Below are 72089 nucleotides of genomic sequence, written 5' to 3' on the forward strand. Positions count from 1 at the left end.
TGTGTGTGTGCATGTCTGAGTATGCCACCTTGCCTTGGCTCCTTTCTTAATAGCTGCCTGTAAAGGGTTTAACAAGATAAGAGGAGGAAACACATGAAGAATCCAAGTCAAACAAGCCAACACAATTTGCTGTTGTGTATGAAACTCAATTACAAAAAGAAGTAAGAATTCAGTTGACCTAATTCACTATTTAAATGATGATATTTTTACTGTAATGTATCATTGCAACAGTCTTTATATTTACTGTTGAATTGCATCCTTTGTGGGACTACTGCGTGTTTCCAAAAACCGCAAGTGTTGTACACTTCTTTGTTATTTGGATTACCGTTCTGCTGTTGATGTAATGGTGCATAACACGTTGGGTTCTCTGACGTCTCTGGTATTTCTCAGCCATGGTTGAGAAGGAATTGGGGGAAAGGAACTTTGGCTTTGACTCCCTGAAGTACATGAACCGTGACATGGAGGAGAAAGAGATTGTTGCCCGCGATTGTCTCCCGCTGGAGCACCGCTGCCTGCTGCCGAGGCACCACCACCGCGAGGCACCACCGCCGCGAGGCACCACCGCCGCGAGGCACCACCGTCGCAGGGCACCCCCGCCGTGAGGCACCCCCACCGCGGGGCACTTCCGAGGCCGTGGTGCTTTGGCAGCAGGCAGCGGGGATCCGGCGGGAGACAATCGCGGGCAGGTACCGAGGCACCACCGCCGTGAGGCACCACCGTCGCGGGTTGGTGGTGCTTCAGCGCTGACCGCTGCCTGTTGCCCGCTGCCACGAGGCGCCACCGCCATGAGGCACCACCGCCGCGAGGCACCACCTCCGCGAGGCACCACCACCGTGAGGCACCACCGCCGTGAGGCACCACCGCCGTGAGGCACCACCGCCGTGAGGCACCATCTCCGCGAGGCCCCACCATGGCGCGGCCGCAGCGGAGGTGCCTCAGCGCTGTCCGCTGCCCAATTGCGAGGCGGTGGTGCCTTGGCAGCGGGCAGCGGGGCTCCGGTGTGGGACAATCGCGGTCAACAATCGCAGTCTACTTCAGATTGATTTGGAAGTGGAAGAGCCAGAGACGTCGGAGAACCCGACGCAGTCGTTTGAGATTCATAATATCGTCTGGAGGCGCACACAGCTTTTGGCCGTGATAATATATATTATATGATATAAATATCTATGTATAATGTGATACTTTTTAGATCAAGAACTCCAGGACACCCGCTGGAGCACCCTGAGTGTTCTAGAATATTTACAGAACAGGGCCAAAAGCTGTGTGCGCCTCCGGATGATATTATGAATCCGAGCCATTGCGATAAATCCACTGTAAACACTAGCGCATGGTACCGTGGCCGCAAGCTGCTCCCACACCCCCACACTCCACCTTGACCTGCCTCTAAAAAACGGCACGTTTGTGGAAAGCGCATTGTAGGACTGGCTCGTAGTGGCTGTAATTCTGCTCCATGGCTGAATTTCTTGAACATCCTCAAATACTGTATTAAGGATTGGACCTTTAATCTCCATTGGACCTTTAATCTAAATATCTGCAGGTAAAGGGTGTAACAAGATAAGAAGGAAGAAACAAAAGAAGAATCCAACCAAACAAGATGAGAAATTAAGGAAGAAAATAACCCTGTCTATTAGAGAATAACACAACAGTACAAAAATGCTTACCTTTACTCTGAGTATTCTGAGGTTACTGTAATTAGTAGATTATCTTTACCTGCCTATCCACCATTCAGTTTGTATTTTTTTTTCTCCGTTCTCTTTTAAAGATCGGATGTCTGTCTATCTGTCTGTCTGTCTGTCTGTCTGTCTGTCTGTCTGTCTGTCTGTCTGTCGGGCTGTCTGTCGGGCTGTTTAGCAGGAGAGATTCAGAGATGGCCCTGAAAAACTTCACACATAGGCCAATCAGGCTTTACTGCACCCTGCATAAAGTTCATTGATTGGCTGAATGTAGGGCACTGGATCAACACCCTCCCTCCCTCGACAGTAAGGGGGACTTCTCTGCTCATCCAGGGACTCTTCGTCCTATGCTTAGATGTGACATTTAGAACTCTAGACCTTGATGAAGTCTGGTTGGATAAACACCGGATCTCAGTGACGGAGGACAGTGGACCGGTCCTCCATCAACTATTTTCTTCTGTTAAACTTTCCTATTCTTACTTTGTCTGTCTCTGTTTTGTCCTTTTTTTCCTCTGGGTGTTTTTTCTCAGAGTTTATGAAAATGCTCTAAAAGATCAATTATCATTATTATTATTATCATTATTATTATTATTATTATTATTATTATTATTATTATATTATTTCACTATTATAAGGATGGATATTGTCTGCGTATTCTGTTTGAGCTACAAGTTTAAAAAAGTGGTCATTAATTAATGAATGGTACAGTGATTGTGAAGTTGAGCAAAACATTTTTTTTCTTCGAAAGCATGTTTTCAGTGATTTGCCGTCAGTGATGTTTGAAAGTGACATTAAAGCCTATAATAAGGATATATCCAATGCAAGATCTTAAATACTCCTAAGAAAAACCAGAGGCTTTAAACGTAGCGATTTATTTTATGTATTTTACTATTCCAAATTATATTCATGGGCATTTCTTTTCCATGGTGTCCTCTTCCCTTCTGCTCGTTTGGGAACTAGCGTGCCCTAGTGGTCGATGAGGGAACGGAAATACATTTTGTCTGACTAAACCAGGGGTTGCCAAACATCTTCATGCAACCCCATATTTTTGTGGTCATGATCCCATGATCAACTTTGTCCCCTGCTGTGACCCACTTATAAGTCACGGCCTGCAATTTGAATAAACGACCTAAACCAAAATAAACTTCATGTCCAATCTCCCTCCCTTCTCACATGTGCGTTTGTGGAGTTGCATTACAATATTTGTCCATTGTTAACCAGCATTACGGGGGTAAGTGAGGTCAGAAAAGGTTGTAGGGGGCGGGTCAGAGTGTTGCCTGAGCGGAGGAGTAGCTGACGTCTGGGGTACAGCACTTGCATGACGATATACCCCTATTCTTAGTCTGTAGAAAGATGAGAGCGAAAGCCTGCACTAAATTTAGAATGAGTCACCAGACAACACAGTTAATCAGGGCATCAGGAACGAGTGTGCGGGTGTGCGTGCGTGTGTGTGTGTGTGTGTGTGTGTGTGTGTGTGTGTGTGTGTGTGTGTGTGTGTCTGTGTGTGTGCCCTATATTTGCCATATAAGTGTGTGTGTGTGTGTGTTTGCCCTATATGTGTGTGTGTGTGTGTGTGTGTGTGTGTGTGTGTGTGTGTGTGTGTGTGTCTGTCTGCGTGTGGGCCCTATGCGCGTGTGTGTGTGCCGTGTGCCGTGTGTGTGTGTATTTAGTGATTTCTCTGCTATCCACCAGCAAGTGTTGCCATTCAAAAACGTAAGATAATGTGTGCTTGGCAGTGACCTTAATTAATATTAGGTCACTTATATTATATTTATATTATTAAACTTTAACTAGACTAAAAACAGTATTTCCATTTGCCTACGGCTCTTGCCACATGTTTATAGGAATTGTATTTGCACTTTATTTCCTGTTTTTATTGCATCCCTAAATATGACTGCATGTGTATTGTCTGTGTATGAACCTGTACTCATAATCTGTATAGCACTTTGGTACAAACCTGTTTTTTTTTACTCTATTAACAAACTTGAACTTGAATGTGTCATATAGTTATGTGCATGATTTCAGCCTATATTTCAAGTAGTAAAATATACAAAATAATATAGAATTTTGCCATCAATGGGAAATATATACATTAACAAGTTTGAAGGCTAATAAACCAGGATTGGTTTATAGGATTGGGAAACACCTTTTAATAATAACTGGTTATGCACATTCATTAGCTTATGCACCCTGGATGAAGATTGAATTGAATTGAATTTCAGACTTTTATATCCCAAGTTAAATGCACTTTTATGAATATGAATATATTTATATTTATATATACTGACTTCCTTTGACTCCGAATTTATTTTATACAGTCAGTACATAGTGATGGACACTAGAGGGAGCCATTACAGTTTTGTGGAACAATGCTGGAATCTTTTTTTTATTATACAAAAGTTTTTTCTTTTTTTGTAAGACTATGGAACTGACTCACCTCTACTTTTTATTTTGGCATCGTCTCATCGCTTCATTTCTCACTATGTTAACATTCACACGTTCTGCCAAATTCAGCTGATAAGACCCTGTTCTGACATTTGTGCAACGGTTTGGTAGTTTGGCAATCATTGCAATGTATACAGACTGGAAAGATAGGGGTTAAGAGAAAGGGGGGTTATTCTTCTTCTTGTATTACGCTGTAAACTATTCAAGGTTTCTACATTAAGAAAATTCAATAAACAAGCCTAAAATGATTCGAGGGTGGAGGGAAGAGTTGCTGAGTAAGTGATTGCAGAAGTGCGGAGGAGTGGATGAATATGGGTTAAATAATGACAATTTTTGACCACGATCAACCAGTGGTCAAAAATGATATCGTCTCCTCAAGCCAAAGAAGCTAACCTGCAATTAATATGATTTATCATATTATCTCCCCAATTATATTTTAAAGATAAGATATATGTATAAATTGTTAGGTTTCTTAAATAACATTTGGATGGAGAAGGCGTTCTGTGGGAATTTAACCCTTTAATCCCTTCAAATCACATTACATCCAAAAGTCATTCGATTTCTTAAGAAGAGCATCGTGGACGGGGCTTGAACCCAGGTCTGCAACGTTTATATAATGCAGCTCTCTGCACGCATGCTGGTTAACGTTATGGAAGCTAGAATTAACAAATGATGTTGCTTGAGGCGAGGTTAGCGGATCTGTAATTTGATAACACAAACTCGGTCGGCAGTAGGCCTATTAAGGTTTCGGTAAAGTTTTTAAATCAGCAGCTTTTTGAACAACTGCCACCCAATTTATACAGAAACTGATCTGATTGAATAAACTCTGATGTAATTTGTTGTTTTTGCTACTTTTTATTTACAGTTATGTGAAGAAAGTAAACGTATACACTAATCTAATGATTTGACCGTAAAAAGATACAACATTTTTACTGATCCTATTTGGATGGTCAGTGTTGCTGGAATCCACACATGAATGTTAGGGAAGGACTGGATATTTTGTATTTTATCATACTTTATCTTCATTCTTATGACGGTCCCAGCCTGTAGACTCACATGTGAGTTTGAGGAATGTCAGTCTTAACTGAGATACTGACCTATGAACCCTGAAGGGTAATCACATTTGAAGCATTATATGTGACCCAATTAAAAGGTCTTCACAAAAAAGGTTAACTGTTTTGGATGACTTTGCGCAAGGATGTGTTGAGTTTGAATGGGGGGCACCAAGTTTAGCCACTTATAAATGACATATTTCAGTTCTCATCATCATAATCTATTTTAACAGTTCAGATCCGTTCCCAGACCAAATGAACCTTTGATCATTATCCAGTAATACCTTTGTACAAATATTTATAGTGGTAAATGAATTAACCATGAGACACTGCCACCCACAGCATCAAGGACGACGAGACGATTCTCACTCATTTGTTGATCTTCGATGTACGGGTTAGAAGGCAATCGTATCAAATATTTTGTTGTTGGGGAGGAAGTAATTATATTTTGTATTTTAAGTTCAACATTTATACAAGTAGATTTCAGTATGAATGCAAAAAGAGCAGATCCTTAGCTCAGTGTATTCGTTGAACAGAATGCTCTCAGTTCCTCCTCTCAGATGGGCCACAGATTGTAGAATGGAGAGGCCGGAGCGGTGGAACCAGCTTCATAAATCCTCTGTGCCGGACTGGGGACAGGATTCAACAAGCGGGGGTCAGGAACCTATGGCTCTGGAGCAGGGGCGTAGCCACATGGGGGCCAGGGGAGGCCCCCCTGGTCAGAGGTTGCCCCCCCCCCCCCCCCCAATGTGTCATTTAAGTGCAATAAATATTGCACTTAAAATACCCATATATTGGTATATATTATTAATATATGGTCATATATTAGAAGTGGCCTTTTGGAAAGTAATGGGAAAGGTTGGATGTTAAGATTAGTATAAACTTGTGCGTCCCTCTGACGTTGATTTGGGTCACATGCTGTAGGGGAATACTTGGCATGTGACACACGTCCCTGGTGTTGGTCACAGGATGTGGAGCACTGCCATCCAGCACTATTTACTGGGGCTGGTTCAGAAAGGCCCTCACTTTCTACAGACCATGCAGTCCTAATTGTATCAGTATAGTAAAGAATCATTGCCGCTAATAGGTAGCAAGTTAGGGGGGGAGGGGAGGGGGAGACACAGAGTTTATCCATCCAGGGAATTTCTCTTCTTATTCTGGTTGGAAATGAAATTATTAATGAAATGAAAAAACTGTATACCACTAGAGGTTGATAATGGGAAAACGTTTGCTGTATTAATCAAAACTGTTTTTGTTGCCCTTGCAATTCTTTTAGTAGTAGGTGAAATGCTAGTGTATATCATCAATCTTGCAGCAAAATGAGTCTTACAAAAACATTTATTTTCTTTGTTGGGTAACATTGCTATGGTCCTTGCTATACCTCATCACTGTCCTGTAAACAGGACAGTGCCAAGGACCAAGTCATTGAATACATCTGGTAATGCATTATATCTGCAGGTAAAACAAAAGCTTATAAAAAAATAATCAGATATGTAGAAATATAACATTGATACACTGTTGAGGTTATTGTTTTTCTCCATTCTGGAGAAATAAATTGTCAACCAATTAAAAATTACTAGATAAAACAATGTGTCAAACTCATAAGAACATCCTGATAAGAGATGGCAGAAACACACATGGTGAAGGCTAAACAGTCTGCGTTCTTCACAACTATATCCATTTGCCTGATGAATAACAGCTGCATATATGTATATGTTTAGCTGATAATAAAAAAGCTGACAATCACTGCCATCTGTATCAAGACACTAAAAACCAAAACAGGCCTTAAAACAGTAAAAACCCGAACAGGCCTTTTAAACATTGACTGCCATTAGACAAAAGGCGGTCTCCACCGACTCAGGCACTGAATAATGGGAAGGCCGAACAGTATCATAAAAACTAAACGTATTGCAGTGTGCATTTTGGGAGGATAAAAAGTACATTAACAAACGACTCCACAACAAGTAATACGCAGTGAGATAGGAGAGATCCTCACACACATACAGTCCCGATACAAGCACATCGCCCCGGTCTCCTTATGGAAGTGACTGGGTCACGTTCCAAAGAAATTCCCATCCCCATGGAAATATTGAGGTCACCAATAACAGTAACAATGTCACAGCATTAAATGTAGAACACTGGAAATAGCATGTATCTGTAGGGGATGAGGACCTTACCGCTGCTGCTTCCTAGTTGTACAATCAGCAACTACAATCAGTAACTATCACACACACACACGTCTGTTATCTGAGGGCAGTATTGGGCGAGTACATATAGACACACCTAGCTGTGTGGGTTGTCAGGTAACGTCTTGTATTTGGTAGAGATCAACCTGCTTATTGGTACAGGTCTAATTTCCCATCGCTGGCCCCCCGACTCGGTTGCCAGTGCCAACCACGTCCGCTGTTAGATTCTCACTTTGTGTATAACCTAATGCCGTAAGCTGTTTGAAACAGGAAGTGAATGAGAAAGAATAAACAAAAAAGTATGTCTATAGTCAAAATATTTTTTATAAAAAGCAGAAACATATTTACGTCGGACAACATGTACCATTGAATAGAATCAGAGAAGTTCCTTCTGTTTACATGCTACTGCCGTTTCCCCCTGGAGTATCCCTTTAAACACTCGGTCACAGCGGGCACATAGAGGGCCGCTGTTCTTCTTCTCTGTCGTCACCAGACGGGGCTGACTCAACACTTTTCTGTGACTTTCCACCCCGGGGCTCAGAGAAAATAGGCTCGCTCGACAACCGTTTGGCACATTCAGCAACCGCAATAGGAGGAAGGTTTTGGTGATTCAATCGGTCTTGTATTTGTGACGCACTGCCTCCAGCCCTCGGCTGGGTGGAGTGGGGGGAGAGGGCTCTGTGAGAACGTTCTACAAACAGGAGGGGGGGGACAGTAGGGTATCCATACCGTGGGGGAGGGGGCGAGGGGGGCTTTGGGGTGGGGGGGTTATTAGATCATGGCTCGGAAACCAAAGGACAGGGCGGCCCCCAGGGCCAGACCCAGGGACAGGAAGAAGGCCATGACCGCGCCGGCCGTCTCAGCTTCATGTTGTGCCACCTTCCTGTGGGGGGGAGACACAGCAGAGCAGGGTGGCTGAGCGGCACTCAGGATTCACATTCTTTGATCCACAATACTAGCATCGTCAAGTTTCCTCAAAAGGAGGAAACCATGAGCTGGAATACAAATGTGTGGATTCAAAACTGAAGCTCCACTGCATTTCCTCAGTGCTTAGTTTGAAAGTTTACCTGATGGTGAAAGGAGCCATTGGCACAGCGCCACTATGGGCAGAACCCCCGCAGGACAAAGCCCTAACCCTACCCCCCCCTCCGCCTCTGTAAACCAATCAAATCCCCCGTTTAGGTGTTTGGATTCCTTACTTGGGTCCGAAGCACATGCAGAGGCTGGCCAGGTAGCCGTTGGAGAAGGAGAAGAGGACGATGAAGAGGATGTACCAGGCGTCGTGCCCGAACAGCACGGGCAGGTAGCTTCGCGGCTGCACGTTGCAGAGCATGAATAGCGGCACGAAGACCACCCGCAGCCCCACTAGCACCGGCAGCCACAGGCTGTCCTTCCCCGGCTGGGAGGGGGAGGGGGAGAGAGGGAGAGGGAGATTAATGACTTTGATTTATGAGTGCCACACACCCCTCTAGGGCCTTTCTAGGGCCCTAGAGAGGGGTTCACATGGCATCACATCCAAGCAGGTGGCTAACTGCTCCTTTCGGGTAAACGCTGTAGTAATCTGTACATTCGATGTATCGTTTGCATAATAATCTGCATATTTGATGTTTTGTTTGTACAATAATCTGTGTCTTTTATGTATCATTTGTATAATAATCTGTATATTCTATGTATCATTTGCATAATAATCTGAATATTTGATGTTCTGTTTGTATAATAATCTGTATATTTTATGTATCATTTGCATAAAAAATTGTATATTTTATGCATAAAATGTTTAATAATCTGAATATTTAAATGTTTTTAAAATAATCTGTTTATTTGATGTATCATTTGTTTTGATAATAATAAAAACTCATCTCTTTTTTTCTATGACTGTCTTATGATTGCTGCAGTGGCATTTCCTTATACAGTGGGGCAAAAAAGTATTTAGTCAGCCACCAATTGTGCAAGTTCTCCCACTTTAAAAGATGAGAGAGGCCTGTAATTTTCATCATAGGTAAACCTCAGCTATGAGAGACAAAATGAAAAAAAAAATCCAGAAAATCACATTGTCTGATTTTTTAAGAATTTATTTGCAAATTATGGTGGAAAATAAGTATTTGGTCACCTACAAACCAGCAAGATTTCTGGCTGTCACAGACCTGTAACTTCTTCTTTAAGAGGCTCCTCTGTCCTCCACTCGTTACCTGTATTAATGGCACCTGTTTGAACTCCTTATCAGTATAAAAGACACCTGTCCACAACCTCAAACAGTCACACTCCAAACTCCACTATGGCCAAGACCAAAGAGCTGTCAAAGGACACCAGAAAGACAATTGTAGACCTGCACCAGGCTGGGAAGTCTGAATCTGCAATAGGTAAGCAGCTTGGTGTGAAGAAATCAACTGTGGGAGCAATTATTAGGAAATGGAATACATACAAGACCACTGATAATCTCCCTCGATCTGGGGCTCCACGCAAGATCTCACCCTGTGGGGTCAAAATGATCACAACAACGGTGAACAAAAATCCCAGAACCACACGGGGGGACCTAGTGAATGACCTCCAGAGAGCTGGGACCAAAGTAACAAAGGCTACCATCGCTAACACACTACGTCGCCAGGGACTCAAATCCTGCAGTGCCAGACGTGTCCCCCTGCTAAAGCCAGTGCATGTCCGGGCCCGTTTGAAGTTTGCTAGAGAGCATTTGGATGATCCAGAACAGGATTGGGAGAATGTCATATGGTCAGATGAAACCAAAATATAACTTTTTAGTAAAAACTCAACTCGTCGTGTTTGGAGGAGAAAGAATGCTGAGTTGCATCCAAAGAACACAATACCTACAGTGAAGCATCATGCTTTGGGGGTGTTTTTCTGCCAAGGGACCAGGACGTCTGATCCGTGTGACGGAAAGAATGAATGGGGCCATGTATCGTGAGATTTTGAGTGAAAACCTCCTTCCATCAGCAAGGGCACTGAAGACGAAACGTGGCTGGGTCTTTCAGCATGACAATGACCCCAAACCCACCGCCCGGGCAACGAAGGAGTGGCTTCGTAAGAAGCATTTCAAGGTCCTGGAGTGGCCTAGCCAGTCTCCAGATCTCAACCCCATAGAAAATCTTTGGAGGGAGTTGAAAGTCTGTGTTGCCGAGCGAAGGCCCAAAAACATCACTGCTCTAGAGGAGATCTGCATGGAGGAATGGGCCAAAATACCAGCAGCAGTGTGTGAAAACCTTGTAAAGACTTACAGAAAACGTTTGACCTGTCATTGCCAACAAAGGGCATGTAACAAAGTATTGAGATGACCTTTTGTTGACTAAATACTTATTTTCCACCATAATTTGCAAATAAATTCTTTAAAAATCAGACAGTGATTTTCTAGATTATTTTTTTTTTCATTTTGTCTCTCATAGCTGAGGTATACCTATGATGAAAATTACAGGCCTCTCATCTTTTTAAGTGGGAGAACTTGCACAATTGGTGGCTGACTAAGCACTTTTTTGCCCCACTGTATGTGTCTAGCTCCAGAACACAATAACCAGGATAGGGGTCTGGGAGGCTGCTCCCAACAGCAACCCTCCAGAGTCTTCCCTGCCCCACGTGCTGGGAAGCGCCTGCCTGTGACCTTGTGACAGAACGCCTGAGTGGAGCAGCGAGGAGCCTGATGAGACCGGTCTGACAGGACACTAAGTCAACTCACGTGGTGTAGTCTGAGTAGACTCACCATGTGAGTCTGCACTACTTCTTCGGTACGTGCAGAACCCACGCACCTACATTTCCCCCACCCGGAACCCAGTTAGCTCTCCAATGTTCTATAGCCTCCAAAATAACTATCCACAGGGCAAAGGGTACACTAATAAGGTTGCTGTTTGGAAAACTTTACAGAGAAGGAATGCTAATATTGCTCCTAAGCCAGACTCTGTTTGTTTGAATTTGTTTGAGTTTTTCCATTTGATTAAATGTTTGCGTATGTAAAAGATCAAATAAGTGCGATCATTTGGGAACATTCAAAAGGAATATTTTGGTTCAGTAAGTGCAACACACACACACACACACACACACACACACACACACACACACACACACACACACACACACACACACACACACACACACACACACACACACACACACACCGAGCGAGTCTAAAAGAGAGATAGCTCTCTATTTTGAGATCAAGTCATTCTTGGCAGAGAGTAATTTGCTTAAATATGAATTTAACTTTCCTATATCGTGGCTGGTTGCATATGTTTTTTGTGGCAGATATCCGCTTTAACAATTAGTTTGCATTAGTGCGTGAGTGTTGGCGGTAACAGTCCATTTTGAGGCAAATGTACAGCTGTTTGAACTCCAAAACCACTTCCTTGAAAACACCCTTGGACACGCACACACACACATATCAAAGCTTGGGTTCCCTGTTTTCCTCAGTTCGCTCTCTAGTGACCAGATGTTTTTCCATGATTTCACTGCAGAAAACCCAATGGAACTGCTTCCAGTGGTGTCTCACTGAAGACGCTGTGAATAATCTCTGCTTTTTCCAGCAATGTCCCATGCAATGTGATCACAACATTCCACACCTCCTCTTCAAAACCAAAAATAACATCAAATTTACAGTTGCTGACACTTTTATGGGTAAAGCATAAGAATAAAACATCTGAAGGGCAAAACTGGAACACTTTCCTCTTATCCAGCAGCTGACCAACCTGATCAAACTGCTTTTAGCTCTTCTATTCTTATCCCCAATATTGATAATGATCCAATATGGATGATCAACTATGTTGGTGATAATCCAGTGTTGGGGTGTGCATACAGATGATAATAATCCAGTGGTTTGGTGTTAATACAGTTAGTAATAATCCAGTGGTGTGGTGTGGTGTAATAAGCCAGTGGTGTGGTGTAATAAACCAGTGGTGTGGTGTATTAATCCAGTGGTGTGGTGTAATAATCCAGTGGTGTAATAAAACAGTGGTGTGGTGTAATAAACCAGTGGTGTGGTAATAAGCCAGTGGTGTGGTGTAATAAACCAGTGGTGTGGGGTATTAATCCAGTGGTGTGGGGTATTAATGCAGTGGTGTAATAAAACAGTGTTTTGGTACTCACCCACATACAGACTGCAGTGAGACTGCGGCCGGCCCAGTCCATCAGGTTGAAGAGCAGAAAGCAGGACACGGGGATGAAGTAGGTGTCTGTACGTCGTTAACAACAAAACAAAATGTTGTTATACCCAAGACTTCAGTCCTCCCAAGGCCAAAAGACCTGTTAAATAGTGTTTGTTAGACATAACAATTATTGTAATTCTTATTAAGCACAGCAGACCACATTGGATAACCAAACCATAAACTAAATGTCCAATTTCATAATCTGAAAACTTGTGTTTTGTTGCTTTATGAAAGCTATTCTGATAATATTTGGCGTGTGCGTGTGCGTTTTGACTCCAATGCATTGCACTGCAGTCGTTAGCTGGGTGTAAGCATTAGCTGGCGTGCTAACATAAGGACACGCACCCCAGGCACTGCCCTTGGCCACGGAGGACTTGACCTCAACCGTCACGGCGGGGAACGTTCCGATGGTGATGGTAAAGATGAAACACACCGACAATGCCATCACCCAGATCTATTGGACAGAGACAAAGACAGGCCCGGTATCATCCATAACTCTAATCTCAATGCATTCAGTCGCCGTGCAAATAGAGGATGAGCACAAGGTTTAATTACAGTACAAGGATTTCAACATTTGAAATTCATTTCGAAATGCATTCATATTTGGGAAGTGATTATACAAATACAGAACTTACACGTGTGTGTGTGCGTGCATGCGTGCGTGTGTCCCGACCTGTTTAAAGATGCCCAACACCGATGGGGTCTGCCTGCCTCCCGCCGCTGTAGTGCCCTTCTCCCCGGAGCCGTCTGAGGAAAACACAAACACACACTCTTAGTCAGACAGCAACATGAACACTGGCGGGGAGATAAACAGAACACAGAACAACAGCCATTCATTTATTTCTTGAGGTGCTTACGCCCACGCACACCAACACTGGCACAGAGACTTGAGATAGTTTTGAGTCTATCTATAATTTCGGTCACAGGCACTTCTCCTAAATTTAAACTATACTGCTCACAAAGAGGCAGTTGTCATTCCGTCTCGATGGCCGTTTTAAATGCTTCTTAGTGGTTTGGGCTTCCTGGCTGCTTCAGAGAGCATACCGCATTGAGACCAGACAACCAAACAGCCCATTATCCCGCCCACGTGCTAGACTAGACTGAAAAACAAAGTAAATAATTCAAGAGATTTCATTTCATTTTATAGAAGCATCATTTAACCTAACCAACAGCTGTAAAAAAATAATTAAAAGTTGATAGTTATATTTGTTTAAACAAAGACTTAGGATCTGGAACACGGCTTTAAAGCATTAACCCTTCTAACCCACAAGTGGACGTGGTCACCCCCAGAGGGACACTAGTGACCCTAAATAGCTGCTGCCCACTCCTCAACGGTGTTGATCCTAAGCCCCACTGGAATGTGTGGATTAAAAGTGCTTCAGTGGATGCACGTTTCTATAGGATTCAGAAGTACAGAATTGAGTTCAAAATCTACCTTTCTTAAGCAGATCCATCCTGTTCTCCTCCTCCCCCGTGAGACTGGATCCATTACTCTCCATGTAGTACTGGAAGAACTCCTGCACAACAAACCGCAGTGTAAACAACTACAACATCTGATAAGCGAGCCACAGCTGGTCAACATGAATCCCCCTGCAGCATCGATTCAGCTGCAGGCCTCGTCTGCTCGCAGCAACTCAATCGTCGCTGCAGCGAGGAGATGCACATTGGGCCCTGGCGGTGGGATCGTTTACAGACGGAGGTTGAGTGTGATTGAAGACAGGCATACCATCTTGGGCAGAGCGATGTAGGCCAGGATGGCCAGGAAGATCACCACGCAGGCCGTGATGAAGTAGCCCACGGCGCTGTCCTGCAGGGCAGAGCCACCTGCACGGAGGAAAGAACAGACGGTGTCGGCTTAGCTCAGGAGATAGAGCAGGTGGACTTGTAACCAGAAGGGTTGCTAGTCCGATCTCCGGCTCCCCGAGTGTTGAGGTGTCCCTAAGCATGTCACTTAACCCTAACTGCTCCTGACGAGCTGCCTGTCGCCCTGCGAGATTGGTTCCACCGTCGGTGTGTCAATGTGTGTGAAAACATTGTAAGTCGGTTTGGATAAAAGCATCTGCTAAATGCCCTAAAAAAAGTGTCACTCGGTGCATGTGTCAGAAATAGTGATCAAACGTGTTTAACAGTGGGAGAGCATGGTAGCCGGGATGGGAAAGTGTGGGAGAGGGCAGTGTGTGTTTTAAAGAGAGGCCGTGTTTAACAGGGAGTGTTTCCAGAGCAGAGGAAGGCGTTGCGTACTGGCCAAGGCGCAGATCATGGAGAAGGCGGCGAAGGTTCCGGCCAGGCCCTGGCCGCTCATGATGGGGGTGGTGTAGGAGGCGGGCAGCCGCCCCGCCAGGCCAAACAGACTCCCCTGGAGCACCGCGCCAAACGCTGGGGAGGGGGAGAAGCACAACGAAAACCACATGGACACTCAGGAATCGGGAGGGAGAGCGGAAACCCTCGTCAAAAAGGAGACCTGCTCAGTCCCACTGACCCATAACAACATGCGGACACTCAGAGAGACGTGAAGCACAATAACTCAAGTGTTTCTTGCTCTCCTCTCAAACTCCCCAGGGTGAGACCGACAGAGACAGAGAGAGAGTGAGAGAGTGGGAGACAGCGAGAGAGATCCATCCATTTGTTTCAAGGCCTCCTTGCATACAGCGATGCAGTCACAGCGCTGGAGGGATGGAGGGAAAGAGACATAGATAGATAGAAAGAGGAAGAGACAGGAGTAAGTGCTCCCATCAAACCAAACAAGCTGCCTGGTCCTGCCTCAGGGTGTTGGGGAGGGGAGGGGCGGGGGGCTAGGGAGGGGTGAGCTTTCCCTGCTGCTCCACACCCTCCTGTCTATAAACCCACCCAGTGGGACGGGGGCGTGAGCGCGCCAGGGCCCGGCGGGTCCAGGGCAAAAGGGCGACCAAGGGGGTTGCCCTCGTCTGCACCCGGCACACACACACACACTGGAGGGGGATTACCCAGCAGCCCCAGCACATGGTTTTGATCACAGCTGGTGCAGGCCGTGGGGAAAGGTTTGGTTATGTGTGTGCGTGTTGTCATGGCAATTCCTTTAGGATATTGTGGCTTGGAGAGAAGACTCTGAATGCAAAAAAGCACAACAGTTGTTCCTACCTATTTAACGCTTGCAAACACCAGTCTCCTCTCCAATAGAATAAGCCCAGAATACAGTTCTCGGCTTATTCTCACACAGCCTTTTAACAGCTTCACCCCCTCCACGTGATGCAATTTAACATCATATGAGGGAAGTTTTGACATCAAGGAGTTCTTCTCGTATAGATAAGGGGGTCACTGCTTCCTTGTAAACGGTTCACGCCAGGCAAAAGGTTAACAACAAAGGGAAACATAACACTAGTTAACAGTTGGGATGGAGATAACAAAACCTGAAGATAACAAAGCTTACATGTTTAAAACTAAACAACATATGGTTTGATCATTTTCATCACACTCATTTTCAAAAACAAAGCTATAACTCGAAAACAGTCTCCTTACTTTTTTTGTGTGCACAAAACATTCTCTGCTATAACATTTTTATGGACAGGAAGGTGAAGACAGGAAGGTGGGTTGAGAGAGAAAGAATGACGTGTGCGACCCCAGGCAAAACCCCTAGACTCACAGTTGATGATGACGATCTTGATCATGGTGATGGTGAAGAAGGCCAGGGGTTCCACTTCCACCTTGACCAAGATGGCCGTCAACAGGAACACCCCCAAGATGACCGCCAGGCACCCGCAAATACGCAGCTTCTGGGAGATCCTGGGAGGGAGGGAGGGAGGGAGGGGAGAAAAGGGGGGAGGAAATGAATATTCATGACTTGGATTTATGACACCTTTGTAATACTCTTTGTAGGGCACTAGAGAGGGGTTCACATTGTACCCCCTACAAGCAGATAGGTTACTTTTTGGGGCTGGTTATTTCTGTAAAAGTCTGTATACTTGATGCAATAGTTGCACAATAATCATAGAGAAAGAGCGAGAGAGAGACACGAGAGGAGATGGACAGAGACAGGGGTCGATAGCGAGAGGGATAGAGATACAACTGGTTTGAAAATGTCCAAACATGGATATCAACATTTCCATCGGCTGTGCGAGGAGTCGTCTTGGCATCAAGATAGTTTGGAGACTCTCAGAGTAACCACACACATAAATAACTACAAGCTACGAGAGAAGAGAGCACACGCAGCTGGGAGAAATGTGTGAACGTCTTTTTCCATGCCCGAGTCTACGCTCATGCCAAGGAGTGCGGCCTGCACCAGGGACCCAGACCAGTTGTGCCAGATTGGTCCAGATTGCCGGCTGCAGCATGCAGCAGCCAGTGTTGCCAGATTGAGCGGGAAATCCGGCCCAATCTGGCAACACTGACCCAGACGGGGGGAGCCACGCAGCCACCTGATCACCAGGGACCGAATTAGAACCAGTGGAGCCTATTTAAAAACATAGACATTTTATGTAGAAGAATAGATGAACAAAAGTAGAGTCAGAGTCCATCAGAAAGAAACAAAGTAAAACAAAAAAAAACAAAGTGTGTGTGTGTGTATGAGTCAGGGGAGATTCATAACATTCCTGGGTGAGTTTGTGGAGGTCAAGAAGTATTTGTGTGTCGGCCAGCCCTAAATCCTCTCTTTCCAACCCTAATTAAAGCAAACATGCCAGGGCTGGAGCTTTCTGATATGCAAACACAACCTGCAGAGCCGGGCTAAGGGCTGCTCCAGGGGTCAGAGAATTTGCAGCAACGGGGATAACGGGGATAACATGGGTAAAAGGGTGCAGCTTTTACACTCTGCACTCAGCCAACAGGGCTCAATGAAATAAGGGGGTTTAGGGAGGGACCGCAGATAAAGAATTCTCCCCTTCACTACAGGAAGTGGGCATCCTCATTAGTGCAGTCGAACCCCCCGGCCTTAAGAAGCCCAAACCAAAGACCAGCATCTCATCAACTCGGTCCGCACTCATCATTTTACATCACACTCACAGTCCCATCGCGTGCTTACAGCTCATGCATCCAGCTACGCATTCTTTGCTAAAAGAAGGGAAGCGTCACAGAGATAGCCTCTGTGGTGGCGATTGTTATAAGGAGGTGGGGATCAGGACTGGCCCATGAGTGACAGTGTTCACTCATGGGCTAATGCTGGCGTTAACAGGAGCCCATTGCCCTGGGGCCCCCCCTGGGGCCGCTGTGTTTAGGGGCTGACCTCTGGTGGATGAAGGAGTTGAGGCAGGTGAAGATCAGCAGCGGCACCATGGCGCACAGCGTCATCACGTTGTTGAACTTTGACTCCAGGATAGTGCGAGTGTCCGATGAGGCTGCGTCGGTCATGTTGGCGGTGTGGTTGAGGGACAGGTCATGGTCCTTTAGCCTGCTGGTGAAGTACTGGGCACAGGGGAGACATGATGACATGATGATTAGTAAATAGAAAGAGGTTTCTATTTACTTCTACTGAGCCTCGATGGTGAATGAATGAACACTAGGGGAATGAACACTGCTTGTTTAGAAACAAATAAACTAAATCTGAGAAAATATTCCACGGGTCCCCCTGAAAAAAAGACTCTCAAAACAAGCGGAAGAGATACTAAGACGATAAATAAACAACTCTCAGCCCAACAGCTACATGTCCCCCCACCCCCCAGCTGAGATTCATCCCATGTTTATCCACCCTGGGATAAGCCGGCATGGGGTGTTGGTGTGGAGTCACCTTTCATGCCCAGGGGCACGATGGAGGATTAAAGAAACTATGCAGGGCCCCTTATAACCCAACCTAGCTGGGGTCAGCCAACAGGGCCCAATAAAATAAGGGGGTTTTGGGCGGGACCACAGATAAAGAATTCTTTGCTTCACCCTCCCGAGTACAGCATAACCCCCCAGCCTTTAGACGCTTAGCATCCCATCTGAGAAGCACTTCCATCAGCAGAGGATGCATCCCTGAGGAACATTTGAATAGGAAAATTTACATGAATTATTTGTTTAAAAAGACGTTGTGGTTCTCAGGGTTACCATGGTAGCGGTCATGAAGAAATTCCATGGCAAAAGGGTTCCCAGGCCCAGGATGAAGAAGATGATCCACACAGCATTGTATCTGGAAAATGTAAACACAAACTTAACACAAAGGAATGAAAGAAGACATCAATAACGCCCATGCCTACTTCAAATATGAGAGGGTTGAATGCCGTGCTAATACACCTGTAATACGAGATGCATTTGCTTAGCCTTTTTTTTTTTTGCTAGGGCTCATTACAGCTGTAACAGCATGAGCAGCTCTTCCGTGGTTACCTGTCGCTCGGGGCTGTGAGGGCCGTCATGATTCCTGGTTCACAGGTTTGGGAATAGTTCTGAAATGTCAGCCAAAAACATCACTCAAGGTTAGGTAAACTAAATGGGCATCGCTGAGTCAGTGCCAGTGGATATCATGCACAGAGTGATGATCGGTTCATCAGAATGCATAATCCAATTAATTCCAGGACGAGACAAAGATATGTTGTAACAGTTTACATATTTCAGAAGAAACGGTGCAGCCAGATGTTGCTAATGAGATTGCGATAAGCAACAAGGGTGTACCACTGCAACAAATAAATCTCTACTAACAGGAACTTGTTGTATGTAAAGACTTCAAGAAAAAAAAAGATTGCTTTCCTGCCTGCAATCCTGGTGGTTGTTGGCCACATTCTCAGCAAACACAAGAGAAAAGAACAGCAGTCTGAAGTGGTTCAAATTGCTCAAGACAGCCAAACTAAAACAATGCGTTCTATTGAGAGATGACTTTAAGAATTCCAACCAGACCAGCATGAACGGCCAAACTGATCTTTACATTCTTCAACAATTCTATTCATGAGTGTCCAATATTTCAATATGAAACGTTTAGATTTTCCAGGCTCTCTCTCTCTCTCTCTCTCTCTCTCTCTCTCTCTCTCTCTCTCTCTCTCTCTCTCTCTCTCTCTCTCTCTCTCTCTCTCTCTCTCTCTCTCTCTCTCTCTCTCTCTCTCTCTCTCTCTCTCTCTCTCTCTCTCTCTCGCAACTTCATTGGCCCATTAAAGAATACAAACTTTGTGTTCTTATACACAACAGCATTAAACATGAAGAATTTAGTTTATGTTAGAATAGAGATATAGATTCATTCCCCTAGTGTTCATTCATTCACCATCGAGGCTCAGTAGAAGTAAATAGAATAGAGCCAGATAGGATTTTCACATTGTCAAATGGTCAAAGTATCATTGTGGGATGGAGGAGTTGTAAAAGCATTTTATTTAATCTGCTGTGCACAGTAGTTCCCACAGTCAACTGACATCATCCAAACCTTTAGAAGCCGGTCATGAGTGCAGCTGGAGACCTTCAATAAAGCCTTTTGTTTGTATCCAAACGACACCATGTGCTTCACAGGGTGTAGCACACCCACTGTGAAGACAGTCAGCGCAGTGACAAGGCCTACCATCTGCGGCCAGGCTTGAGTGTCGCTACTCGCTACACATGCCCAGCTGCAGCATAATGAAAGAAAAGGCATGTGCTGATTCCCCCCCAGAGTTCAGTTTCAATCCAGTAGATGAAAAGCACATGATGCATTTGTATGATTCATTAGCTGGATGTAGTCAATGGGAAATTACAGTATTTCCAATCAAATTCTGAGGAAATTATATCTGAGTAGATGCTTATTGACATTAGGTTTGGAGCCACAAAGGACTCCAGGAGTAAGAGAATAACGTAGACCCAACATGTCCGTCGTTGGGTTAGGGTCCGTCGTTCCTATTCCAAGTAGGGAGGGCAAAACTGACCCAGGTCCATCCCCCCACATTGTGATCCAATTGAAGGACTGACAACGTTGTTGCCTCCTTTTGACAACCAAATAGATTGTTATGCTAGAGGCTAACCCAAACTTGCGGTCTTGTTTACGACAACTTGGCAAAACCAGGCCACGGTTTATTATAGCCAATGAAATTACAGCTGCAGCGATGTGTCACAAGGTTTTCTGAAAGGCCCATAGGCTTCTGCCTCACTGTGTTGAACTGAGCGTTCTGCAATGTAATGTCAGGTTTGAGCAGAACTGTCCAGTGAATCAATCACACCCATTTGAGGGAAAACAGTCATTTTTGGTATCCGTTGCAATTTAAATTCAACAAAAGCATGGAGAAGTCTATAACCTTTTGGACAAATTTTCATTGAGATGAAACTGAGTTTCAAAGTGTGATTCGTGGCACATAGTAGTTCTTTCAGGTGGGCAATTTCCGAACTACGTTGCGTTTTATCTAATATAACCCCCCCACACACACACACATATTTCAATGGTGAGATGGGTGAGGCCCTCCATTTCAATGGTGAAATATAAAGCTGGGATTTATTACAGACATGTTCCAAGGCCAAATGTGTGCAGGAGTGACACTCAGTTTGTTGAGTCCCACGTTTGACGTTACATTTTTCAACTTCTCGCAGAAACCATCAATCTCATCCTACGGAGGACGAGCAGCCTCGTGTGTCTTCATACTTCAGCGACCCTTCACAGTGCTGTTACAGTACACTGACTTTAATGATCCCAAATCTAATTTCACACTCCATCTTCCCTCACCTCATTCTGGGTTTCTCTGACCTGAGACCAAGGACAGGATCTCAATTTAAATATTAAGCCATGAGAGCTGCGGTAAATTAAATAGCACAATTATTTTTAGGGATGCACCGATACCGATACCAGTATCGGGTATCGGGCCGATACTTCATTAAATACTCATACTCGTATTCGTTTTTTAGTTGCCGATACCATGCACCGATACCACTATGTCAGTAGCCGTCATCAAACCGGTCGCATGCGGAGATGAGTTGTCCTACCTAACTTCAATGTCTAGGGGGAGATAATTAGCCGAAACTCAGCGATTCTGCCAAAGAATCGTTAACAGAACAGTGTTAACGGAACAGTAGGCTAAGTCATGTCGGCGATTTGGGCATATTTTAAGATTAAGGATGATGACAAGAGTAAGGCAGAGTGTAAGATCTGTAATGCTACGTTGTCGAGAGGCAGAAAGGAAAGTACTTCTTTTAATACAAGCAATCTGATCAAACATCTGAAGACGCACCATAGTGCAAAGTACACACAGAGTTCAGTAATGATAGTGGAGCAAGACTGAAGCAGCCAACCTTAACTGATGTCTTGCAAAAGCGAGAGAGAATGTCCAAAGACAACTCAAGGGCAATAAAAATAACAGAGGCACTTACTCACTTCCTAACGCTTGATGACCAGCCACTTTCAGTTGTTGATAATGTTGGATTTCGCCATCTTCTAGAAGTGCTAGAGCCCAGATATGATATTCCCAGTCGCCTCTACATCACAGATGTGATGTTGCCAAAGGTGTATGATAAAGTGAAAAATCCCGTTAGGTCCTTGGTGCATGATGCTGAGGCAATAAGCTTCACAACTGATATATGGACCAGCAGTGTCTGCCCAATGTCTCTCCTCAGCTTGACTGCCCAGTGGTTAGATGAAGCGTTTACCCTTCAACACATGGCCTTACACGCAAAACCTTTTCGGGGCACTCACACTGGCCAAGCCATAGCTAATAATGTTGAAGACATGCTACAAATATGGGGTATCCAAAAAAGCTCTGTCCATGTTGTGCTCCGAGATAATGCAAGAAATATGGTCAAGGCCATGACGGATGCGGGGCTCCCTAGCCTGCCGTGTGCTGCTCACTCTCTTCAGCTGGTGGTTCACGAGGGCCTTTCCCGGACAATCTCGTGCCTGGCCAGTGGACTCTGCTGGAGAAGACTGCGTCTGTTCTGGGTCCATTTGAGGAGTTGACGCGAAGGGTCAGCTCTTCGGATGCTATGGCAGCAGACGTAATTCCTGCGATTACTGTGCTGCTGAGATTTCTTTCTCGAGAGATCGAGGAGAACCAAGGCATCAAAACTATGAGGCGAACGTTATCTGCAGATGTCATGAAGCGATTTTGCGACGTGGAAGAAAATCCGCTCTACAGCCTAGCAACTTTGCTCAATCCGAGGTAGGCCAATACGCATCCATCTCTCCTTCTCTCTCTCTGCGTGCGTGCGTGCATGCGTCTGTTTGTGCGTGTGTGCACTGAGCAGTGAACGCAACAATTCCATGCAAGTTGTTTCTTGGCTGGGATTTTTTTAAAATAGGAATTCCTAAATGGCCACATAGACTAATGACTGCAAATGTTGTCTGTTTTAGATACAAAAATGTGTATTTCTCGAAGACCAACACTGCTAAAAATGCCAAGGAGGAGATGCTGATGAGACTGATTGCAGAACAGGACAATCAGGAAGATGACACCCACTGTGAACCACCTACCAGAAAACCACACAGGGAGGACCAGGCCACTAGCAGATAGCTCTGTTTAATCTTGGCTTGGAATAGCCTTCTGTTCATTTTGTATAGCCTTACTAAAGCTTTGACATAATCTTGGGGGGAGAAAATAAAATCTGCCTTCAAATTAATTGCACATCTTCTTTCATAGAGACCACATCTAGAAAATATCGGTATCGGTATCGGTACTCGGTATCGGCAAGTACACAAATAAAAGTATCAGTATCGTATCGGTTTGTAAAAAAGTGGTATCGGTGCATCCCTAATTATTTCCCATCATACAATTTTCCGTCTTTTCAACTTCTACAAGACAAATTAAGATAAGATTAATTTAATACAAGACCTCTGGCTGTCTCCGCCATCATGTACAATACACTTTCTTAGATTCATGTAAAGGTTCACTCTTCAAAATTATCTAATACAAGACCTTTGGCTGTCCCAGCCATATATACATTCACCTTACTTTGATCCATTGAAATGGTAATTCTTCAACAGCACATTCAATTGTATGACTAACTAAAGAAATATACCAGTCCCATGTCACCATTGCATTTACGAGCAGATAAAATACTGTGACCCATCGAGGCAAGAAGGAAATTGGGGCACTCAGCAAAAAAACTATGTGACTACACACACACACACACACACGCATCGCCAATTCTTTTGTCGTCTCTCTCTTCTGCCATTTCCCGCCAGTCAAACGCGCGCGCGCACACACACACACACACACACACACACACACACACACACACACACACACACACACACACACACACACACACACACACACACACACTTTGATGAACAGGTCAGCATATCTTACTTTGATGAATATGCCGACTTCAAACAACAGCTTCTTTATATCAGGCTATGAATATCAAGTCAACTGGCTGGTTGTGAACTGCTTCCAGAGAAGGAACAGTTCAACCGAACCAGCAGTAAATCTGATGCAAGACCACTGTGTAGGAAACCAAAGAGCCTCTTCTGTTCTGTGTCCCCCACCGGACAAGGATTTAAACAGATATGGATGTGTGAAGATGTCCCGGATCTGGACCCCCACGTTCAGCTTCCCAAAGCACGGTGCGCCCACCTACAGAGGGCATATCTCCCGACCGAGCAGGCCAACCACTGCATGATCCAGTCTGCATGCTCCACTGTGCATGCTCAACTATGCATGCACTATGCATGCTTCACTCAGCATCGATTTCATCGGATCGGATCATAAACAACGACGTGAAATCGCCAGCCCACATGCCCTTACAGTACATTTGATTACATTTAGGCTATAACGCAAATCACATGCTTTAACAGTCACGGGACGATCGAGTATGAATGGTAACACGGATCGATGACTTTAGTATTTAAAACAACACAATGGTGCATAATGTGAACCACAGCAAGGACGTTTAAAGTGTGTGGAGCACTCGGGGGTGTTCGTTGGCGCTAATCCCTGGTAAACAAAGCAAGCATGCTGATGACTGGTAACGAAACACCAGTGGGTGACTCTCTTCAGCAGAACACATAACTTGTATGGGTAAGTATAGCTTGTTGTGAAGCACAACGTTCACCCGCCACGAATAAATACATCGCATGCGAAGGAAAACGTAGAATACCTAGTTTCCACTAACGTTAAAAATAGAAAATATTAATAGGAAAAATACTACCAAAATATAAACCAGCGCGACACATGGGTGACGTTAAGAAAGGACATGTCACCGCGTGATAAAAACCTACCTTAAGCTTCAGTGAGAGATGGCGTGTGCTTCGATCCCCGAACACATATGAGTGTGTGAGGGGGAAAGGATCAGCGTCCCTAGAGTAGGGGGAGGGAACAAGTATCGCCCCCTCGTTGAAGCATTGTAGAAAGGGGTGATGAATGAACATAATCCGCATAGATTTTATCTTGATATCTTGATAGCCTTTTTACGGAAAAGGATTAGGGCCACTCAAAAAAAATAAAATTCTGACTTTATTCTCTGAATTCTGACTTTTTTCTCAGAATTCCGAGCTTAAAGTCAGAATTCTGAATATAAAGTCAGAACTTATTATTTTTTTTATGTGTGGCCCTATTCCTCTTCCGTTCCTTTTTTACGGAAGAGGATTAGGGCCACACATAAAAATAAAATTTAATTCTGACTTTATTCTCAGATTCTGACTTTAAAGTCAGAACTACCTGTAAGGACCAACCTCTTCCCTTAGCGGCTTCTTGCGGGTTCGAGGGGTTCCAGAAGATGTTCCAGTTTCACTTACCAAAAGGTGAGTGAAACTGGAACATGTGTTGTTTTGGTGCCAGTTTTTTTTAAAGTCATTCTGACTTTTTTCTCAGTATTCTGAGCAACGTAGGAATGAGTTTAACATTGGGGGGGACACATATCGGAAACCTGACAGATCCGTTAATGGTTTGAACAGAAATATGTCATAAATTAACTACACTGAAAAAATTCACAAATATATTTTATTCTTCTAAAAAGATACATTTGTAAATGTAAAGGAAAACACATTTTGAATGGCAGTAATGAACTGATAAATATCAAATCAATTCTTTAATTGCTCAATCATCCAGTTTTTTAGAATAAGAAGCGGTGACAAGACGCTGTGAAATAAAATAAAATATTTTTCTCCCCCGGTATATTTTTTAGGTGGGACAATTGCGCTTGTCTCCAATATTGGAGGGGACACGTCCCCTCCGTCCCCCCTGGTTCCTACGCCCTTGATTATGAGGTTAAAGTCAGAATTCTGAGATTAATGTCAGAATTCTGAGTTTAAAGTCAGAATTCTGAGAATAAAGTCAGAACTTCATTTTTCTTTATGTGTGGCCCTATTCCTCTTCTGTACCTTCTTTACGTAAGAGGATTAGGGCCACACATAAAAAAAAATTAAATTCTGATTTTATTCTCAGATTCTGACTATTTTCTCAGAATTCTGAGATTAAACTCAGAATTCTGACTTTAATCTCAGAATTCTGAGAAAAAAATTAAGAATTCTGACTTCAAAGTCAGAACTACCTGTAAGGACCAACCTCCGTGGGAGAAACACTTTGCTTTATGCAGTAGGAGGAAACCACACGCAGAGTAGCCCAAGCCTACTTGTGCTAAGATGTCTTCCCTTAGCGACTTCTTGGGGGTTCGAGGGGTTCCAGAAGAAGCCATTTTGTTAATGGAAGACCAAAAGGTGAGTGAAACTGGAACATGTGTTGTTTTGGTGCCAGTTCCACTCACCTTTTGGTCTTCCATTAACGAAATGGCTTCTTCTTCTTCCTCCTACTGCATAAAGCAAAGTGTCTCTCCCACGGAGGTTGGTCCTTACAGGTACCCGTAGTTCTGACTTTAAAGTCAGAATTCAGACTTTTTTTCTTTCCTCACATTTTTGAAATAATATTCCTACAACGTTGGAGATTGGACACACTGAATACACTGTAAGAACACATGTTGTTATACACCTACAAATGCAAAAACAGAACTATAAGAACTAGAACACAGAACCAGCCATCAATGCCGCCACAACCGTCTTATAGACGTGAGACGTCAAGCCTGAGACAAACACAAGCCTGAGACCATCCCCCCCAACAGACCACACGGCCGGAAAGGAGAGCTAAAGCTGAGAAGATGGGCCGAGACTCTGAACCAATTTCCATCCTCCTGACCAACACCTAGACCCCCCCCGTACCCCTGTAACAACCAGGGGTGTAAAGTTAGGAAAGGAGGCCTATAACAACTTTGTAAGTAAAGTATCGGAAATCTTCTTGACTTTTACTTTGACTTCACTACATTTAAAAAATCATCACAAAGTCACAACCGCATGTCCGTAAACTACAGCGAAATCAGTATCAACACATACGACTCCCCAAGACAAACAACTAGGACTTTATTCACAGCCTAGTTAAGCTTTATATGTAGGTTTCAAACGTTTCCCTTTATATTTAGGATTGGCTTGTGTCTGCACCAAAACGAGTAATGAATAACAAGTAAAATGAATATGTTTTGTTTATTTTTACTTTTTTTACTTTTGATACTAACAGTTGCCATCTCGAAGATTTCAGTTTTCTTGTCTTTGATGATATCTTTGGCAATTGTTCCCGTAGTTCCCAACATTGTTGCCACCGACACCAATTTCATAATATTAATAATACTGAAAATATAAGGGCTTTCATCAGTGGGCCATAGCTCAACCACCAATAACTCACTCGGCATAACAGACATGTATTTCCATGAAAATCTTTGAGATTGCAATTTTAAGAAAATGTGAACCGAAGTTAATGCTTATATAAATATTGATATCTAAGTACATTTAATTTGAGCTTACTCTATGACATTTACTGCAATTATTTTCTTACATATAACGAGATATCTGTACTTTTACTCAAGCATGACTTTCTATTACTTAAACAGCACTGATAACATCCGTGACATTTCCACATTCCCGGGCAACCTGAAGAAGCCTTTTGAGGCCGCCCAGAAGCCTCTGAAAAAGGGAAATCTTTTGGCTCCGCTATTTGGCATTCTAGCTTTCTTTCCCTCTGCCTTGCAACCTGGTTGGTCACAAGTCTGCCTTGTGATGTATAGGGTACATCACATTCAGGGTAGAGCCTGTAATCAAATTCATTAGTTAACTGCAGTAACCAGAGCTATTATAGGCTAAACATGAGACCACAGCACTGGCCGGTATTTTAAATATATGCACAAATCCAGGGGCTGATCTGGATTTTAACTGAATCTGGACTTGTATTCTAAGTCAACTCAGGTTTGACCAGCAAAATTAGATTTCAGTCCAATTAGATGTATATCAAATTGTTTTTCAGGTCAAACAGGCATTCCAGTAGCGCTGGGCTGTAGCCACTAGAGCTATGGCATGTTGCAGGAAAACTTGTTTGCCCCAAAGCCCATTAAGGGTCGGTGACATTTACTTCTACACCATGTAGGTGTTAAAATGTGCAGTTTTTACCAAGTGGCTCACTTTGACAGACATATTCATCAGTCGACTGAAATTACAAAGCATTGATTGAGTAGCTCTCCATGGTGTGATCGTTTTTTCCATCACATTCCCTAATCTTGAGTTACTGGGTTCTGAAATCAGCCATTATAGTTTCAATTCCATCATGGAAGTATTGTATTTTACGAAAGCAAAGAACGCCATTGTGTCGGGCAGTAGGATAACTCTGGATGACAGGCGGATTCATGATGTAAAAGGAGAAAACAGTCTTTGCAGAGAAGGAGAAAGAGAAACATTGAGACATAGATCATATTTGTAGTCTGAGACAACATGAATGCAATGTTTAATTGCTCAAACAGCTATGTCCACAAGACCATTAAGCATGTTGCTGTCAACTCAGATCACAAGATGCCACTATATTTAGGTCACACAAGCTATGGTGACAACACTTGTGTTGTGTAATGATCCTTCTACCTTCTCCAGTGGTGACCTACACTAATTTCTGCAACCTGTACTCAACATAGGCTGTTGTTTTAATTGAGTTCCATCCAATATTCCCAGACATAGTTTCGGTCTCTGAACTACCAAGTAGGCTCATGAACTGCATGCAGAATCTCCAAAGAATCTCACCTTATCATGTGTTGTTTATGACGTTAAAAAAGGAAATGCAATTAAGTCAGCATGAAAGTATCAATATCAAAGATTTTCATGTAAATAAATGTCTGTTAGGTCACCATCGCCAAATGAGGGTAGGAAATGTTGATTGAGACTATGGCCCACGGACGAAAGCCCTTGCATTTGCAGCAATATAAATGTTATGAACTGGGTGTCGTTGCTTGACACTGTTGTATCCGTGAGAACAATTATCGCTTACCGTCGCCGAAGGTGTCTCCAAAGAGAACGTAACAGAAATATTTGCGATCGCCATTAGGTCTTTGTTGAATTGCAGGAAACAGTATCATTACAGTAACATTCCCCTTTAAATTGTCTCCATATCTATGTACAGTATGTGATGTTTAGAGGGAAACATATTCAGGAAGGAACGATAAAATCGATTCTATTAACCAACAAGGGATTTAAAAGGCGACGGAACAAACTCTAATTCACTGTTTGGACGTCTGGGGTCTGGGTTGTGGTACACAGGGCTTGAATGCATGTTGGTGGCTGCTGTTTGCTCACACAGTCACAGTGCACCTCCACACCCTGTCTCCACTAGCTATATTAAGAACGGTGTGGTTTTGGAAAGAGTTTGTTGGAGACCTGCTAGTCTGGATGGCTGTTGAGTCACGTTTAAATAGGATGAAGGTTAAGTTGGGTAATTTGTTTTGACTTTCTCTTTCTGCCCGTCCTCTCGTACTCATTTGTTGGTCCCCCAGCCAGGTCTGTGGTCTGCAGAGCCAAATGAGTCAAGTCAGTAAACATTTATAAAGTTGGATTTTTCTTTCCATGAAAAAAGTGACACCAGAAATCCAAGACTCAGAATATCAGGAGTGACTAAAACAAATAAAGAAAGAACAAAATCACTAGAATGGGTGAAGACAAAGCAAGACATTGTTTCAGTGTGTCGCCCCCATCCAGCTTTGCTCCACTGTTCTATTTTCATGTATTTTATTTTTCAAGACAATGGAAACTATCGTTGTGTGACCAAAGCAAATCAGACTTTCCCATTGTCGCCTTTTCCAAACAGTTACAGGCCCTGTACATTTTCAATTCTTCTTATTCCACCAACCATTCCCCACCAACATACAGAACTGAAGTTTATTACGTGAACACTAAATATAGGAATATCCGGTTTGCTGGCATAAGGGGGGAAGAGTGACTTAGAAGTGGTGGAAGTGGCTTTGGGACCACATACTGAGCATTAAGCTGACATACAGAGAACAAGGAATTCCAATGCATGGCCTCTTTCACCCCTGAGCAGGACAGGGGCGATAGAACAGAGGGGAAGGGGAGGGGGTCTGGGAGAATGGGCTGTGAATCAGTCCCACCTTAGGGACCCAAGAGTCGGTGCTCCTGATTATGTTGGGAAAGCCAGTGCACTGCATAAAGAACATCCTCAAGGGGGGGAGATCCTTCAAATCCCTAATGGGTTGCAGGACTGGCCAGGTGTGCACATGTGTATGGGACGTGTGGGAATGCCATCATTATGATATGCGGTTTGAGCTAAGTTTAGAATGTGCTCAGAGGGGCTCATTAGACTGGAGGCTTGAATTTGCTTTGCTTAACCATTTAATTAAACTGTGGTACCATACAAAAAACAGAAGAACAATTTAAGTCTTTGTGCTCTACCCTCCTAATTGATTTAGCAGGACATCTGTAATGAACTGGGTTGTGGCTGACTGCTGTATTACTTACAGCATCAACGGGTACAGGAAGCACAATCAGTGACACTCTTTAACTCCTCATCTGTTAAACAGTGTTTCTCCACACAGCTACCGGTTGTTTCAAAATGATCTGTGAATTTAAAGACGGATGCATTCATTCCTACTGAGTTGTGATTCATTTTGAAGATTGTAATTGTTCCTAAACAGGTTTCACCTCATTCTGTGTTCATCCCCCTCCTTGCCACAGCCCTCTCGCTGACCCCACTGTTAGCTGATCAAACAGTTTATAAGATTATACCTTTGACCTGCCCTCTGCCCCTCCCAGCCAGACCCCTGTCAATTCAATTCAACTCAATTCAATTAAAAAAAGGTTTATTGGCATGAGAAATATACAATTGCATTGCCAAAGCAGGTCAACAACCCTGTCTCTGACCCCCAATGTCAGTTGATCCAACAGTAAATCTGGTTTTGACACCCCCCTATTTTTATACCCCTCCCTCCCTGACATTTGTCTCCTACCCCCCACTGTTCTTGAGGAGTTGATCCAACTGTTAAGATGGTGTCCCCTTTGTCCAGTTCCCATTCCCCTCCCTGCCAGACCTCTGTCTCTCTCTGCCCTTGATGAGTCGATTAGGAAGCTTTTGCTGGGGTTGGGAAAGCATCGAAAGGCCTTCCTTCATTGATCAGTTGATCAGTGTCCCCAGGCATCACACCCCGCCAACTGCCCAACCTAGAGAGGGTGGAGGGCGGTTTGTGATCGGCCTCTGCTGTATAACGTTTTGTATGTTTAACTTAGAGAACAGGTAATGGTTGGAAGGTATCCGATAGCCCCGCCCTTTTCATGTGTTTTGACATTCTGTGTTTGTTAAACAGAAGGTAAACGCCCCGACACACTGGGCCAATGGATCAGACAACGTCATGCCAACAGTGAACGTCTGAGGTCCTACTGTCTTCTGTCTGTATTGCCCGCTGGGGGTGAATGGAGGAGTTGGCTGGCCTGGATGCTGGGCTTCTGCGTGATGATTGGAGGGTCTGTCGAAAGACTCTCTCTTTGTCTTCAAATGACTCAAAAGACAAACTACAACGTATTTCTTGATATTTGCTTGGCGAAATTGCTGGAGAATTTTTATCGTACATTTCATACACTTATACTCACAATTCCTTGTTTCAGTTTAACATAATTCCATACATAATTCTTTCAAGGTGACAGGGAAAAGCTGTGTGATTTCTTGGTGTTCCTTAAAGACACGGAGTTGGACAGTGCAAAGCCTCAGCTTTACAAACTGTTCTAATTAGTGGCAACAATTGGAGCTACATCTGCAGGTGTAGAAAGGAGTGTCTCCTATTTAAAGCGGCTCAAGTCCACAGTAACACAATGGGCCACGGCCGTTTAAGCAGCCTAGCTCTGCTGGCCATTGAGAGGACACTGGTCAAGTTACTGGAAAAGACAGCTAGTTGGTATGACAGGGTCAGAGAGCATTTCCTTGAAAAGGAACGGAGAGCAGAAATAAATTGACAATTTTTATGATGTAGGCCGAAAATAAGCTTCCCCTCTCTAAAAGACCAGCAGCCGCCACTGCCTGCGAGAGCCCTCTCATAAAGGATTGAACAGGGCAGTCTTGTCTCTATCAGGACTTAGAAACTTTCCCTTGATTTGAATGAGCAACTTCCTAAATTTCCACCAAAGAATTGTGTTTGTTTTGTGTTATCCTTTACCAGCGCTCAATAGGTCCAAGACATACTTCTGGAGAAGGTTCATTCGTGATGTGTCCCTAGCTGATGAGTTGGTGCATGTGTAGTGTATGTGTTGAAGATTAACAGATTCCTGGTGAACCCTTATTGAGGTGTTAGGACCTTAAACAAATCCTACGCACATCATCCCTAGTGAGACTGAGATCTGTTTTTAACGTTAGCCTCTTAACATCCTTATAGACATCCTTTTGTTTGGCATTATGCAAGCTGCTGTATTTATGATCAGGAAATGGTGTATTTGTTTTTCTATGCATTGTGTCTGTGTATGTGTGTTTGTGTGTGTGTTTGTGTGTGTGAGTGTATTTCAATAGCATAATATCCTGCACAATTGACCACACAGTCTGAGTTAAAGAAGCAAAGCAGAGGAAACAATAAATATAACATAACAATATTACATATGTTGTATATATATATATATATAATAACAATAAAATATTTGTTATGCGTAAAATATTTCAGAACTGCTTCAAATAGTACCTAACAATAAGTGTTGACTAGGACAATGAGAGGATATTGTTAATAAGTTGCTGGTTGAGGTTGTGTGTTAGTGTAGAGACTAGAGAGTGGAAGCGTCTAGTGAGTACATTCTATTCATACCGCTAAAGACCCGTCTCAGAGCTTGCGCTGCGCAAAGGGCCAGCTGAAGCCATTCCAACCGCATACCACACTGTTCACATTGGCATTAGTGTGTGTGTGTGTGTGTGTGTGTGTGTGTGTGTGTGTGTGTGTGTGTGTGTGTGTGTGAATATGGAGCCTATCGACAGTCCTAGGTGCCAAGATTCCTACATGCCATGGTGTAACACTAGATAAAACCGTCAACCTATGTCTACCAGTAGTGCGGCGATTTATGTGTACGTCCAAACTTACCCAATCATCCCACCCCTAACATCTGTCATAACATCCATCGTAATAAATCCTCTCCAGACTTCGGGGATCCTCCGACACATCCAGGGGATTTATCCTGAGGTCTGCAGTCTTCCTGCCGGGACTCCCTGATATGACCAAGGAATAAAGCTACAGGACACAAGGAACGTTTTGGAACACTGAATCCATTAGGCCATCCTGTTGACCTGTGCAATTAACAAGGTGGGATTGTTCTGGGAAGCACATGGAAAGAAAATTATTTCTTTGTCAAGGGCAACCTGACCAACAAATTAGTCTGATTGCCCGGGACCAAACCTTTGTTTGCTTGATCCCCAAGTGTGTGGAAGTCACCTTTTAAAGTCATCACACACGTAGTGCGCACACATGCAGACAGTGTACGTACAGTCTACACTGTGTGCGTGTTTTCCCACACGTACAATGCCACAGCCATCCGGCAGCTATTAGTGGAGGAAATGCTTGGTTAGATATGTGTTCAGGTGGACAGTGTTCCGGTCTCTCTATGAGCCCATTTAGATTTTACACAGATAACGGCGTCTTTTTAACAATTTGGTTTGTGGAAGGCTTCTTGCTGGTCAATCACGATCGCGCCAAGGCATTATCATCTCAATGGCGGTTCGATGGCACATTGGTACGTGAATATGGGTTGCTTTTGAAAACATAACTGTGTGTGCTGTTGTATCGTAACTGTCTCGTTTTAGATAGACTTTCTCAGAAAGAGTGCGAGCCTAGAGAAACTAACTCAAAACAGCACATCTCCAAAACACTGAATGCAGTTCCACTTATAGTCCCGTCATCCACTCGTCGCTACACTATTCTACTCATGGCAGCCAAATTCAATATGGTGCTGCCTGACAAAGGTTTTGGCTATAACTTTTAAACCAAATAAGCAAAAAATGCAAACTTTGTGTCAAGTATGTCTTTTGACAAGAAACACTTTGGAATGCTTATCTTTATGATTTGTTGTGTTGGAACAACTTAATTGGCATATTTCAAAGTTGGCGGCTACCCAGATAAATAATTTTTAACTTAACTTTTGACTCTATTGGTAAACTTATTGTCGATTTAATGTTGCTCTACACTGAAAAAAATAACGTAATAACGTAAAGTATTTGCACGCAAATGATTCAAGTAAAATTTAATGCTGCAATATCAAGTAACACTAACTTGCCAGTATCAAGTAAATTTTACTTACCAAAAAACATAGCAGTTGTGAAAATATTAAGTAACATTTACTTAATTACATCCAAGTTTTAAGTTATATTTCTTTAAACAAATTAAGTAAAGTCTACATGTTTTTCATAGTCAAAAAAATCATTTTCCTCAAAATTGTAAGTAAATTTTATATATCTGTAGCATTTGCTGTTATGACGTAATTTAGTAGATTTTAATTATTTTCTTCTGCTTGACATTTTAATTTATTTGGTTGCATTATGTTACATTACTCACTTAAATTAGGTAATCGTTGCCAGTTTTTTTTTGATAAATGTTACCAAATAAATTTAACCAATAATCCATGCATTTAATATTTATCACACAACTAAATTACAATGCAATTAATCTGTTTATTTTTCATTTTCAAACACACAAACATGCTCTAAACAACTTCAGGGAGACATCGACTGGATCCTCATCAGCACCATGGACGACGAGTATTTTGAGGATGTGGTTACTGACATCACTTAGGCTGTCCTCCTGCATACAATGTCCAACAAAAAAGAAGAATGTTATTGAGTAATAAATAATAAAACGGCATGAATCAAAGTGATTTCATTATTAGGGAAGAATGAACACAATGATATCTTTGTTCCTTTGTCTGCTTTCCTGGAAGCTGAAGTATAGACCAATTTTTTTATTTGTAAACATTCGGATGCGCGCGCAGGGTGGTGGCAGAAAACAGCGAAAGGGTAGTTATTTATAACGGCAAAAGGACCACTCGGATAATAATACAAGTAGCCTAGATAGATTTTTAAAAGATTATAGTTAATATTGATTAGATCTGATTAGTAAAATGTTTTCGACATATTTCAATAGCCTGTCACCCAGTGATAAACACTGTTATTTAGCCAAATTGACGTTAGTGGGCAGTGGGATACGTCTTCCAGATCCGTTTGCCATAGCACCTTGTCAATGGTTAAATGATGAAACGAAATGGCCTAGCATCCAGTGGCCAGAGATTTATAATTACCTAATCGAAACTCCAAGTGTATATACCCGGAAGAAGCTAAAAGCGTACAAGTCTCTGGATGCTTACAATTTTGTTCTGTGTGGTCATGTCCAAGACATACTATGGCATGATTACAATGTTCAAAACTTCGTTGTGATGAAGACGGAGGTTCTGCCTAGCCAAAGACAGGGAAAGAAGACAGAATTGTACAAGGCCTGGGTTATCGTCAACAAGACCAACAACTGTATTCTTACTGCGAACTGCACCTGTATGGCTGGGTATGTAAACCAACATAAGTTTACTATTGTAAATGTTCATTATTTCTTGGTCTTTGTTCCAATCGGATCTTCTGATAGCTTGTAACCAACGACGTCTGCGGTTGGCATTAAACGAGTTGTTATCTGCTGGTATTCTGTAAAACTTCAGGTCACTGTTTACAGAATTACGATTCTGGCATCCCACGGCACAACACGACATTTTTCGGTTTGTCTTTTGCCACCGTCTTGCGCGATTGAACCCGTGTGACGTCGTTCTGACGTAAGGTGAAAATTGGTCTATAGGTTGGTTGTAGTCTTTTCGCTCGGTTCTCCGTATCAACAGTAGGGCTAGAACCGAGCGTTTCCGGTTCCGGTCCGTTTTCTGTTTGCAGATTTAAAAAATGCCAAATAAAACACGACATAAACGGTATTTCGCTACGATACTTCAACATCAACGAACGACACTAACCACTCGATGAGTTTCACATTTCTGAAAACGAACAATTAGGGGAGTTTTTGTATGCCCAGATAGACAACCATTGTGAAGCAGGCAGGGGCGATTCGAAATTAGCCAAATACTCGAGGCAGGACCAATATTCAAAATTTCTGTGTTAACCACTCTATTTCCTAAACAACCCAGAAAGGGGGCCCAATGTTCAAAATACCGGAATTGTCCTTCAACACTGGACACAAAATCGGCTAGCCCGCACATGACTGATAAAACTAGTTATAGCGTACTGCACCTGCAGCCATGCTAACTTTCTTCGGTGTCGCCACCAAAAGTTTTACAGAGAAAAAAAAGCATGTTCTACTACGCTGCCGTCAGTTGATTAACGTTATACCGTTACGTTAGCACTTTTTAAATATCCTAAGTTTAGAAAAAACTGCAGCCCTCCACCCATTTACAGGCCAGCGCGGACCAATGTGGCTTAATGCTAACTCTAAATGAACTTATGAACGGTAACATATCTTGCGTCAAACTATCAAAATACATGCAGACTGATATATTATCGCAAATTTAAAACAGAACAGTAATAACTTACCTGTGGAATGACTGTCATACGTTCTACAGCCAAAGTCCAAAATCGTCTCTGCTACACCTTGCTCTGTGATCCTGTAACGTCCGGAGCGGGAGCCAGTCCTGTTGTACTGTGCGCATGCGTCGTGCATGCGTTTCAAAACACGCCACACTTTCAGAGTAAAGTTTATGTAGTATTTCTAGGTTTATGTGCATACAACTATTTAACATTTAAATAGTATGAGGAAACCGAAGTAAAACTTACTCTTCCCCCATAATTCATGCATTACGTTAATAAAATGTTTAATTTTACTTAAAAAACTCTAGTTCTCACTGAATCTTGAAAATACAAGGTAGAAATGATGACAGTTACTCTAATAGAGTTAACTGCACCCAAAAGTCACTTTTTTCAGTGTAGCATTAGAAATCCATTAAATCCATGGCTGTCTGTAAATCGTTAAATCGATGCACCACATCTTTTTTTCTGTCTCATGTATATGAGTACACTAAACAAAAAAATGCAGCCCCATGATTGATGCTGTTAAAAAGACAGATACAAATAAAAGCCAAGAACTCAATACAAAAATGCACAAGCTAACACTCCAGGGAGCCACACCTGCCCCTCCTATGCCCGGCCTGGCCCACACAAACCACCACAGAGCAACTGGGAGCAGCTGGGAGCAGCTGGGAGCAGCTGGCAGCACCCCACTGAAAGGTCTTCCAAGACACCTCCCAACAGCAGATCTGGAGCCGGGCAGAGGCTGCTGCTCCAAGGAATGCAGAACGCAACTGGCAATACCCTCTTGAGCACGGTACCGATGCTCCACACGCCTCCTTACAAACAACATAACATCCTCCCAGGGTCAGAAACCCAATGACCCCCAAAGAGAACACCACCTACAGCACCACCACCTCCACACAGGCCTCTGGTACCTCGTCAGCAGGGCGTTCAGTGTGGTTGTGGTGTATGAAAGATATTCCGATTTTGAATCACGATTGTGTGCCGGTGATCCCCATTAAAAACTATAGAAGACAAACATAGTGGTCACCTGGCAAATAAGCATTGATGCAAGACAAGTGCGCTACACTTTATGAAAATTTGTTTGTGAAGTGAGGAAGCAAAAGGAAACGTTCCTTCATGATTCTTAGAATTACCAGAAGTTCCTCTGTCACAAATAAACACCAGAGGTAGTACCCCTCCTATTGCTCTGCAAAGTGGAACTAGGTAAAAATTTAGTTCTTAGGTGATGTAATCTATATAACAAGGTTGAGTGATTGGTGATTGGTCAACACTGGAGTGTGTGTTCACTGGTTGAACACACAAATTGACATTTCAATTGCATCAGGTAAATTTGCAGGTTTAGTTTCCAACTCTGCTATTAACATGAAACCAACAACACATAGCAAACACACAGCGACGAGACAACACGCATTGTAGGATCAATCGTGGTCTCATATGGCCAGAATGAAATGACTGGACAGGCTTCTTGCAGGCCTGCATTTCCGCATTTCTCTCATTATTTTTTGTCAGAGCATTTCATGTATTGGTTGCTGTCGGGATGATCAAAGAATTTCAACAAATATGAAAGAAAATGCTTCTAAAATAATGATCCCTCCCTAGCTTTAAGTGGCGTACACAGCTCAAAGGAAGTAGGAGACCAGAAGGTGTGTTGCAGTCGACCACAATAATGCCCGAGTGCCCGAGTGGAAGTTCCTCACCTAATGACTGCTTGGACTGAAAGTGGAGGCCAACGTGCCCTGGTACATAAAAGAAGCAGACCCATAATAATAGTTTGTCCTGCGATGACATGTTTGCTTTTGATCTATTATGCTGATTCTTCAAAGGAAACCACACCCAACTCAAAGGATTGTATTAGGGCACAATCCAAAAGCATAGGGTGCAAAAACTACCTGCTGTGCACACAGAGGCATTTTTTGCGGAAGAGTCCATGAATTCCTAATTAGTTAATATGGCTTCACCTTTGACCTGCCTTTTGACCTCATGTGACGGTATAGGCCTTGTTATAGAAAAGTGGCCTTTGATGTTGTTAAAACTTTAAATAAAAGTTAAACAAGTAATTTGTATTGAATTTGTTTTGCTTTTATATAGAATTATCATTTGTGATATTAAAATTATCAGTTTTACTTCAATTATCAATGGCACAATTTACCCCAGTGTATTCTCTCTAATGGCACAACTTACCCCGTACCGGGGGCAAGTTGTGCCACGAAACCACTTTTTTTTCTAAAGCTGTATTTCTCAAACAGTTTGTTTAAGATCCAAAGTATTTGTTCCCATGGATGCACAACATCCTAAACTATATGTAGATATCTTAGTTGGAGGCATTACTGTTATCCCCTTGCTTTAAGGGCACTTTAAGTAAGAATTGACACTACTTACCCCACTCTCCCCTAGGCCTATACACATTACCAGGCTATCGAATAACGCCTACACAAACACACACACACACACACACACACACACACACACACACACACACACACACACACACACACACACACACACACACACACACACACACACACACACGGAGGCAGAGTGGTAATCGGGAGAGTCAGGAGAATTCCCGGTGGACCGTTTTGGAGCTTTCGGGCTGATTACTGCAGGATAACAATATTTCGTTTATAAAAGTTCCTTGCAGCGCCGTCCGGCAGCCTGAGCTGTGCGCCCGCAACCTCTCACTCACTCAACAGCCGCAACACTCACAAACTGTCAACGTCGCAACCAGGTCGATTTTGTCTAGAGGGGAGTAACTGAGCCGCCCCTCCCGAAGTGGTACAGCCCAGGTGGGCCTTGAACTGCGATTGGTCAGAAAGACGTAACAGCTAATGACAACATTGAACTGTCGTGCAGGCTCGAACAGAGCGACACATAAACACACACACACTTTTAAAGGGGACATATCATACCATCAGGTGCGAGTGTGATTAGCCATTACAAGCCGTTTTCAAAATGTGCAGCATTGTGACATCACAGGTGGGCGTGTCCATCTAGATGTGTGACGGATAGATGGACACGCCAACCTGTGATGTCACAATGCTGCACATTTTCAAACCTGCTTGCAATGGATAATCACACTCACACCTGGTGGTATGATATGTCCCCTTTAAGGACTTTTTCACCCGCTCCGTATCCTTGCTTGCCCCAACAAGTTTGTGCGGCGTGCCTGTTGTTTTGTTTCCGGTGTAGCTAGATCCGGTATGGTGTTGTAGTTTTTCTAACGTGACTAGTTGTTGCTAGATAGCAGGTGAAAAAACTACAACGTTTGCCAAGCCAAAAGAGGGTTAATCACGCGATAAAAAAATTAACGCCGTTTATATTGGTTTGCGTTAACGCCGCTAATAATGCGTTGTTTGACAGCACTACAATAAAGTAATTTTTGTTTCATCATTTCATCAACTAATTTGCTACACATTTTTATATATAGCCTGTTTCATTGATCTTGGTTATAGGATAATAACCAGCCTGCCTCTCAGTGGAGAGCACACACTACATTGTGTTTTTGTCCTTACTTGATTTCCACGAAAATAGTTTACATACATTTGCATACAAGTGCTCTACACTTTATGAAGATTTGTTTGTGAAGTGAGGAAACAAAAAAGGAAAGGTTCCTTCATGATTTTTAGAACTACCAAAAGTTCCTATGTAACAAAAAATCACTGGAGGAAGTACCCCACTTATTGCTCTGCAAAGGGGGTACAATTTTAGTTCTTAGGTAAAGTCATCTATAGAACAAGGTTGAGTGATTGGTGATTGGTCAAGACTGGAGTGTGCGGTCACTGGTTGAACAGACAAATTGCCATTTCAATTGCATCAGGTAAATTTGCAGGTTTGGTTTCCTACTCTGTTATTAACATGAATTGCAAACACACAGCGAAGACACAACACGCATTGTAGGATACATTTTCAAAAATTATTTGCCAAAAACAAATTTACTTTACGGTGTATTTTGAACAGATTACAAATTGTGTGATTAATTTTGCAATTAATTGTGATTAAGTATGGACAATTGTGATTAATTGCAATAAATTATTTGAATCGCTTGTCAGCCCTAGTTTAGATATACTGTTTGTGGTGATGAAGGGAGTACACACTGGGAGAGAGTTACAGAGACTATAAGGGAGTCCACCATGTAGCAGGATGGGCTGGTTGTGGGGTATCCTGCAGGAGCCCGCAAATAAAGGCTTGAACATTGAACCTTGTATCTATGATCCATTTGGGACCAGCGACTTGGAAACTGCACCCTGATTTGAATGGATTCATACTTCATACTTCTTCACTATTCTTGGACCTCTTTCAAGGATCTCTTGATATGTATGTGTATATGTGTGAGTCTGTGTGTGTTTATGTGTGTGTGTGTGTGTGTGTGTGTGTGTGTGTGTGTGTGTGTGTGTGTGTGTGTGCGTGTACATGTGTAATAGGTTATATTCTCACACTGATGCATGCTGTGAACTCTGTCAGATTATTTACAAATCCAAGCTTCAGGGAGCTATTTTCTTCAAAGTGAGGGTCCTTGCAGCTATCACAACAGCTCAACTAAATGAGATGAAGTCAGAGCAAGCGAAGGTACTCTGCTAATAAACAGTTGTAACATAATACCATTGACCTACCATAACATGGACCACTATCGGTATGAATGGGCCTGGGACCAAACGGCCTTCTTTTGGTTGTTTATATGATAAGATATAACACTTTAACACTTTTGCATTGTTATAGAACGTCCCAAATCAGTAAACTATTCATTCCAGGGTTTATTTTTCAGATGTGGGTAATATTGTGCATTATCGTTATTTGCATCCCTCGTTAACCCTAAACTTGTCCCGGTAACCCTAACAACTCAGAAAATGAAAACATTACTTCCACAGAGTCTTAGACCAGTTTTTCCACCTGAAATGTAAAACAACAAGGATCTGCACCATATCAAACCTTTGGTTTACGTTTGAAAGTAGTAGCCTGTACCATTATTACAAATGGTAAGGTTGTTTCACTGTCTACATTACTACTACTAACTAATGTATATTTAAAATATGCGGTAACACAAAAGAAATAAACCTTTCTTCTTCTTCCTTTGCATGTTAGTCTACCAGCTAGCCAAACGTTTTTTGTTCTGTTTCTATACCTATATTTTGTAATTTTTAATATAATTCATTTAATATAATTCAAGTAATGTTAATTAATGTATGTAAATTAAATGTTGTATTAGTAAATTAACAGGGCATGTGCAAGACATTGTAATACTTAATAAACCTCTGCCAAGGGGGTTATGTCTTTGCAAAGGGCTGTAGGTAAGTCTTGATCGCTGCTATTATTTGTGTTAGGCAGCTCTTAGTAAGTGAAATGCACTGAGAAGGTTTTTTACGAGTAGAATGCGCTTGCCATTTTATTTTATGTTCCTGATCGATTGACTAACTTAAAGTGCTTCTCTGACTTCTGCTACCTCTTCTTCTGTGCCCGATGTCTGTCCACATCGAAAAATTATAAATTGCAATAAATTGAAGATTGGGCAATTTAATTGAAAAAAAACATTTTATATTATATTACACTGTGTACACTTACCATTATCCCTTTTCCCAACCAAGAATAAAGATACAAATCTACTCATTATCATTACTTCATGCACTTTATTTTATTCTTAGTTAATACCAATTTTTGAATACTTCACAAAGTCCTTACCATTTATAAAAACTTCTTTGCCATATCTCAAGCCTTAATAGTTTAATAGATGGAATAATCTAATGTTATCGGTTGGCTTATGAAGAATACGTGGTGCAACAGCACCCCCTTGCGATGGAACTAAAACAAATATATAGTTTATATTTGATATATATATTCATACATAACGTAGATATGTTATATATAAATGCAGGGCTCTCAATCTCCGAACTGAGTTCGGAGATTGAGAGGGGGGGGGGGGGGGGGCGAAGTATAGTAACATGTGACTGATACAAATGTGTCCACAGACATGGTGAATAATGTATGATAATGAGCTTTAATGGCCCTTAACAACACTAATATGCAGAAACAACACTGCCTCAAAAGGCTATTGGCCTAAGCAACACCAGTAGGGGAATATACTTTTCCCTGGACTTTTGAATGTTGCGAACGTGCAACAACCTAATTATATATTTATGTGGCATTCAGTCCAATGCTTAAAATATATCTGTGGCATTCAGTAGAGTAATGCTGTGGTAAAGTGTGTCAAGTAATGTGTGGTTCTCTCTTTCAGAGGACCAAGTGTTTATTTCCGTTCAATAGAAACAACTTTACCAACAGGAGAAGAAATTTGTTAATGTTTGTCCCTATAAAACAATGGTAAAAAAATAAATACAAAACATGACAGGCCAAAACATGCAATCCGAAGGCTCTACTTCACCACTCCCCCTATTCACTTCCACCAATGCAAAGCGAAGGGAACTGAGTAGGGGAGGTCTTAATAGTTTAGTCTTAATAGTTTGAGAACGACCCAGAGAAACGTAACGCAAATTCGATGTGAACATGTTTTAGCCTTTAATAAAATCCCGGACACATTTTTAGGACTCATAAATAGGACATGTCCGGGGAAAAGAGGACGTCTGTTCACCCTACTGTACGAGGAAACCATTTTATTCCTAGTTATTAAAAAAAAATAGCGGCGCAACTTGGTGGGCACTATCCTTGTAATTTCTCTGCGTGAGAAGTACAAAGTGTGGCGTGTGAGAATGGGTTGAAATTTGTGCGTTTCACGCCCATGCATGGGCCCTTCCAAAACAATTTCCGGCGTTGAATTATATTTTATAATTCACCGCTGCTAAGTATAATTGACCACTGACAAGGAAAACAAAGGATTTTTTTTGCCTCTAATGACTTCTTTGGTATAAATCCGCAAGTACTCCAGTAACTTGTCAAACCAAGTGTCTTCGGTTGCTAAGCGACGTCAACGTCTTGGCGGACTATTTCTCTGCTGATCAGCACTACGAATGCTAGTAACAAATAAATTGTAAAAATACACACCATGTGAAGTTGTTTTTTCGTCTTGGCAATTAGCCGTTTAATAAACGGGATAATGTATAGAACGTTGACGGTTATTATCGAAAATAAGCCTCTTCAGGGAAGGAAGACACCTCCACTGCGCGTCGGTGTCCCGTTCGGCCTGTCGGGGCTTATTTTCCCGATAATGACCGGCGTTCTATACACTATCCATAGGCGTCGATTACGGGGGGGACGGGGGGGACATGTCCCCCCCACTTTCTAAAATACGAATTTTGTCCCCCCCACTTTTGCGACCGAAAAAAAAAAAAAAAAAATCTCCCCACATACTCAACCGAAATCGTCGAGTCTAAATCATGCAATAGGCCCGCACGAAGACATCCTCACAAGTCACAGCATGCACAACAGCTGGCTGTGAGTGGAGCAAATGAGGGGGCGGGATTCTGATCATCAGTATCTCTCATTCAGTGCCGCGCCGCGCGAGCTCCTGTGGTTAGTCATTCCAGCAGGCCTACAACTACACTTGGCAGTTGGAAGGCAGCCTAATAGTTGTTTTACAGACGCTTTCCACACACTTCGCAGCAGCATTGAAGACGACAAGCGTCAAGAAAGTCGACTCCTCAAAAATGTACAAGGTAACTATTCCTAACAGTTCGTTTATAATGTTTCCTCCGAGCATATGCTAGCTAGGCAAGACCACGTTGTAGCTAATTGTTTGCGGTTACAGTGTTAACTAATTTGGAGTGAGCGAAAGTGAATAATATTAGCTGCTATCAGTTTTAGGGCTGGCCCGAATTATTCGAATACTCGTTCGGAAAAATAGTATTCGAAGCTTGAATCAGTATTCGGAGCTTTGTTTATTTTTTTTCCACGTGAGGTAGGCCTACGTGACGTTACCAGAGCGAGGGAGGCAAACTATACCCGACACCAAGCAGAGAAGCGAGAGAGGTGGAGGAAGAATAGGTATCTTGTTGTTTCCCTTTACTTTATAACACAACATTAGCGGGATCTCGGGAGGAAAAGTAATGCTTAGCGAAATGCTAACCTTAGCTTAGTTGTTTGTTGACTGATGACCAAAGACGGGTTAACTATTTTATGAATTGTAAAGAATCAGGAAAACAAGTATTTGAAATGGATTATGGATTATTTATTAATTATTCTGAACCACACTGAACTGTTTGATTAGCCTACTACCAAGGGCGTCAGTTTGTTTTTAGAAGTGGTGGGGACAATAACCATAAGCTTGAGTGTGGTTTGAAAAGTGGTGGGTACCCTTATGTAAGCTATTCATCCATTCAACGCTGCATTAAAATATGCTCTGCAGTGTATTGTCAGGTGTTGAAAAACCAGTTTGTGTTTTGGCTTGTTTTGCAAAACGACGTTGGAAACACCAGGGTATTGGCGCTCGGGATTTCGGATATGTAATACTAATACACACAGGACAAAGAAAAGTGTTGGCAATTTAACACTTATCTTGACATCAACAAAGTTTACCAGACAATCAATTGCAGACTGTAAAGGGGGTAGGCTACGAAATGAAACGAGGTACTACTGAGCATCAGCCTTTTGAAGAAGAGCAAGGGTTGCTGGTCGCATAATGTTATGCTGCATTAAAAAATTAAAAAAAACAAGCACCCAGAGGAGAATTGGGTGCTTGTTTTTTTTAATTTTTTGAGCAAATGATTCACTGGGGTTTGCATTTAATTCAAAATATTTTTAAACAGTAAACATTGGTCACTTGTCAGCTTCATCAGCTTATTCCCTTTGAAAAATATATGAATTATAAACATTTCTTTTTTGTGTGCAACATTTGCAACAATATTTAAAATTTACATATACAATTTGCATGTACTTTCCCTGAACATAACACAAGACAATAACAAGACAACAAGCCTTCAACCCTGAAACATTTGAAACTGGCAGCTACATCACTTTGAGTATTTTTTATATAACACAATTAACCTTCACAATTCTTTCAAACTTATTTGTCTGTTTTATATGAACACATTCAACTTTTAATACACAATATACACTATACACAATAATACAATTTGCTGTATATTTTAGTGGCTGCAGTGAGCCCTTTTTGCACTGCACATCCTTTCAAATCTGGGCTTCAAACTTGATACTGCTCTTAACTCTTGCTCAATGTTAAGCTGGGACCTGTACTTTGTTTTGAATGCAGCAACAGTGGGAAAGCCCATATCACAGAGATAGGATGTGGCAAAGGGTAGTACTTTTCCCCCCTCTGACGTTTCCCCTCTCAGAAACTTCTCCATCTCTCCTCCTCCGTGAGCATTACACCCGCGTTGTAGGCCTACTTCTACTGGGTTGATTAGTTTGAGCACTGCTGCCACCCAGTGGCTTGAGGCTTGTTCATATTTCAAGCCTGAATAAAGACACCAAGTCCCTCTGTCATGAATTTGTAAGATCAAAATTCTGGTAAAACTTCTGACCCTTGGTATTATTTTCATTTAAAATTCAAATAAAATAAAATAAGTTACCTATATATATATATATATATATATATATATATATATATATATATATATATATATATATATATATATATATATATATATATATGTACGTGTGTGTGTATGTGTGTGTGTGTATAATGATTGTTTATTTATTTAATATTTGCTATGATTTTGCCTTGTTTCTTTCATGTTTATGTTTAATTTCAGACATGGACTCTGTACCGCAGAGTGGACTACAGTGAGACAGATCTCTACTCTGAATTGATGTGAGTGTGCTGCACTGGGACAACATTAGGAGCAGCTGGTACCGCCATCTATCCGTTATCTGTCCATAAGTCTCATTGTTTGCCTACTTATCAGCACTTCCGATGGTTTGGTCTTCAAGTGGGTAGGTTTTTTGCACTGTTGTGTAAGTATATTTATGTTTGTTTTTGCATTAACTACTTCCTCATTAATCCCTGTATAAAACTCTGCCATCATTTTTGGCAGTCGACTGAGTTTCATCTCATTATACCCAACGCCCTGATTCTTAACTCAGATTATTTATTTCCTGCAACCAACTGTCTCTTTGTCTCCAACACAGATTTCCCATTTTCACGTTGGCCGCCCACCAAACACATCCGGGTGGCAAGGTGAATGTCTAGGTCTGGCGCCATGTGATCATCCTGCTCATTGTGCTCAATCTGAGCTATAGCAGGGACCACAAGAGGTGCCTACACATTGTCCAAACTTCATGTGTTTAGTGTAGTTTTATGAATGTGTTGTCAAGGTATGACGGAGACAGGTTTTTTTGTGTGTGTGTGTGTGTGTGTGTGTGTGTGTGTGTGTGTGTGTGTGTGTGCCTGTGTGTGTTTAGGTTGGCTGTATGCATGAAGCTCGGACCTGGAGATCCATCTTGCTGGGGGGTTAAGCTGTGGAAGAGGCCTGGGGCCCAGAGGTGACAGTGAACACGAGCGTGCTGAACCCTGATGGTTTACCTCGTAGATGAGACACTGCCTAATGTCTAAAAGATACTGGGCTATAGGACTTTTTTATGACTGATTCTAGAAGTGTAGTTTTGAAAATAGAGAAAGAAAATATATATGTCTGTTTTTCAGTTTTAACAGCAGTGTATCCCCATCTGATCCACAGATGTATGAACACTACACAGGGCATGTCACACATTCACCCTGTTTTGCACGCTGGGGCTCATCTACTACCCACAGGGGGCTCAGAAGCATGTAGGCATCTTTAGAAGAGACGTGTAAGCTAGGGAAAAGAGAAAGCAGTAGTAGAGTTGGGTTGTTTCTCTTTCTGTCTATGTATCTATACAGCTGAACATTGTATTGTTAAATTGTTAGACATAGAATTCTGGGTTCAGTTACATGTACATTACCATGATATGTCAGAGATCAAAGGTACAATACGTAACAAATGTACCTTACTAAATCATAACATTTCCATTATATGTAATAAGAGATTAAAGGTACAATATGTAAAAAACGTACCGTACTAAATCATAACATTATCATGATATGTAATAAGAGCTTAGAGGTACAAGATGTAACAACTGTTACTTGTTGTTATGCCTGCACATTCAGTGCTGGACACCTTATTAGGAATGTTTGGCTTGGTTACACTTGTAACCAACAATGTAGATCGGGCCCCATCACGCACCCTGTATACATTTATCTGTAGCACCTCCTAAAGTATTGGAACGGCAAGGCCAATTTCTTTGTTTTTGTTGTTACTAAAGACATTTGGGTTTAACATCAAAAGATGAGTATGAGACAAGAGTTCAGAATTTCAGCATTTATTTGCTGGTATTTACATTTAGATGTATTAAACAATTTAGGATATATCACAGTTTGTATTAGATCACAGAATTTTTAGGTGAGCAAAAGTAAAGGAACATGTGACTGACCGGTGTTTCTTGTTGCCCAGGTGTTGCCTCTAAGGTTGATTCATCAAAGATTAAATAGCTCTGCATGACTAGTCTAAGTTTTTAGCCTTTTTTCAACCTGTAAAGAGTCCACGGTAAACCAACATGAAGACCAGAGAGCTGTCTATAGGAGAAAATGAAGCCATTTTGAAGCTGAGAAAAGAGGGAAAATCAAACAGAGCCATTGGACAAACATTAGGCATTGCAACCAGAACAATTTGGAATGTCCTGAAAAACATAGAAACTACTGGTGACCTAAGCAACAGACATTGAATAGGTCGACCAAGGAAAACAACAGTAGTTGATGACAAAAGAAAACACCAAAAACATCAGCAAGTGACATCACAAACTACCTCCAGAGTGCTGGGGTGAAGGTATCACAATCCACTGTTAGAAGAAGACTGCAAGATAATAAATATAGAGGCCATACCACAAGAGGCAAACCACTCATCAGCAGTAAGAATCGGAAGACCAGATCGGAATTGGCAAAGAAGTAAAGAGATGAGCCAAAAAACTTCTGGAACACAATCTTATTTACTGATGAGACCAAGATTAATCTCTACCAAAATGATGGGAAGGCCAAGTGCGGCGAAAGAAAGGAACTGCTCTTGAGCCGAAGCATACAAGCTCATCTGTGAAGCATGGAGGAGGTAATGTCATTGCTTGGGGGTACATGGCTGCTTCTGGAACATGCCCATTAATATTTCTTGACAATGTAACTGATGATGGTAGCAGCAGAATGAAGTATACAGAAACATTTTGTCTGCCAATTTACGTAGAAATGCATCCAACCTCATCGGGAGGAGGTTAATCATGCAACAGGACAATGAGCCAAAGCACACGGCCAACAAGAAGAATGAGACAGTGATGTCCATGGGTCGCAGGCTTGAGGCAGTTATTGCAAGCAAGGGTTATGCCACCAAATATTAAAGTTATTTACCTTAAGATTTTTTGTTCCTTTACTTTTGCTCACCTAAAAATGCTGTTGTCTAATACAAACAGTGATATATCCTTAAATTCTGGACTCTTCTGGTCTCATACTCATATTTTGATCTTAAACCCAATTGTCTTTAGTGAACAACAAAAACAAAGAAATTGGCCTTGCCGTTCCAATACTTTTGGAGGGGACTGTATAAATATATAGGGTTATACTGTATATATATATATATATATTAGTGCTGGCAGTTTAACGCGTTATTAACGGCGTTAACGCAAACCAATTTTAACGGCATTCATTTTTTTATCGTGCGATTATCAGTATTTTGGCTTGGCAAACATAGTTTTTTCACCTGCTGTCTAGAAACAACTAGTCACATCAGAAAAACTACAACACCATACCGGATCTAGCTACACCGGAAACCCAACAACAAGCACGCCGCACAAACTTGTTGGGGTAAGCAACGATACGGAGCAGGACCGGGAATTCCCCCGACTCTCCCGATTAACACTCCGCCACCGTGTGTGTGTGTGTGTGTGTGTGTGTGTGTGTGTGTGTGTGTGTGTGTGTGTGTGTGTGTGTGTGTGTAGGCGTTATTCGATAGCCTGGTAATGTGTATAGGCCTACGTACGGTAGGACTATTCATACTGGTTTAAATAATAAATGTTATAGTATTTCCCATCTTTGCTGAGCAAGAGTTTTGTTTGAAAGTTCAGTTATTGAAACAAATAAAAGCCTGGGCTATTGAAGTCTTACGGTAGGCCTACCACTGTCATGCACCTACCCGATGTCAAGTGGACCGGGTTGAATTCACTGGGTCTCTCTTCTTATATCGATTTACCCAATATATTTTATTACTGTCCTTCTCAACACTCTCTGATCTCACTAAAAGACTAGCAGCACGAAATCAAGGGATATTTAAAATAGAAAAAAATGTGTGATTAATCGCGAGTTAACTATGACGTTAATGCGTTTAATCGCGATTAAATATTTTAATCGCTTGACAGCACTAATGTTTATGTGTAGATTAACTTTCTGTGTCGAATTGCGAAATGAAAGGCGTGTAAAAGAGTACCTTTTTACACGCACACCACAACACTTCATGTTGTATAGATGATGACATCTTAGAAGATGAAAGGCTCCTTTCTACAGTGAATTCAGCTCCTGGAGTAGCACCATGGACAGCGACAGAGGTGAGCATTACGGTTTAAAGGTTCATATTTGGTTTATACCAGGGGTTTTCAAAGTATGAGAGTGAGCCCCGCCTCCAAAAAAATGTTCTAAATCCCTGTGTTTTGAAAGATCTTTTAATTATTTTACACATTTTAAACATCTCTGAGATCATATTTTACACATTTTAAATATCTCTGATCATATTTTTGAAACATTTTAAAGATATTTTTTAAACATTCTAATCATCTTTGTGCGTTTTTAAACACATTTCTTAACAAATTTTAACATCTTTATCTAAGCATGTTTTTGCTTAACTTTTTTTAAATACATTTGAACAGCTTAATCTGTAAACTGCCAGTTTAGCCTCCTTTTTAGCTCACCTCTACTTTAGTGGGAGCAATGAGTTTGCGTCTTTAGCTGTGTTCGAAATCGTTCCCTATCACGGATATAGTGCACTATATAGGGTGCTCGCCATTTTGTAGTGGTGTTTGGATTCTCAGTGGTAAATTTCATTCACTATATAGTGGACTTAAAATACTCAAAATTTGAGTGAACATTCGATGTTCCCTACATGTTACTCCCGTATACCACAATGCAATGCGGTCGTGTTTTTCCGGAGAAGAAGAAGAAGGTGAATAACCGCGAAAAGTATACATTTAATGATGGAGTCTCCGGCTTTCGTTTAGAAATGTCAACAATTTATTTGGGATTTAACATAGAAAATTTTACATTCAAAATTAATTAAAAAAAAAACTTGATCAAGGAAATGTAACATCAATACAACCTCCAGCTTTCCTTGTGAGTGCCTGGTTTGTTTACATGATGTTGGCGCATCTGTCTGCGTCACACAAATACCCGGCGCACAAAATTGCATGATATAATTTCCTTTCCTTATTTCTTGTTTGTGTTGTTTGTTGGTCTCACTAAGGACATGCTGCATTTGAACACACACATGAAACAATAAGTACTGATGAGGTTTTTATGCCATGCATACACTGCCAAACAATAAAGCATGTGGTTTGGACCTTATTTCAGCTGAACATCTCAAAAATGCCAGTTTGAGGCTAGCTCATCTCCTAGCTCGCAGCCTCACTGGTTTTATGATCCATGGCATACTACCCGATTCAATGTTATCCATCTTGCTAGTCCCAGTGCTTAAGGACAAAGCTGGGAGAGTAAGTTGGATGGATAATTATAGGCCCATAGCGCTAGCCAGCATACTGACAAAAGTTGTGGAAAGAATCCTACTTGATAGAGTAACTGGGTATCTTTCTATCTGTGACAATCAGTTTGGTTTTAAACCAAAGCATGGGACAGACATGTGTATATATGCACTCAAGGAAATAGTGCAGCAACTCCTTAATATCTGCACTGATTATGGATTAAAACATGACGTTAAATATAATGCTAGCAAGAGTGCTGTTTTAATATGTAGAACCAAGCAGGATAAATGGCTCAATTTCCCTGCGTTCAAACTGTCTGGCAATATTCTTGACGTATGTAGAAGGATTAAATACCTTGGACATTTTATAAATGATCAGTTGAATGATGACGATGATGTGTACCGACAATGCTGCAAACTATATGCCCAGGCAAACACCATTGCGCTCAAGTTCAGCTTTTCTTCAACACAGGTGAAGGTTGCCCTGTTCAAAGCATATTGTACACCGCTTTACTGCGCTCAATTATGGTCAAGCTACAAAAAAAAAATCAAGCAGAGGCTGAAAGTTGCGTACAATTATGCTATGCGCATCCTTTTAAAAATACCCAGAGGAGCAGGGCCAGCAAGATGTTTGTCACTGCAGGAGTGAGCACATTCCATGCACTTCTTGAAAAAAAAAATCGTATGTTTAAATTTATGAAACGGACAGTGACCTTGGCTGTAGAAGTGTCCCGTCAGCTTGAAGCAGGGGCATTTCTAGGTTTTTGAAATATCCAGGGCTAAGCCCAGAGGGAAAGGGAAAATGCAAAAAAAAATTGTATGCTTTATTGCGCATGCACATTTTTCATAATGCTTTACCTAAATACACAAAATACGCAGTTCATTATAGCTATATCTAAAGTTCCATTCAAGTTATTTCAGAGTAAAATTAATACAAGTGAGACAGACCTTACATATACAGTGGGGCAAAAAAGTATTGAGTCAGCCACCAATTGTGCAAGTTCTCCCACTTAAAAAGACGAGAGAGGCCTGTATTTTTTATCATAGGTAAACCTCAGCTATAAGAGACAAAATGAAAAAAAAAAATCCAGAAAATCACATTGTCTGATTTTTTAAGAATTTATTTGCAAATTATGGTGGAAAATAAGTATTTGGTCACCTACAAACCAGCAAGATTTCTGGCTGTCAAAGACCTGTAACTTCTTCTTTAAGAGGCTCCTCTGTCCTCCACTCGTTACCTGTATTAATGGCACCTGTTTGAACTCCTTATCAGTATTAAAGACACCTGTCCACAACCTCAAACAGTCACACTCCAAACTCCACTATGGCCAAGACCAAAGAGCTGTCAAAGGACACCAGAAAGACAATTGTAGACCTGCACCAGGCTGGGAAGTCTGAACCTGCAATAGGTAAGCAGCTTGGTTTGAAGAAATCAACTGTGGGAGCAATTATTAGGAAATGGAATACATACAAGACCACTGATAATCTCCCCTGATCTGGGGCTCCACGCAAGATCTCACCCTGTGGGGTCAAAATGATCACAAGAACGGTGAACAAAAATCCCAGAACCACACGGAGGGACCTAGTGAATGACCTCCAGAGAGCTGGGACCAAAGTAACGAAGGCTACCATCACTAACACACTACGCCGCCAGGGACTCAAATCCTGCAGTGCCAGACGTGTCCCCCTGCTAAAGCCAGTGCATGTCCGGGCCCCTTTGAAGTTTGCTAGAGAGCATTTGGATGATCCAGAACAGGATTGGGAGAATGTCATATGGTCAGATGAAACCAAAATATAACTTTTTGGTAAAAACTCAACTCGTCGTGTTTGGAGGAGAAAGAATGCTAAGTTGCATCCAAAGAACACCATACCTACAGTGAAGCATGGGGGTGGAAACATCATGCTTTGGGGCTGTTTTTCTGCCAAGGGACCAGGACGTCTGATCCGTGTGACGGAAAGAATGAATGGGGCCATGTATCGTAAGATTTTGAGTGAAAACCTCCTTCCATCAGCAAGGGCACTGAAGATGAAACGTGGCTGGGTCTTTCAGCATGACAATGACCCCAAACACACCGCCCGGGCAACGAAGGAGTGGCTTCGTAAGAAGCATTTCAAGGTCCTGGAGTGGCCTAGCCGGTCTCCAGATCTCAACCCCATAGAAAATCTTTGGAGGGAGTTGAAAGTCTGTGTTGCCCAGCGAAGGCCCAAAAACATCACTGCTCTAGAGGAGATCTGCATGGAGGAATGGGCCAAAATACCAGCAGCAGTGTGTGAAAACCTTGTACAGACTTACAGAAAACGTTTGACCTCTGTCATTGCCAACAAAGGGCATGTAACAAAGTATTGAGATTACCTTTTGTTATTGACCAAATACTTATTTTCCACCATAATTTGCAAATAAATTCTTTAAAACTCAGACAATGTGATTTTCTAGATTTTTTTTTTCATTTCGTCTCTCATAGCTGAGGTATACCTATGATGAAAATTACAGGCCTCTCATCTTTTTAAGTGGGAGAACTTGCACAATTGGTGGCTGACTAAATACTTTTTTGCCCCACTGTATATGTATGTATGTATGTATGTATGTGTATATATATATATATATATATATATATATATGACTGGGGATAGGATAGGTTAATTCACTTGAGGTGGTCTGTCTGGTTATGTTTTTAAACCGTTTATTCTCTTGCCTGAAGGACTATCTAGAAGGACTAAGCTACTTTATTTTGAGATGCCTGTGGAATCCATGTTTGTTTCTAGTGTAAAGCAAGCTAAAAAATAAAATAAAAGCAAGGTTTTTATTTTTTTAAATAAGATTTGGGGCTAATTAAATAATATCCGGGGCTTTATCCCCAAATGAAACAGCCTAGTGATGCCACTGGCTTGAATGAGGACTAGAAAACAAGAGAGTGAATACTAGCAAAGGGCCAAATAAATTCATTATGCATCAAAGTGGCAAACATAGCAATCCTTGTGTCAAATATAGAAAATATAGCTTCTCTGAAGTATACAAATTAATGAAATACTGTCTGTAACTCTCTCAGTGCATCATATAATATAATGTGTTATAACGCCATATCCAGTGAGGAACAAATTATTGTGTAGCAAATAACAGTGTGGAATTTGTCTGTGGTACAGCATGCTTGTGTTTAACAACTCCACCAGATGGAGGCAACACCTCTGTCTAACACCAAGTCATTCTCTGATACAGTTACAGACTGATGCATGACCCCCAATAGGAACCAACCTTTGAGAGAAGCACAGCAGTGTGGTTTACTTCTGCCTGGTCCGCATGTTCAGGTTCAATGATCCATGATCTGACTTTCTAAAAAGAGAACAAAATGTGTTGTTATATTTCACATTATATTCACCCAATTCCTCTGAAAGTCACTGTGTAAGATTTACACTGTTCTGTCTGAATGGCTAAAGGCATAAGACCCAATCTCACACTCAAAGTGGTGATGTATGAAGTGTGATTAGGTTTGAAAGTTATGTGATTGTATTGCAACACCTTGAAGCACTTGTCTGAAGAGTCCCTATAAAAGAGCAAGAGTGCTGTAAGTTCAATGTGAGAGTTTTAAAGAGAAGAGAAGGAGAGGGCAGAAAAGAGCTGAAAATAAACTGCCATAATACAGGTTTGGGTTACCTGTTGAACAGCATTACAGAGTACAAGGTGAGGGAGAAGCTTGACGTGAATCAACCCTCCTCCTTCTCTCTTTGCGACTGCTTGCATTGAGTATTAGTATTTAAATTACACTGCAATTAAATACTATAATTGTACATAGGGTAATTGCAAACAGAGAAGATTACTTTTGCTAGTAGCTGCATACATTGATACAAACTGTTATTTGCAGCATATTGCACAAGTTCGTACTTAGGTAATAAAATGTTCAGCGTGTAATTGTTTGGTTAAGTCTTTGTTGGGCTAGATAATAACAACCACTGACTACTTAACGGCTGCTTTATTGAAAACATTTGACGAGAAAGCTGTTGGAAAAAAACACTGGGGTGACTTACCTCCACCCTCCTGAACAAGGCCCCACCGTCAGAAGGACGACGAGGATCATTACCGACCCAGACATGGAGCTGGGATGCTTGGTTAGCTGAGTATAGTCGTCTTGCTGAGTGTCCCCTGCCTTAGCTCGCTGGGATGGGATGATTTATGATTTAAGAGGCGGATTTGTTGGGTAAGAGAGCGCAGGTGGCCCCAGCCCAAATCGTAAAGGTCATGCCATCGTTTTCGTCCCCCCACCGATTGGCTGCACATATAAGCACATTTATATGTATGTGGGCGCACAATATTAACCAGACAAATTAAACACGCTGTTGTACGTGCGCGCCACTTCTAATTAAACACATAGGACGGTGATGATGACGCGCCTCCGCTGATGAGCTTCGCTATTCGTCAACAGAAGGGCGCGCGTCTGCCGCCCTCGATACCACGGATATATGGACGTGTCCCCCCCTACAATACCACGGCTATGTGGGTGTGTCCCCCCATACCACGGATATGCGGGCGTGTCCCCCGAAACAACGGATATGTGGGCTTTGTGCCTCTTTATATACCACGGCCATGTGGGCGTGTCCCCCTCAACAACACGGACATGTGGGCGTGTCCCCCTCGCTAACGCGGACATGTGGGCGTGTCCCCCTCGGTACCGCGGGAGCGCCCCGTGTGTCAAGCGGGAACAGCGCAACCAGTGAGGCAGGAACCCAGAGGAGTGATGTCGGAGAGTGGGTGTCAGGAAGCCCCGGGGTCCCTAGACCCCGCTGGCGTCGAGGGGAACCATGGATTCAGCCCGCCGATCGGCAACAGGGTCACCGTGGTACTGGGGGCGCAGTGGGGCGACGAGGGGAAAGGCAAAGTGGTGGATTTAATAGCGCAAGATGCGGACATTGTGTGCAGATGTCAGGTCGGTGGTTGCTTGTTTACTTTCCTTCCTGGGTAGCATTGGGCTACTTAGCCTCCTAGCTGCTTTAGTGTCCCTGTTGTGTCGTCTGGCTAGGAGCAGGGTGTCATGCTCCACTTGTGTGGTCGGTTCCGTGTTCTTCATGTTAACTTTCATTATTGTGTTCGCAGTGTTTGCTAATGTCACCTTGGGTTCTTGCTAGCTGCCAAGCTTGCAAGACAGGCTAACGTTAAGACTGAATATACATTGTCTCCTGTCATGTACACATGTCAAGTTTGACACACTGTCGGCGGCTTGGCGATGAAACAAGTGCATGTTTTTCTCTGATGTATGACCGAAATGTAAGCTCAATGATTCACCTCCAGCATGACTCACTGGTTAAACGATCTGTTCACCTTACTGTGAACTGACTTAGATTTTTTTCAAATGGATCTGGTATCTGATTATCTAACGCAAGTGGTTCAATTCTTCTTCCAGATGTCATGCTTTATACGCTTTTTACGCTTTTTATACGCCTTTTGTACTTAGCAGTGGGCTCCAAACTACATCCCATTTTATCATGAAACGGTGTGGGAGTGGTTTGGCGAACCTATCGTATTGATGCATGTGAAAACCAGTAGGAAAGTGCGTCCAAAGTAAACGGTCCGAATAGCAATCTTCATATTAAGTATGCAGTGATGTCTTTACTTTTCAAAACTATCATGAAAGGAACTGTAAAGGTTTCCTAATGTATAATGCACTTGTACTAAGCTGCTATAACCTTGTGTACTGGTACCAGTTTACAAAGAGGGAGCAGGTAACCGTTCATCAGAATGTATTTTATTTCCAAGACCCGTTATGGTACAGAAGGGTATTTGTAATCGATGTAATTTGTTCCCCTAGATATATATAAAAAGAAACTCATTGATGCAACTAAGATGAAAAGTATTATATACTTTTTAAAATGTTGGCTATGGCCACTAAGTCTCAATTCGTTGGGCTATTATTCAAGCCTGGTCAAATAGCCCAGCCCTGGGTCATTTGGCCTGGAAAATAAAACCTATATTAGTTAAAACTTTCTTTTTTTTTCGTTTTTCTCTTAACAAACTAGAAAGACCAGAATATACAGTCCATTGTTTGCACTGTCCAAATGAACCCTTTTTTCTTCTATTTTAATGGAGACCATAGCTTTGCGATTTAAGATTTCACCGCATCTGCCTGCAACCCTTTCTTATCATAAGGAATGACTGTTGAAAATGCTGCTGCCAAGGTAACCTGCTTTTTTGCAGGCGCTTTGTGGCTTGAGCTGGCATCTGCATCTCTTGGTGCTGCACACCTGCTATGCCACCGCATGTCTCTGTCGCTGGTACTGGGTCAGTTTGTTGTTTGTGTACCCCATAAATAAAGTCAAATCCTATATTTTTGCTAGTTTACCAAATCACTACGTGAGCCTCCCGTCTGCTTCCAACACTGCCAAGGTCTATTGTCTTGGCAGCAGTTGAATGCAACGTCCGAAAGAGGGTTAATCTTACCGTATAACGCCGGGGTGTGTCTGATGTGCAGATGTGTGGAGCTCATTCTGGAAAGCCGTTGATTTTGATGATCGAGTCCGGGAGAAGGAAAAGAAAATTGGTTTAAGGGACTATTGTGGACAACAATTTATGAAATTGGTCCAGTATCGACTGAGAAAGCTGCATTCATAATCAGTGAATAGTTTAGGGGTAATTGGGACTCTTCAGCAGTGTTGGGAACGTTACTTTAAAAAACTAATAAGTTATAGTTACTCACTACTTGTTCCAAAAAGTAACTGCGTTAGTAACTGAATTACTCTATAATAAAAGTAACTAGTTACCAGGGAAAGTAACTATTTGCGTTACTGTAAAAAAGAAAGTTGCTATATTTCAAAGAATTTGGATTTTTCTGAGCAGCTTTCACTTGGTCTTAATGTGTTAAGTGGTTGAACTGCCCATTCAAGGCCCTGATATATTTCCAACTGAATTTTAAGTTCCAGAGCAAAGGCTGTGGAACATCTGCCGAATACTACAGAAAATGCCAACTTTTTATCAGATTGCTCCGGACTCGCCATTTCTGCTTCATCAAATCAGTTTGGTGTGTGTGTGTGTGTGTGTGTGTGTGTGTGTGTGTGTGTGTGTGTGTGTGTGTGTGTGTGTGTGTGGCTTGCGTGTCCTGGCTTGTGTGTAAAAACACTGGCTCCGATTGGCTACCATGAAACATGACTCTGCCTTAGCCAATCATAATCGCTTATCTTGTTGTTAACCCACCCGGTCTCCTCACTAGCAGTTTGTGTTTGGAGCCAGGGGTGCGTTCGGATTACGCAGTTTATTCAATCAATTCATAGTAACGCACCACATTTAACTTACAGTAACGGTAACAGCGTTGTAACGACGGAAACAGTAATTAGTTAGATTACTCCGTTACTGAAAAAATAACGGCATTACCTAACGCCGTTCTTTTAAACGGCGTTATTACAATCACTGCTCTTCAGTGAATGTCCTCTTAAAGTGTTTGTTTTTGCCACTGACAGGCCTTATCTTATAGTCTAGCATTATGGAATGGCGTAAAATAGTGCTACGAGTGGCAATTCGTGCATGAGGGGGACTATGACAAGTGAGTGTACATTCTTTAATATATCCATGTTTTGGAGAAGTTAATTTTTGACATTCAATAACAAAAAGTAGGCAATGAATGAAGTTTAGGACTGTGGATGCAATAAGAGGACTCTGTGAGAACTGTGATAGGCTTTTTGCCTTCGCCACCTCCTACAACTTGTACTGTAACCATGGTGACTATCATGACAAAGATACCCGATTACTATTGGTTAAACTGAGGGCTAGAGCCTTCAAAATCGACATTGCTGCAAATAAAATGATCGTCACTTTTCCCCAAAACTGAAATCGCCTATTGCCTGTGTGTAGAGTCCCATTCAGCTCCATGATTTCTTATTGATGTGAGAAGAAATTCCACCGAACTATCGCGTTCAATCATGTAAAAGGACCTTTACGTTTGAAGGCTGCTACTAAGGCTGTGCGACATGACGATTCATATCGGGGGGAGATATAAATCGTATTAGTATATGCTAAACGTGATGAACCTCCTAAGATGACGCAATTTGATTGGTACGCTATCTCGGGATATTGGGCAATATCCCATTATTGAGATCTTAAACTTGGGAAATTGTTTTCATCGCAAAATGTCTGTCTCGTCACGCTAATAAAAACAAATAAATCCCGGCAAAAAGTGTTATCTTGTTTATTTTTGGAATATTATTTTATTTTATTTTAGTATATACTAAAACAATTATTCGCCTCAGGCTCCGTGAATACTATTCACTTCGCCTTCGACGAATAATTGTTAACGATCGTTACTATCGTTACTATACATTGCAGCATGTTTTCGATGCAATGTAAGTACAGCTGCAGCGTACATGCTCAATACCAGACCAATTAAAGAAAAATTGGACCCAAAATTATTGAAAATAGGCTCCAGGTTGAAAATCAAGAAGATTTCCTTTAATCCCCTGTAGGTTTATTCTAACCAGTAATGGGACTTTTCTGGTCAACCCTATGCCTGGCATTGATAACAGGTTTACTGAGCAAAGATTCCCTTCTGGCTAAGGATTCCACCCTACTCTTGCATTGCCTACCAAGGCTGGATACATTTAAAAATACATTTTAAGACACACACACACAGACACACACAGAGAGAGACACACACACACACACACACACACACACACACACACACACACTGCGTTGCATGAGTAAGAGGGAGTATAGTATTCATCTTTTTATAAAAACGCCCTTGCCAGCACTTTTTGTAGGTTGTACACATGCCGAAGAACTCGTGGACCACACTGGTGTCATGTTTACTTTTAGGCATTGCCAGATAAACCCATGCATAGGCACGCTGTGCATGCTTTAAAAGGCACGTTTCATTAAGCATTGCTCCATTTCATTCACCTTTGCTGGCCAATAGTATAATTTTATTTGATTGATATGGATTTCTACTTTCTTATGGTTTGTGAAATGGCTGAATCGCAAAACTGCGATTCATAAAAGTTCTAGACTGCAGATTTGTTTTGCCCTGAAGAGCAAGTGAGCCCGCTGTTTCAGCTGGGATTCAAACACTATTTAAAAAATGTGTTTAGTGTAGCGAGTTCTTGGAAGGCACTTTTTCACAAAGTTGTTGTGTGTGAGCTTTATAATGAGCTATGTTGTTTATGAAATGTGCCACCAACCGTGGTGTTATACTAAGAAGCAGAATGCGGGACTGGCCAGAGAGTGCTGCATCAGTCGGACCGACTTCCCCCTCTCTCGTCCTCTCTCTACAAAATCTGACGTTACGTCATCTCCTGACGTGGAACCTGTTCTGAAGAAAACACCAAACTGGTAACATCAATAAACAGAACAATGACAAGTTCCAGGCTTACTGGCACTGATTTTATCCATGGCTTGAATTCAACAACGCCAAAATTAGCTGCTTGATTTGTAAAATGTTCGATGTACAGGCTTTTACTAGCTGGTGTAACAAAACGTATACTTTACATCGCCACTAAGATGGCGTTTCTCATACAGCAGCACTGAAAATAAAGCGTGAGGCCGATTCAGCCAAGGGTGCGATGGCTCATGCTTTTGAAGTTGTGCAGTGTGAGGAGGAAATAAAGGGGTTTCTCAAAACCGCATACTCAATGGCAGAAAATGAATCGGCCAATTCAAAATTTTAGCATCTGTTTGAATTCATGAAAGAGATGTGTCCTTCAAATAAATCTTTTTTCGTTTCTGAACACAGAGACACTAAGTTATGGAAGCTACCTTAATGAGAACGGTCTGTCAAAAATGCACCAAGCTATTGCAAGAACATTTAAAGGGGACATCTCATACCACCAGGTGTGAGTGTGATTAGCCATTACAAGCCGTTTTCAAAATGTGCAGCATTGTGACATCACAGGTGGGCGTGTCCATCTAGATGTGTGACGGATAGATGGACACGCCAACCTGTGATGTCACAATGCTGCACATTTTCAAACCTGCTTGTAATGGCTAATCACACTCACACCTGGTGGTATGAGATGTCCCCTTTAACAATTCCTGTGTTTTCCTTTACTGGGTGAGTCAACAGACTAGGGCTGTCACTTATTTAATATTTTCGAATATGCATTCGAACATGATGTGAGATATCCATGTTCGAATATATATAATCGAATCGGTTTTTAAAATGCTATGTTTTGTACCACATTTTTTACAGTCTATAATTAGACCGTTTGGTTTAGGGATTGACCGATACTGATTTTTTTCATCAGCCTCAGCCGATGACCAATACGGGCTGCCGAATTTTTGCACAAAAACCTGTGTGTGCCAGGCCCGTTTGTGCGCTCCAAACGTGTGTTCTCCACCGCATGTAACATTGTGAATAAAAAGAGAGCCGCACTTGATCCAGATCAAGTTGATAGACTGGTATTTCTAGCAAACAACATTAAGTAATGAGTTTCTTGCAGATAGGCTATAGGCTTTACACCCGCTGCTGTCTTCTGTTTAAGTTGTCAAGTCAACGTTTGCGCTGGGCAGTTCAGATTCTGTTTTTCTTTTCATTGCATAGCCTAATTTTGTGATATGCATCGGTACTTGATATTGATTAAGTTGATAACAGGTTTCCAACAAAGATTTTTTTCAGACAGGATATGTGACAGCCCTACAACAGACATAACTAAGACAAAGCGAATCATTACCTATGTAAGGTACAATGCGACAGGATTAAAAAAAGTTGTTCAGGAACTCTTCATTTGTAAATGGAAGAGCTGAAACCATTTTTGAGGAGACAAAGCAGTTGCTGACAAAGAAGAATTTAGATGGAAGCAGTAGCAGTTTGTATTAATGGTGCTGTTGTTATGACAGGATGCTGCCAAGGAGTTGTTAGAAAAGTCAGAGGAATTCAACTCTGATCTGGTAGGGGTGCGTTGCACAGCTCATCATCTTGCTCTTCCCGCTGGTGACGCAGCCAAATCTGTGCAACAGGTGAAAACGTTTCAGAAGGATTTTGTCAGTATTTCTGCTGTCAGAAGTAACAAGCTGAATGAATTGCAGAACCAGCTGGATGAGAATGAGCCTCAACTTAAGTTTACCCAGTAGCATACTGTCAAATCACAATGCTGTGTCAGTGGTGTGAAGATCAGTGAAAGCCCTAATAGATGTCCCTGAGGTACAGCCAAAGGCCTACAGAACGTCAGACAGTTCAACTTTGTGGCATTTTCAAAGAGAAGATCTAGTCTCCTCAGAGATCCAACCAATTGTTAAAAATACCAAATAAATAATACAATGGCCCTGCAGAAGAGAGATTCTTCATCTCTCTTTAAGGTAACAAGTTTAAAGGAGACAAGCTTTTTTACATTCACACTCAAACATCCTTTGATGACATTTGAAGACCAGGTATGTGACATCCTTGATAGATGAAATTGACATATTGAGGATTCCCTGCTAACACAATGGATATTCTGTCATGGCTCACTATTTTCTGGACCCTTAAAACAGTCCTTTGGGAATTTCAGTCTCTATGGTGCAGAGAATCTTAAAAAAAACCTACTGGCACACTTCTGGTGTAATGTAAGCGACTGCCCTTATTCCTAATAAATCTATTTTATTAACCTGCGTTCATTGAGATGCGAAAGGCGTAGTCCGCTTCTAGATTTAGGCTCCTCATGGGTTTGAACCTGCTCAGCTCGGCCTTGATCAGGTTGAATATTACTCGATAGTAAGCGCTAAAGAAAGACAAACCAGCTTCTCCTTGCTCCTCACAGTGGAGCCACCGTCGTGCATATGGAGTCAGGCTCCCATTTCCCCACGGCCAGAGACGGAGCGTTCCTCAAGGCGCATTCCCAGGAGAGAATGACGACCAGGAAAGGAGTCCCTTCACGGGCAGCAGAGAAGTCACTTAGGATCTCTCTAACCATCTTTGTGGACGTTGCAGGGTGTGGGGTTGGAAATAGACAGAACGTACCTGTGCATTGACCCTATCCTCAGCGTCGAGGGGCGAGCCAGTCCCAGGTATCTTCAGCAACAGGTGCTCGAGCAGGTAGAACAGCAGGGAGGAGATCCACATCTCAGAGCAGACGACACAAATCAATGAATACCCCAGTGGGTCAGTGACGCTGTCATGCTGTGTACACAAACAATTTGTTACGTTTAAGCTGAGACTCCACAGATTCCAGCAGTATAAGCCTTGTTCTGTGACCTAGACTCTGCAACCTAGATTAATACTACTTCTACTACTTATCCTACCAATACTATGCAGGTACTGCTACTTCTTGTCATACCAATAGAACTACTTATAACAGGCCTATCATACTACTTATAATTCTGCTAACAGTGGTACCTGGTGGTGGTACGATATAGCCAGCATTTCTTTAAAGATTGTTTCTCAACTGCCGAACGGGACCGCTTCCTTTGCAATATATTTTGTAACAGACGTTGTGCGGTGGACCCATCTGTTGCTGCCTTGCTTATATTCTCAGCCTTACACAAAAGCTGCCAGTATCAAGGGCTGGGCCGGTGTGTTTTGGCTAACTGCATCTGCAACGCTGCTAGCCTGGGGCAGTTTTGCGGCCTCGGCGGGATGGTGAACCCGCACATGTGCATCAGATAAGTGGTCTGCAGGTTCTTCACTGGCCCACATATTTGACATAGCTTGCTGATAGGCTGTGTAATATCATTAGGCTCACCTTTGACCTATGGGTGAAAACCATTATTCTCCCAAATGCAAGATGTCACATTTTTCTTTGACACTTAGTCCTCCATTCTGGCATTTCACTTGCGTGCTATGACGTAGCTCCCCAACCTCTTCCTGCTGGCCATCGGATTGTATGCTGGCAATCTAGAGAAACCACAATCTGACGGTCTGAAAATTTAAACGATCGCCCCTCCCAAGCCTAATATGCAGTTCGTTCAGCAAGTCTAAGCCACCTGTAAGCTGTTGGTGGCAAGATTTGTTGGCCAATCACAATCCAAAAGCAACAAAAGAAGGCATAAACTAAATCCACAGTGTAAACACACTCCGAGTCCCAACAGGTTAGGTCCCATCAAGTTAATTTCAGGGATCATTAACCCCAAATCACACACAGCACACTGCAACTGTACAGGCGATGTCATTTTTTAGCTCACTTCATACAAGACCCATATAAAACTTTATTTTGCATCTACCCCGACACTGATTTGGATCTTTATAGATTGTGTTTGTGTGTGTGTGTTGGGGCTGCTCGTGTTGCCAAGAGTTCCCTTTGCTCTGACTTCCCAATGAGTCCAGTGATTAGGGAATGGGAGAGTAGTGGAAGCAAAACTTCTCTCTACTTATTTACTTTCTACTATCCAGGTTTCCTTCTCCCACTAGTCACCAATTTCAGGCTAATTTGAAATGAATGTATAACCCCTGTTACCTGTTACCTACTTTTAAGCCCATGTCCTTATTCCGTTTACTTGTCCCACTCCTTAAAGATGGAAGGCGTGATTCATTAACGCTGGGTTTCATTTCCCTATCCTGTCCCTGGGCCCAAGCCAACTGTTTCTGCCTATGATCAGTTACAGACCTGCAGGTTGGCAGCAGCTTGTTGGTTGGCATTGTGTATTCCATGCCAGCCTGACCCATCCTGGAGGTTACCCACTGCCACCCAGACATAATGTAGTGGCTGGTTCTTACTCACCTTGCAGCCCATTATATTGGATCAAGAAAACAAGAAAAATAAATAGGCATGGAGTCATGTAAGAAATGTGACCCCTGGGCAGGAGGGGGCAGATACATCGTTAACAGAAGTATTTGCTCCCGGCTTCCCTCGACCTCCAGGCTATATAGAGGGCCCGAAATAACACACGCACACACAAACACACAAACACACAAACACGCACGCATGCAAACACGCATACAAGTATGCATATGCACACAGACACACAGTTTATTTTATACCCACAAGCTACAGCATTTAAAAGTGCACTCTGGTCACAAGACAAGTTGACTCGTGAACATATGAACAATGAGGGTGAAACATGACTACCATCCGCAGTGTTGCATAAGATCAACCCGTGTTTGAAAGCGAACCTCACCCACAGTTTGCTCTCCTCTTTGTTCTACTTTGTACTTCCTCACTGAGCTGTTTTTTTCTGTGATTGTAGCCGTGTCTTTCCTAATCTGAATAGATCGATTGCAGTGAACAGAGCAGGTCAGACTGCGATGCTCCGGCCTGTTCTATTTTCAAGGATCTACCTGTTTGAGTTTATTGTATCTGTGATCTCATGTGGATCAAAGGCCTTATCCAAACTGGTTATATTTGTATTTATTTTGTATGGTTGTTATCAACACACGCCTCCCAGGTTTTAATTAATTGAGATGTTATAGATATGAAATCTCTTGAGAGTGAAAAAGATTTTGTGGTGGTTTGACATCATAGTTAGTTAACTGTCTTGTAATGTTAATCATTTTTATGTAGTATTTACATTGCAAATTCACAACCTTCACTTGAGAGACGTCCTATAATATTCTTAATTTGTCTTAGTGAAAGACAACCAAATGTCAAGGTATATTTTAAAATGAGTACAAAGCATAAATGAGCGATCCTTCCTCTCCTAACGAAGTCCATGTTCCTAGATGCTTTCGGTTCTCATATGCCAAATGAAAGATCTTGTGAAAGGAGTTTCTCATAGTTCTCATAGGAGTCTCCTGGATGTACCAACGACTTTATCAAAGTCTTTAACGTTGACCAGTTTCTGAACTCCTTTTTCGGGCATGCTAGCTTCTGTTCTGAGCACTGTTGCATTTTTAAAGATTAACTGGAACGTTGTTGCCGTTATGGCTTAATGTTTACTCAATAGTAGATTAGTGATTGTTGATAAGAGAAGCCTTGATGTTTATGATATATGGTAAGGTTGTATTGCTAAAGGGGATACTAGGAGAGTTGTAACTTAGAAGGCATTGCAGGTACCATGGCTTCAGTGAGGGGTTTGTTGCTTGACGACCACCAAACTCGCAACAAGACGGTTGTCATCCACCTTAAACAAAGACTAAAAGTCTTTGAATTTCCATTTTCTCTCTCTCTTTCCCTCTCCCTCTCTCTCTCTGCAGGGAGGCAACAATGCGGGTCACACCGTGGTGGTGGATTCGGTGGAGTACGACTTCCACCTCCTCCCCAGCGGCATCATCAATCCCAAGGTCACTGCCTTCATCGGTAATCACACGCACGCACGCACGCACGCACGCACACACACACACACACACACACACACACAAACACACACACACACACACACACACACACACACACACACACACACAGGTGCATACGTCAACTGAAATGTTCTTGCATAAAGTGTCTCATAGTTTGGACAATACATCTCGATATATATGCCCTGGTCCTACATTTCTCCTTGATGAATACCTGGGGTCCAGGCCAGGGGTGTGTCCTGTTGTTTGGGCATCAGAGCTACCGTAAGGCTCCTGTAAGGCTACTGTAAGGCTTCTGGCTTATGGTGGCTCCGGCTACGGGCCGCTTCATCCCACTTGTCCCAGAGCCAGCCTGAGGCCAGCCTCCTACCTCCTCATCTGCAGTAACTTCATCAGCTAATGGGCTCTCTCGCTCTCTCGCTCTGTCTGTTTGTCTGTCTTTCTTTTTCCCTCGTTCTCTATCTCACGTCTCGACACCGTCTTACATCTGCAGTGGAACATGCCTGCCAGGATTCCTTCACGTTCTTCCCCACCCCTTTGATATACGGCGCTGTGCAACCATTTTTGCAACCTCTTAAGAGGCGTGTGTGTGGAGCAGTATGTGGTGCGGGCTGAAACTGCTGCAGCCCTGTGAATGTTCACTTAACTCTCAGTACCGACATGGAATTATAGTGCCGGCATTCAAATGATTGATGACCAGCAATATGTTTTTGGTCGATGTACGTATTGGTTCAAAGTTCTGCCTGTCATCATTTTATATAATTGTTGTGACAGTAAATCACATGTTTGTGTCAATATCTTGTTTTTCTATTAAATGTTGGAAAAAAACACTTCAGAAGCTAAAGAAGCTTCTGTACTCGTTTTCCCCAAAATTATTGGAATGTTTTTCAATCAGTAAAAGCAGTTTCACCGCAATATACTGCTTGTATGTTAAAGTATCCCGGTGCTTTCCCTTGGTGCTGAGTGTGAATACTGTGTTGGACTTTGTAACCGGTCCTCCCCATCTCAGGTAATGGGGTGGTTATCCATCTTCCCGGCCTGTTTGAAGAGGCGGAGAAGAACGCCCTCAAAGGAAAAGGTGAGTGACACACACTCACACGCAGACATAAACTGTTAAATATTATAAAAACATGATCAGCACAAATTATGCACTGCTTTCGTCTTAGATTTCAGTGATAATTCCATCTGTCTGTGTCCCTGTAGGTCTTAAGGACTGGGACAAGAGGTTGATCATCTCAGACCGGGCACACATTGGTAAGTTATCACTCTTCCTGTGTGTGTGTGTGTGTGTGTGAGTGTATGTTTCCTATGCGTCCTAGTTGCTCCACGTGTGTGAGTGTGTGACCCCTCTCTGCCCTCTTCACAGTGTTTGACTTCCATCAAGCGGTCGACAGGGTGCAGGAGCAGCTGAGGAAAGAGCAAGTGGGCGGAAAGTAAGCTGAAGTAAAAAATCAAAAGCTGTTATCCTAAAAGCCTAAAAACACAGGCGCCTCTCTGGGCAGGATGTCATCGGCCTTCAGCTTAAAACAGGTTTATCCTTGTGACCTCTACTGCCAGGTCTGTATTTGTTACACCATGTTACTGCTGAGTTGCACAGAAGTCCACAGAGATATGTCCTCTTTGTTTCTGTGATTTTGTATGGCAGAAGGATTTCTCCCACGCTTAATGCTTGGAGCTGTTATAGTCATAGATTTCTGTTTAGCGATGTATAATTGCATATTTCAATGCATATTTTCCCTTGAAAGAATGTTACATCACACCCAAACAAACTCTTATAAGGAGGTGATACATGACGCATACATTGCAATTGTAATGTTAGTATTATATCATATATATTAAGGATTTGGGTTAGGATTTAGTTTTCAGGGGAAAAAAGCGAAAGACCTCACAATCCATCATAACTTTCACTTCAACCTGTTCTATGTTTAATAAAAATATGTTTGTATAGGAGTTTGTTTGTCAGAACCACCTCCTCTACTATATCCTCCCTGGATATACATTCACAAGTAGGATTTTTGAAACGTGTAAAGGATTTATTCAATCCTGTGAAGTAAACCAAAGCCACAGGATTCCCTTGACTTCTAACAGAAGAGTGTACCTGCATGAGGTTATTGAGGCGTTGGGGTTTTCGTCGGAACACATTAACTTGAAACGACTGCCTTATCATTGAAACCAACTTAAGTCATGTATGGCAGGAGGCTCAGTTGTGTTTTTTGGGGTACTTAAATTGTTCCCCCCAAGCAGGCTGAGGCATTGTGGTCTCAATACCCAAAGTGTGTGGGTTTAGGTGCTTGCTTTACTAGTTTCACTTTAATGGCTCAGTCATTATACGCCTTCAGGCGTGTGGATTTTTCGGTGGCTGCTAATGGAAGACGTAGCTGTGGCTCTGTATGATTTTGCTCTGCAAATTGGTTTAAAGGATTACATTATGTGCTCATAGAGCTACCAAAAGTGCAAAACACAGAGCAGGCGCGTTAACAGACGACTATCCGTAATGGTTGGGTGTGGGTGCGGAGAAAACCACAAGATGTTTATGGAATGGCGTACAACCAGTGTTGGATACATTGAACTTAATCATGAGTACATATCTCCCTCCAGTGCACATACTAGCCTGTGAGGCTCCTCTCTATGTAACATATGTTCCATCCGCACAGCCTTCTGAGTGCTGCTGTGCACCTAAGCTCTTTGGTGAGCGATCATATGCTGTGTCCCCAAAGGGTATCTTGGATTCACAGTAATAATTGTGAAAGAATCACTTGATGATCTTACTAAATTGCAACATTGCGAATCACAGGATGGACGATGAAAAAAAAGTGTGGTACATACTTGCGCCCTTACGAAAAGCATTTTAATTTGAAGTCTTAGGTACATTTTAATCATGTGGATTGCTTAAACTTGAGTCTCTGTCTCTCTGTCTCTCTCCGATTCTTTCTGTCTCTGTCTCTCTCTCTCTGTCTCCATCTCTGTCTGTCTCTCTCTCTCTCTGTCTGTCTGTCTGTCTCTCTCTCTGTCTCCTTCTCCGCCTCTGTCTGTCTGTCTCTCTCTCTCTCTCTCTCTGTCTATCTGTCTGTCTGTCTGTCTGTCTGTCTGTCTGTCTCTGTCTCTGTCTCTTTCTAGCCTGGGAACCACGAAGAAGGGGATCGGACCTGTGTACTCTGCCAAGGCCGCGCGGAGCGGACTAAGGATATGCGACCTCATGTCAGACTTCACGCAGTTCTCTCAAAGGTCCGTTCCACTCAACCCCGGACTCTTCTCCGGGTTTTATCCAAGTTTCTTCAGAGAGTAGTTGGGAATTCTGGAAGCAAAGCATGCTAAGGGCCCATTTAAGCATGTGTGTTTCCTAAAGCAGTTAGTGCTGTATTTGCTGTGCTATGGAGACTGTAAACAAATCATTTGTAATACATGTCTGTCAATTTCTTTTCCTCTTTCGGGTTCATTTAGGTATAAGGTGCTAGCCCAGCAGTACAAGTCCATGTACCCCACTCTGGAGATAGACGTAGAGGGGGAGCTGCTCAGACTCAAGGTACCAGAAGTCCAGTATATACTGTTACATGGATGTGCGATGCTTCATTTTCAGAAGTTTTCAAAGAATAATGACCCACACGAATCATGCAGATCTATAGATAACAATATGTATTTGTATGTGAGTGATGAGTCATGATTAGGCTATAATTTCTAGTGTCGAATCAAGCCCTTATTATCATCCGTGATACAAGTGATCTCGCACACGATGCTGGTTAGTTTATCAGTCACAGACCAAGCTAGACGTTTAACAGCCCGAGTGGCATTTCATGAGTGAATATCAACAGAATATCTGGTTTCAAATGAGGCATTGCTAATGTATTTATGTAGTTTTCCTGCAAATGGAAAATTTGTAATTAGAAGGATGTGTTGGAAAGACTTTCTTTCTTAATCATCATGATCTAGTAAGTTAGCTAGCTATAGTTTCCGATGAGGTAGCTAGCTTAATGAAGGACCCAAAACCGTGACGGAAATGAACCGGGAATTATGTCAACCATCCTACTTTAATAATGTCCCGGATACACCTTTGAAAGTACCCTCGCCGAGCTGTCACCTGTTACGTTAAAATGTGTGTGTGTGTGTGTGTGTGTGTGTGTGTGTGTGTGTGTGTGTGTGTGTGTGTGTGTGTGTGTGTGTGTGTGTAGGACTACGTGCAGAGGATCAAGCCCATGGTGAAAGACGGGGTGCACTTCATGTACGAGGCCCTCCATGGTCCTCCTAAGAAGATCCTAGTGGAAGGGGCCAACGCTGCCCTCCTGGACATAGACTTTGGTCAGTGAGCGATTCCTCTCCAATACCTCCCTTGTTAATCCTCCTCACCTGGCCTAACTACACCTGGCTCGCTATCAAACTGGTTCCCTATCTATTAGAGGTTGCCTGTCTAGATGACACCATCGGAAGGCCACTCCCCTCAGACCAACAGACCTGTTTTAAAGAGACGGGGCTGTTGATTGTGAAAGCTGCCACATTATCACAAACAATAGCATTTCTAAACATGCCTTTTATTATTACCTGTCAATTCCCTGATGACAATCAATTGCAAAACACCTTCCTTTAAAAGTTCACAACAGGTTCCTAGGTCCTCCAAGGCATCAGTCCCCTAATGCAATACATATACATGCAATTGAAATAGTATTTTTGAGATTCGTCTTCCTGACAGAGTAATGGTGTTAAACTTTGTTTTGTGTGCTGCTTTTCTAATGAAAGCCTGCTTGGAGGCCCGCCTCAGGTGAGAGGTGAGTTCACTCATTCCTACTGCAGTGTGTGGGGGAGCCTTCCAGAGGTTGACCTGCACCCCCACTGTTCCCTCACCCTCACTCTTCTGTTCTGGAGCACCAGGGCACCGCGCACCACCCGGCTATCAGCCTATCCACCTCCGCCCACCACGTTCTCATATCCTGGCTGTGTTGACACAGGAGCGTATGCAGTCAGTGTAGCTTCCTCCACTTTCACACACTGTCCTAGATTGTCATTGTTTAACTGTTCAGAATTACAAACCGGTTATCCTTTGTGAGAACCGAACACGAGCTGACGCTTTGATCACGTGACACTCTAAGTGCATAACCTGCTATTATCAACAGAGTGGGACCTGGCAGGTTCAGGTCCTAGTGTGGCGGTGGCCTCACTTACTGATCCTTGGCAGTTTCAGACCGCTGCAGAAAACCACAGCTTGGCTTGGGCTTCAGAACAAACTAAGAATGTAGTTTGTGGGGACGATTCTGCACCACCTGATCAATAAAAAGAGCTTTGCTGCTGAAAAGCTATTTGATTCAGAAAACAGCACCGCTACCACCCAGCTACAGAGAAATGTAGTTACACTAGTACGACTACTGCCCAAAACTGGTGACAGGAACAGTTACTCATGGGTTTCTGCTTCCGCTTTCTGCTGCACAAGAAATAAGCTGTTGCAGCTAATCTTCTGGGAACAAATCTGGTGGAAAGCCAGACTTTTAAATCCAAACTTTGGTGCATGCAAGTATGATAAACTCGTTATCACAGAGAGTAAAACATAGGGACGTTGTTTATTTACTTCCCAGCCTTGTGTCAGACCCAGTATGCAACAACATAACGTGAAACGACGTTCAACAGACCACCAATGCACTATGGTCTGCTGGGCTGCAGAAAGATGCTCTGATGCTTACTTTAAAATCTGCTATGTATTTACTAACTGTACCTACTGAACATCTATAGCTGGCTTACATAGCCAGCAGGAGTGACAAGGGGGTTGTCAGGGACAGGGTTAACGTTAGAGTTATATTGAAAAGGGTTATGATGGGTCATTGTTTATTAACCACCGGTATGTATTTCGCCTACTAGCTAGCCACTTACAGTCACGACACGTCTGGACTGCGAGTCCTCGTACGTTTCAGGTGCTGCAGACAGTGCTGAGGTTATTGTAAACTACGGCGCTCTGCTGGATGAACAAGGCCATGACGCCATTTCTTAATCAGCCCAAGCATAATGTTCTTCTCTACTTGACCAATCTAAGCAAGGGCCGTCTATTTAGGAAATACCCCTCCAGCATCAACCTGGAGACGGGGCCGTGTGCATTCATTAATGTCCCCCAACAGCTGTTATTTATAGACAAATGCTCCCCCCAAACGTTTGGTTACTTGATAAAGCAGTTCTCGTTTGAGGCTGTATGGCGGTTAGAAGCGATAGTATAGA

General features: G+C 42.5%; 2 protein-coding genes across 3 annotated transcripts in view; one reads left to right on the forward strand and one right to left on the reverse strand.

Moving 5' to 3' along the window:
* Window positions 1–6528: 6528 nt before the first annotated feature.
* Window positions 6529–33902, reverse strand: LOC307070680 (equilibrative nucleoside transporter 1-like). 2 transcript variants are annotated; one of them, XM_079729268.1, is made up of 14 exons: window positions 33021–33902; window positions 32673–32902; window positions 18768–18826; window positions 18492–18573; window positions 17692–17870; window positions 16117–16256; window positions 14739–14873; window positions 14224–14321; window positions 13933–14014; window positions 13171–13244; window positions 12843–12951; window positions 12439–12524; window positions 8556–8755; window positions 6529–8239 (listed from the first exon to the last, which is right to left on the reverse strand). In XM_079729268.1, exons 3-14 carry the CDS (start codon window positions 18794–18796, stop codon window positions 8128–8130), a joined length of 1326 nt encoding a protein of 441 aa, XP_079585394.1. In that variant the 5' UTR covers window positions 18797–18826; window positions 32673–32902; window positions 33021–33902; the 3' UTR covers window positions 6529–8127. The 2 variants fall into 2 exon arrangements, with proteins under 2 accessions (XP_079585394.1, XP_079585395.1); XM_079729269.1 differs by lacking the exons at window positions 32673–32902; window positions 33021–33902 and adding an exon at window positions 24535–24578.
* A 21596-nt stretch (window positions 33903–55498) lies between these two features.
* adss2 (adenylosuccinate synthase 2) overlaps window positions 55499–72089 on the forward strand; it is a 22721-nt gene continuing 6130 nt past the window's right edge. Inside the window, exons 1-8 of the mRNA XM_079729509.1 lie at window positions 55499–55706; window positions 65802–65904; window positions 66910–66978; window positions 67104–67154; window positions 67267–67333; window positions 69018–69125; window positions 69342–69423; window positions 70067–70193. Of these exons, the coding sequence (XP_079585635.1) occupies window positions 55518–55706; window positions 65802–65904; window positions 66910–66978; window positions 67104–67154; window positions 67267–67333; window positions 69018–69125; window positions 69342–69423; window positions 70067–70193 (796 nt within the window). The 5' untranslated portion in view covers window positions 55499–55517. The remainder of the gene's footprint in view (window positions 55707–65801; window positions 65905–66909; window positions 66979–67103; window positions 67155–67266; window positions 67334–69017; window positions 69126–69341; window positions 69424–70066; window positions 70194–72089) is intronic.

The sequence above is a fragment of the Pollachius pollachius genome (genome assembly GCF_949987615.1).
Source record: "Pollachius pollachius genome assembly, chromosome: 2".
Classification (NCBI taxonomy): Eukaryota; Metazoa; Chordata; class Actinopteri; order Gadiformes; family Gadidae; genus Pollachius; species Pollachius pollachius.

Bases quoted from the DNA above. Each gene is read 5' to 3' on its own strand.
- LOC307070680 (XM_079729268.1), bottom strand. From the start codon at position 18,796: ATGACGGCCCTCACAGCCCCGAGCGACAG. The intron at 18,574-18,767 runs GTAACCACGGAA...TACATTTTCCAG, and splicing joins CTCACAGCCCCGAGCGACAG to ATACAATGCTGTGTGGATCA. The intron at 16,257-17,691 runs GTCAGCCCCTAA...CCTCCCTCCCAG, and splicing joins AACTCCTTCATCCACCAGAG to GATCTCCCAGAAGCTGCGTA.